This window comes from Xenopus laevis, chromosome 8L (genome assembly GCF_017654675.1).
Source record: "Xenopus laevis strain J_2021 chromosome 8L, Xenopus_laevis_v10.1, whole genome shotgun sequence".
NCBI classification, from domain to species: Eukaryota; Metazoa; Chordata; class Amphibia; order Anura; family Pipidae; genus Xenopus; species Xenopus laevis.
The window spans coordinates 4,731,435-4,803,523 of record NC_054385.1 but is presented as its reverse complement, the minus strand read 5'-3'; the positions used below and the strand labels follow the sequence as shown (position 1 = coordinate 4,803,523).

The 72,089-nt window shown below is 41.5% G+C and overlaps 1 long non-coding RNA gene across 1 annotated transcript; it reads right to left on the bottom strand.

The window, feature by feature from the left end:
• Positions 1–12,396: 12,396 nt before the first annotated feature.
• LOC108698195 lies at positions 12,397–43,423 on the bottom strand. The gene is made up of 4 exons (XR_001932583.2): positions 43,152–43,423; positions 32,042–32,165; positions 13,651–13,689; positions 12,397–13,211 (listed from the first exon to the last, which is right to left on the bottom strand). It is a non-coding gene; the product is annotated as an uncharacterized LOC108698195 (long non-coding RNA).
• Between the last annotated feature and the right edge of the window lie 28,666 nt (positions 43,424–72,089).

The following is a 72,089-nucleotide window of genomic DNA, read 5'->3' as shown; positions in this document are numbered from 1 at the left end:
CTCTGTCTCTGTCTCCATATTTCCAGTGCCTCCATCTCTTTAATCTGCCTGCTCTGGGACTAGCGCTGTCAGCGGGTGACCCCTAATGAGGAGGAGAGAGGCAATCCAAAGCTGCTACAGTGGCATGTCATGTTTCCTCTGGAATGAGTAAGATTACAGCCAGCAATAATATTTAAATTCTGATTTGTGTCTCTGCGGGGTGAAGATTATGACAGATCTCATCCAGCTATTACAACCTATTTCTAAGGAAATGTCTTGGCTTTGTCTTCTTAAAAAGATCTGGGTCTGCAAGGGATGGTATTCTGCAATTCAGAAATGTTCCTGAAATAACAGGCTTCTCTAAGGGGCGATTTAATGAATCCGCGCATCACACACACAAATCCATACTTACTTCGGGCTTTCAGCTATTTAAATCTGGCATAATGCTGTCAAGAATTTCTATTCTCAAAACGAGGTTTTTTTTTTTAATTTAGGCTAAAATTTTTAGCTTAGATAGATTTCTTTTTTTGGGGATTTGTACAGGGAAAACTCCACAAAGGCATCAGGCAAGGACAAAGGGGGGTTTATTTTGTTGTTTATTTTTAGCGACATTTGGAAGCTTAAGAGATTGACTTGTGATTTGTTCCAAAGAAATTGTGCGTGCATTGTATTTTGGGGGATTGGATGCTAAATCGAAATCTCTGTCGGGTTTGTTAATTAGGCTGAGGGTTTTTTCCTTTAAACTCATGCCTTTTTTTGTATTCCCACGCACGTTTCAATCTAAAGACTCACTCAGAATGCAGATTTCTCTGCTACCGGTTAGAAAGCTGCTCAGCATTGCATCCAGCATTAATGTTATTCGCATGAGACCGCTTCTCCTGGCTGATCGATATGAGTCGACGTGCTGTAGGTAGGTTTTAGAAAGGTGTTACTACTGTAAAAGTAAATGTATAAATACCCCCAGGCTGCCATTACTTCTGTGTCGATCTGTGGCACCTCCAAGAGGGACATCAAGCTTGAGGCCTCCTTAATTTAATACCAGGTATCCTTTTTAAAGGAATACTGTCACATTCCTTTGAAAATTTGGAACACTGCAGGGTCAAAAGTCTAATGTACCCACTTTTTAGCCCCTATCCAAATCACTCCCCCGCCAACTGTGAGTCACCTCCTCCCCACCTTGTACCCTGCTTGCTGCTAATGCCCCGGTAAATGAAGGGCTTGAAATTAGGATAGGCAGGCCTAGCACTTCACCAACATTGCGCCCAAGGCACGTTCCTCTTCTGTCTACCCCTTGTTCAAGCCCTGATCTGGAATAGGACAGTATCCATTTCATTGCAGATATTGAATTAACATATGGCTCTGCAGCCTGGAAACTCAACTAAAATTGGGTTGCTATAGTCACTAGCCATAGCAAGCAGGCATTTGTTGGAAAACTAGAATGGAAGATGAGGATATGGCCTTAAAAAGAAACAAATATATAACAACTAATAAAGGTATGGGGAACTGTAATACAGAAAGCTTGGGACCTAGGGTTTTCCAGATAAGGCATCTTTCCATAAATTCGATCTCCAACAAACCCTTTATATTAAAATCCTCTACCTTACATAGACCCCCCTAACTGCTCCCCCTCCAGCCTAGGTGTTACCCTCGGTAAATGCCCTAACTCTTTACTAACCCCTCGTTGCATCAGAATTCACGGGCACCATCTTCTTCTCTTCGGTAATCTTCGGGTCTTCTTCTGGCTTCAGCAATTTCCATGACTTTCGGGGCATGCGCAGTTGTTAAACACTGACAGACTGCTCCAACCACGCATGCGCCAATACGGCGCTTACTTCACAAAGATAACCGAAGAAGATGATGCCCATGGGGGAGAGCAGTGAGGGGGTCTATGTAGGGAAGGGGGTAGGGGATTTTAATATAAAGGGTTTGGTTCTTCGCTAAGTAGAATCGAAAACATATATTTTTTAATAATGTTAAATAAACCCTATTCAAGGGCTTTAATAAGGATAAATTGCATCTTAAAAAGGATCAAGCATGAGGTGCTGTTTTATTATTTCAAAGAAAATAATTTGAGTTATTTAATTTTAATGGAGTCTATGGGAGATTCGGCGCTTTCTGGTTAACAAGTCCCATACCTGTAATAAGCATTGGCAAATGTTCTCTTTAAATACCCCAGTCTATCTGCGTAATAACAAATATAGGGCATATATAGACCTGCAGTCAGTGCTTTCTGTTTGCTGGCGACATGGACCACAACAACCAGACAGAAATGTAATTCTGCTCAACCCCAACTGAAATAAAATGTAATGATGAAATCACCCTTAATATAGAATCACGTTGCACTTTAGCCAAAGGAAAAGCAAAGACTCCGAATATTTTGTATGTATTTCTGCTACAAATATCTTGATAACGAGTGCAACAAGGTCTCTGCCGGAACATTATTAGGTGACATCGGCTCTGATGGGACAGCTGAGATGGCTTCATACAAAACCCTCTGGGTAGCAATTACTGGCTGATTTACTGGAACATCTAGCTCATCCTTCTCCTTTCCTAATAACAAGCTATTTTATATCTTGCTGAGTTCCTTTCCAAGTACGTGGCCAGAGGCAAAGCAACAAGCAGAGCAGACAGTGCCTTAATCTTTCTAAGGGCTGTCTATTCTAATGCCCCACAGCTGTTGTGCTACCTGAGCTACCAACATGTTTTGAAAGTCTAATGTTGTAAGCTTTAGCTGAAAGCCATAGGATGTCCAACTTTGGTTTGCAGGCAGTTAAAGGTCCTATGGCCTGTAGAAGAATGTGATCTGCTTTAGATCTCATATTTTTGTCTTGAAGGCCTACAATCTTCTTGAAAAAAAGAGTATTGTATCTTTTTATGACCCAGGGCTGCTAGCTTTGCTTTGCCACAAGGTGGAGGGTAAAACGATGGGTGTGTTGGTCCTTTATGAACACAGGAATGCCATCGGGCAATGGTTCTAAGAAAACACAGTAGACTGACAGAATACATACGCTTGTTTCCCATAGTACAGGCCTGTTCTAGTTATAAGTACCACAATGATTGGGGAAGCAACATTAGACAGAAAGTCCACTTGAGCAGAGAATTTGATCTTCTCATAACTCCTATAGATGTGTGAGTTGGGCTATGGCAAAGCCAGAAAACACATTGACCACACCGCTCCCTCCTAATTTTACTGTGAACATTAATTTGGCCCTTAGTTGGTCAAAGCAGCATTACACAAACAGTACAGTGTCACTTATTCATATATTGATATCTAATATTTTATCTGTTTTCCATATATAAAAGTTTAAGAAGAATGATTCTTATTATTTTAGCCAAGTCAATCAAGAGGGCTCCTGATAACATCTAGAACATTTTCTTTATGGGTCTCCATGCCTCTTAATGGACTAGTTCACAGTTAATATAACTGGATCCCATCCTTATTAATGTTGATTGTCTTCTTTACCCTTGAAACTGAACATAATGGGTAAACTAACACGTGTGAGTCACATTCTATGTATTGTTTTGTGTGACCACATTGGAGAACACCCAAAAGTCCTGCAACTGTGAAATACTCTTGCCATGTCAGAGACCGTAAAAAAAATAAAGATGAAATATTAGTAGCAATGGAAGGGGGGCAATTCCTATGCATTTTTCACGTCTGGTATCCCAAACCCAGAACAAGTTCCTGGTCATGGCTCACAGTTTTTTACCACCGTTCATGTCAGAAGGAGCCCTTCACTACTGCCAGGTCTTATAGTAAGAGAACCAAGGCAAGGGTTCTGGGCAGGCAAGGGAACTATAACATGTGACAGGAGGAATGGGGAAAGAGTAAGCGCAGTTTTGGAACAGGTCGGGTTCAATACCCAAAGCAGTACAGAATCAGGAACCAAAATCTTAGTCAAGGACACAGGCCAGGGTAAAACCAATCAGTAAATGCAGTACAAAGTCAGGATCTGGAAGAACAATCAGTAACAGGCTACGGTCAGTACAAGCAGCGAATCAGCAGAGGTCAGGGACAAGCAAGAGCACAATGGCATCAAACATGGCACGCCAAATAAATGGACCAGAACGTGAATGCGACTAAACAGAACAGCCTCACTAGACTACCAGGTATCGTTACAACTACAGTATATTGTGGAATTTTCCAGCCAATTAGCGAAATATTCTTTCAGAGCCATTTCCATTCATTTTTCTGCATCTCTTTAAAAATGACTACAGAATAGAGGTGAAAAGAACAAATCTGAAAATGAACGGTTATTGTTATAGGTAATTAACGTGATGGTCTCTGGCTGTGCTGAGGATGGTGAATGACCTTGGGCAGTAAAGTTTATGGCACAAAACAGATCATTCTGGTCTATGGCTGCACTTTTTTTTATCATGGGCCTAATTTAGCAATGGCTTCTTTCCAATACCTTTCTGGCTGAGCCTCAGCACACCACTTGCGTATGTTCTAGTTATTTTTTTTTTTTTTTTTTTTGGCAAAGATGATTGAGGACTGCAACTGGGATAAGACCAAATTTAGCTTTCTCTTATTTATAAGCACCTCCAGGCAACAGAACTGTGCAGGGAAAAAAAACCCATCCAGCTCCATTCATTTAAATACAAGGCATGGTAAGAAGCAGAGATAAATCATGTATGCCATTCTATAACATTGTATGGTAATATTTCCATCCTCCATTGCTTGGAAAAAATGTTTGAAAAATGTGAAAATATTATCATTTTCAGTGAAACAGAAGGAGCTAAATATTATATTATGTAGCAAAAACCAATTAAATCATTGGTTTATGGCACGGTGCTTCTGTACTTATTCCCAAGTTCACTACTCGGTACAAAAAAATTATTTCTGATCTCTCCATCACATTTACAAAACAGTTGATGGGCATCTGGGTAGGGTTACTGTTTAATTTTAGACTTCATACCCGTGTTACCTTTATTTCCTACTAATAACATAGGTATTAGGAATCGTGACCAATAATAGAACTGGGTAAAATTTACAACTATTCTGATACACATGGGTAGACCTGATTGCTTTGGCAATAACTGATCAGTTTTGTTGCCTACAACGTGAGCAATGGACAGTTTCGTTAAAAATTGGTCATATTATTTTAATGGGTTTGTTGGGTCCAATAATCTGGGTCAAAATTGTTTTAAACTTTTGATATGATAAGAAGAGGGTCATATAGTACAATATCTTGAATGTTCTCATTGGGCCAAGAAGCCACTGGTTTCTCAGCACTAAGGGAAGGAAGGGAAGTGAAGAGAAGGAAGGAAGGGAAGCAAGTAGACTAAAATACTGCAATCTTTAAATGAAAGCAGTTAAACTCAATATAAAGGAGAATTAAAAACAAAATAAGAATACGGCTAGAAGTATTGTATTTTGTAAAATCAACTTATGGTATCAGCCCTGAGGTTCAGCTATCCTATAACAGAAACGATCTTCAAAGTAGTCCACAGCAGCTCACCATCTTTGGAGTAACTCCAACAGGGCCGAACTGGGAGTAAAAAGCAGCTTTTTGGCAATAAAATCAAAACAGCCCACATATAAATATGCGTCTTTGGTGGCCAGGCGGTCTTCATCCTCCTAGTAGGCAGCAGCTTCATCTTTGGCTTCCATTCGGCAGCTTTGCTTTCGGCTTGCATTCGGCGGTTTTGGCTCCTGTTTTGCAGCTTCCGTCTACGTCCCATTCGGTGGCTCCCCGGTTACCTGGTCCACTTAACCATAAATGGAGTGGCATTTGCCCGAACAGATAGATTACCAGTCTGGGCCTGGACACCAACGCTCTATAAAATACTTTGAGCTTCATAGTGTTCTCAAAACCCTTGGGGCCACATCCAGTTGCATCCCTGTTCCCTCCTTATGGTTCTACACATGAGTCTTGGCTACTTGAAAAATGATACAGATCAATGGAATAAAATGATGGCAAGAACAGATACAGGACCTGCTTTAAAAAAGTAAAAATAGGTTTAGAATAAGAAATTATGATTCTGCTGATAATGCAAATGTCTAAGTATCTGCAATTTTAGATGAGGACAATAATGTGATTTGGGTAGCAGGAGCAGCTTTTGACATTATTGCTTTTTCCATTGCATTTATGGGTACCAGAGAGAAATTTAATTTCAAATGAATATGAATGCAAATGAATACATTATTTGTTTATTCTCAGCAGGAAAAAATTCTTAGTCTGCAAAAGGAAAAAAAGAAAGCATCAACGGAAGGGAGCCCCACAGAGCAAAAGGATGGTTGGGGGTGAGGTTCAGAGGGAAAAAGGGACATAAAGAACAAATAAAGATCAAGAGAGGAAGTAAGAAGGGGTCGGAATAATCATATTAGATGAAAATGAAAAAGAAAACCTTCTTTCTGCCATCTATTACCAGCTGGTATAAAGGTAAATAGCATGAATATAAATGACGCATAGAAACAAGCATCTGATGCCTTTGGCAGCTCTCCAAGTAATCTGATCATGCCATAGCGCCAGAGACCTTCTGTGATCAATAGCAATTACTGAGTCATTTATATCCAATAGAAAGATGCAGTGGGGCGCTCCCATGATGCATTACTGCCCGCTTTCTCACCATGAGTTAGATGAAAAAGCCATTATGATAAACATGCTTATTATGTGGATGGAAAGGAGGCGGAGGAACTAATTGAAGCAATTCAACATCATGTCAAAAAATGTCTTTAGGTCTGAAATATTCATTTAAAGCATGCCGGCTATTTAAAAGCAGTCTTTTGCTCCTGTGCGGTACTTTTCCAGTTGAACATAGTATTCAAACCAATTGTCTAAATTGACTTTACTGAGAAAAAGCTTCGGGGGTTTTTGCTCAAGTTGATAAGTAATTATAACTGTAGGGCCAACGACTATCTGAATTTAGCCAATAGAGTACAGCAGCCTTTAGAAACTGGATTACACGGCTGACCAACTACTGCTGACGCTTGCTGATAGAAAGTAATGGCTTTGTGATGCCATAAATCAATGGTAGAGTTGGCGGTTTCTATTCTACGTGATGCTGCAAAGTTGGTAGTTCTGTGATATTACGTTCATTCTTCTTCCACCATGGGATGCAGAGGGAACGGCTAACCCCAGGTGTTTCATTTAAGACTCTTGTTAACAACAGCCAAATTGATTTGCCGAGGGCTGAATTTTCTGGGTCAACCTTAAAAACTGCCATGGAGATCAACGATGATCTCACAGAATAACATTAAAACCTTGGCCCTAGTTGAGTCTGCAAGAGGATGATCAGATTAGGAGGCCCAGTGGGAATAAGTCAAGTCAACACATACAAAGTCGTAATTGTATTGGGGATTCCATTACTTAAGTGATCATTCGCAAATCCAGTTGTTCAGTTTGAGATGCAATTCAATTTAGAAAAACTTATCTCACTGTTTATCACCGGAAAAGTCTATGGAAGTCTACGGGATAAAACTGGAACTGATCACTCAACAGGATTACTTCAGCGCACTGCCCAGTTTTTTTATGCAATGGTGCTTCTTTCCTCGTAGACTTCACCGCAAGTCTTCAGCATAGATATAACTAGTAAAGTGAGGAGAGCAATCCAAGGCAGAAGATCTGCAACAATGTAGTTTATTAGCAGCTACAAAACACACAACATCGGGCCTCAAACGCCCTTTATCAAGTGTAACAAAATGGAAACAAAGTGACCTTTTAAAACATATCCTATTGAAATCCCACCCCTTAATTACAAGGTTAAAGTTCAACACCTCCATGTTTCATGTTAAAGTGCCAATTAGCAGTGTTAAATATATACAACAATATGTGGAATTAAAATTGTCGACCAACAAAAAGATTTTTTAAAATATAAAAATGCGTTTGTGAAAGTGTGCGTATAATCCTTCAGACATTTGCAGATTAAGACATAGATCAAAAAAGTGTATATCAAAAATAGTCCAGCATTATACAAAAGAGTTTTTTCGACATTAGTCCATGGCATATTCAGTCCATTGCCATATCGCCAATTTCCACCTATAAATAAAATAAAATTCACTGATATAGCGCCTGGGTACTGCACATCACAGTGCCTACCTAGGTTTCCCGAAACATTCAAAAGACATTCATAAGACAGAAACTAGGGTAACCATTCAAGGAACTTCCACAATATTAATTCTGGCAACTTACATGGTAATATTCATTATTATATAATAGTTAAATGGCCAAATGGCAGTATGTAATTGAATCATCTTACCCTTATTGCGACTAAGTTGCTAGTATTTTCTATTATCAGAACCTGTAATAACGAAGACACAGAGTTAAAATTAAAGATATGGTTTTAGGCTCCAGCTATCATTCATTCCATCCGGGATAAGAGTGTTCAACTTTCTGATCCATCTGCCTTCAAGTTGCAGAAGTTTATTTATCCTATTCCCACCTCTCTTGTCTAGGACACTGGAACTGAATTTGGAGAAAAGTTTTTTCTCCTCAAATTGAATCTCGTCCATGAGTTTTCATGTGGTAAACCATGAGATAACTTTTTCTCGCTGAATTGAATCTGGCCCAAAATTCTAGGTATATATGTCAAGGGCAACTGTACACAGCTTTGCAGCAAGAATTTGGCCTACGGCTTTGCAATGTCTATTTAAATTATTCCCCGCAATTTGTGAATTTTTAGATCTTTCTTATAAAAATCTACACACAAAGCTTAGTACAGTAGAATATCTATATTATAGGCTATGGTACCTCTCTACAGGCTAGGCGCAAACCTAGGTAGTTGTCTCTTCTATTTCCATTTACACTCAACTCATTTCCAACCCACGACTACCTATAGGCTGGCAGGTTTTTCCATTCTGGCTCAAGCATGTACACAAACACACAACAGACAGAAGGAAGAGCAGAAGAGCCTGTAGTGAGTCAGTAGACATTTTTTTGTTGTTGTTTCTGTATCAATGGTAGTTACATATAGTGTTCTGCTAACTACATGGAACATTTGGCATCAAACGTATCAGGGTCGACCCATGCCACATATTTAAAGTTCTGGAGTGTCATTAATAAATATTTTCAAAAGAGGTTTGGATAAACAGCCTCCAATGCATTAATAAAGTCTTTAGAGCAAATGAAGATAGCATAGTCTGAAGTGTGTCCCAAGATATAATGTACTCATTAAGTCCAGTAAACAAAGACTGGGGGATTGGATATTTGAGAGGGCCAGTTTTCTGTCTAGTAGTTTAGTATTTCACCCCAGAATCTTTAGATCACTGGGCACTCTAAAACATGAGAATTTTGGCCAAGGGTCTGATGCATTGCCATAGAACTTTGCCAATCAATACGCCCTATTCAGGTTATACCAGTCACTTACTGAGGGACCAATGTAATAGCATCACTCCACATCTCGGCGGCTCTTTCAGAGATGCCCCTCAACCCTCTGGATCTTGCCCTTGCAAGCAGATATGGGATTGCGATAGTATTACGTAACACCAGGATAAAGCTTAATGGGGTTCTGCCTATGTTCACTATACCTCCATGGTAGTTTTGAATATTTCTCTAAGTCTGTTAGGGAATTGCACCGGAAAAATGTGTCTCAACTGCAAAAAAAAAAAACAAAAGAAAATTGCAGAGGAAAACAACAAGAACTTGCATTCGATGCCTCTGACTATAACTCCCAATGTTCTAATGTGTGCCTGCACCATCTGCTCACTCCTGGTAGGGATCTAAAATGAGGCCCTTCTTGCATCTTGATGGGGTATTACACAGCAGGAGATTTATAGAGGGTGATAGGGAAAAATGGAGCCAGCATGAGAAGCAATAGCGACTTACGCAAAGCCAGGGTCGGACTGGGAGCCCAGGGCCCCTGCTGCAAAGCCCCCTCCGGAGCCCCACCACAGCCACAACCCCCCTTTAGCCCGTGCACACATGCGTGTACCTTCTTTTAAAACAAGGGCATAGAGTGGGGGGCCCACGAGATACAAGGTCAATTGGGTTTTTCCGGGTGTCCTGCCGGTCCAATCCAACCCTGCGCAAGGCTGAAACTACAAGCTAAACCACTAACGCGTTAATAGAACATGAATAAATATAAACATTCACCTTTCTCATCCCTTTCTTAAGCTAAATACAAGGGTAACATAGAAAAATACAGACAGCGTGACCCTTTGGTGCATTAATTATAGTCATGTGAATATTGTTTATCTGGAGTGTGAAGGCTTCCTATAAATGTGCTTGATGTTTACTGCAATTACCTGGAATCTGGGGCACATATACTGTTCCTTCAGAGACACAAATTAGGTCTATTTAATGTCTTCATCTCACGCTGCTCCCTAATAAATGCTGCACGGCATTCCATCAATTTGCAGTGATGTGTTCTGGAACTAGTGACAGTGGCCCAGCAGGTCTCCATTGCTCTTGGGCGGGGAGGGCTTCCGAGTGATTTCGTTTAATGGCACATTAAGCTGCATCCATCTACCCACCCCAGAATTCCTCGCCATTCACATTAACTGGAAAGCAAGAGAGGAGCACCGGCTCAGCTCCACTATGTTTTTATGCATTTATTAATGCTAATTCGTGTTATTCCTCCCACGTGACTGCAGGATGAGGCTTTCAGCAGCTTGCTCTAAAAAGCTTCAGTCCTGCTCTGCAGTGCGCTTGGCTGCCTTCTCGAAGGTTAGGTATAAGCTGAGCTGACAGCTCCATCTGCTCTGTTCTCAATGAGTCTTGAGGGCACCAAACGTACTTAAACATTCATACAAGGGGCTGGTGTAGTGGAGCTTAAAACACAGAGTTTCATGGCTGCCAGCATCACAGACGCAAAAAAGATTAAAAAAAAAATAAAAAGAAAAATAAAAGACCTGTAGAGGATGGAAATAAGTGGGTCTGCTGAATGCACAATACAACCAAGGATATTCCAAGTGGAGGGTTACAAGAAACCACTGGGATCAGGGCATCTTGCTTGCCATTTACACAGAGCCATGTCCTCTGGTGATTTGAAAGTGTAGGTGCTAAAGCAAGATTGATTGCGGGGAGCTCTAAAGGCTTATTTCTTTGTTACAGAAGCAGCACTACACTGAGGTGCACCCAGCATGCATTGCTGCTCGTCATGGACCATACGCAATATTCTTCTTAGGATACATTTTTCTTACCACTCTACAACTCGCTCTCTCTACCACTCAACTGGCTGACCCCATTTAGAAACTGAAATGAGGACACACTTGCTCTACTCGCCTGGGAATGAAAAGAAATACGCAGCTTGCACTATGTTGAAATAAAAAATATATATCTTGCTATTTAAGAATGAATCTATGGCAAGTGAAAAAAAAACACCAAGCAATAGGCCTGGGGATGTCCATTGAAATTTTTTTCAAAAAAGTAAAAGTTGACCTTAATGAGACAACCTCTGTTAAAGCAAGTTCCAGAGCCAATGCACCAACAAAGCCAAGGAAATACACTCCAATTCTTTACATGGTGTAAGGACGGGTATGGGACCTGTTATCCGGAATGCTTGGGACCTGGGGGTTTCTGGATAATGGATCTTTCCATAATTTGGATCTTCATACCTCAAGTGTACTAGAAAATCATGTAAATGTTAAATAAACCCAATAGTCTGGTTTTGCTTCCAATAAGGATTAATTATATCTCATCAAGTACAAGTATTATTACAGAGAAAAAGGAAATCGTTTTTAAAAATGTGGATAATTTGGATAAAATGGGAGACGGCCTTCCCATAATTCGGAGCTTTTTGGATAACGTGATTTCTGGATACCAGGTCCCATACCTGTAATATGTTTTTCTTAAGACAATTCAAAATGTAAACTTTAGGGTTAGTCATTTATCACTCACAGGGCAAGCGACCACGTCTTTTTAACTTTGCAAACTTGCCCAATGTGTGAGCAACAAACAACCTTTAAGCTCTCCCATGGAATGAAGCACTTTGGGCAGGCATCCACCCCCTAACTTGTTCGTTATTTAGACGGAATAGGGTGCAAAGTTTTTGGGGAGGGCTTGGTGCCTAGGAGAGAGATAGGGGTATATTTATCAAAGAGTGAAGTTAATAGTGAAGTTCCGCCACTAGAGTGAAATTCTGCCACTCTCAATTCATTTCTATGGGATTTTTATAGGCGTATTTATCAAAGGGTGAACTTTCACCCATTGATAAATACGCCTTTCAAAATCCCATAGAAATGAATTGAGAGCTGCGGAATTTCACTCTAGTGGCGGAACTTCACTCTTTGATAAATTTACCCCATAGAGCTCAGGACAGGGCCGGATTTACATAGTGGGCGCCCCTAGGCCCACTGGCGTTCATCGCCCCTGTTCCCTCCCCTTTAATCGTGCAAATTTTCATCATCTGGACTGGAGCATTTTGGGATTGTCGCACGGGAAATTTAAAAAATTATTGTATCTCCAGCACAACCCCAGTGTTTTTGAACAAATGTGGGTGTGGTTGGGCAGTATGCTGCCCCCTAAAATACTGCCGCCCTAGGCCCGGGCCTAAGTGGCCTTTCCACAATCCGGGCCTGGCTCAGGACTATATTTAGGTCTAGCACTTGCATCCAAGACATATGTAAATGGGACCTCTTAATTCTAGAGCAAGCCTTAGGGCTATGGGATAGTTGGGCAATTTCCTTTAAGGCCAGAAAATACCTCTACGTTGGTTCTTTGAAAGGCATCAACTACAAACTTAACAGAGATCCCTCAACAAGGTTGGAAGGCCATGTCATTTATCCCATTTTTCGTTTTCAACTTTAAATATCAGCAGCATGGAAATTCTAGTTCACTTTTCAACCCAAAACTTATAACCTTAAGTGAGGGAAATGATATTATGAAAGGAAGTAATTAAACCAGAAGATGGATCAGGTATGGAAATGACTCAGCGTCAAAACTAGAAGACACAAGTCTGATTAGAATTTGTGACACAGAAAGATTGTACACTACCAGTTATGAGGGATTTCTGCAGAGCCACACTACTATTCCAGAAGGTTTTTGTTGTAGGATATTGGAATTAATTCATCCGGCCTCAATTAGCTTCATCTCATGCAAGCTGCATTTATTGATCTTCAGTATTAAATTAATGTATGAGCTCCCCAAGTCACAGATCAGCTACATCTAGATTATCCGACTGTTCCAATCCATACAAAATCTAATAGATGGCAGGAGAATGAATAAAGATGACATTTTGTCATTACCCGATAGGTTTTTCTTTGTTAAGCCAGCATGTAGAGCCGTCATATTGGAAGAGTGTCTCACTTGACCAAAATGGTCTACTCCGACCAAGTATCGCTCTTTTATAAACTGAAAAAAAGAAAGGGGGAAAAAAAGCAGTTTTAGACAAAAGTTTTGGTGTTACAGATTTCACATATTTTATGTAAGTAAAAGAAAGAAGTTCTGGTATATTAATATGCTTAGTATTCTAATACTAATATGCTAAATAAAAATATAAAATTAATGCATACCCTAACTCTACAAGGATGGTTTGACAGGGATATCATGCTCTTTGATTTTAATATTTAATTCCTTTGCCTAATAGACGTAGGCTGAGGTGCTTTTCTGGGACACCTTCTATTAAAGAGAAGGGAAATGTTGCCCGTGGATGGTTAGTTCAGAGAGAGAGGGTTACATTTGAAGAGGGAGCTCATTGCAGAGCTATGTAAACCTGGACAGAAAGGACTATTACTTTGGTTAAATGTTAACCAACGAGTTAACGAATGAGATAATGGATAAAAGTACATACCCAGTCAAAACAAGCCTTCTAAAGGATGTCCTGGGGTAGCTGTATTAAAAGAAGAAAATAATATAATCAGTATTATTGCCTGAAAGGTTATTCCCTAGTTCATTACCAATTCTTCTAAGGTTCATCATGCTTCACTACCATTCATGAACTGAAACGAGTCTTAATTTGAAAACATATTGCAGGGACCCACCCTTTTTATCAAGCACTTATCTCCATTTTATAGAATTTCCTCAAGGCTGCTGACAAACCAAGATGGGGAGATAAAAAAGACCCCTCTCTAAAATCTCATTATCATAAAATCCCCCAAAGATTTCATTGAGTGTTTATCGGCACCAATTACATCACCAACTCAAAACAACTAGTAAATAGGTTTCCCTTTGTCACATCACTAGGACAAAGAGATACAAAGAGAGTTTTGACACATCAGTCCATTCAACTGGACTTGCTGTGTTTTTCTTGAAGACGTTTCACCAGTCATCTGACTTTCATTTTCTCAATTTTCTGAATTTTCTGTAACTCTCCAAGAAAAAAACAGCAAGTCCAGTTGCTTTGACTTACTTCTACTGATATACCATGAACTGGATGAATGAGACTCTTCACAAACACGTTGTTTTGACACCGCAAAGCTCACAGGGTGCACTATGACACACCATGGAACAGTGGAAAATGGTGTGATAATGAAGATGAACCATCTGAACCAGATGTTGCCTTGACTCCATCTGTCATTTTTTAAGGGTATCATCACAGTATAACGTTGCCCTCTTTAATCACAACGTAGGCACCAGACCAAGAGGCTGTTTGGTGGTTCACTTGGGGACCTGAAATTCAGGTTAAAAAAAAACTTGTAGTGGGGCCTAGAAACATATAGTTCTGCCGCTAAGGCCCCAATTATATAAAAGATTCCTATATATATGAAAAGGCATTAGAAAACAATTTATAGGATTGCTTTTGCCCGGCTGCACTTAAAGAATAAAAGTAAATGTGTATGGAACAAATCTATTTAACCAGGGACTCTGCTTTCAAACAATAACCCCAGATAAGCACCGTACTTCTTCTCTGTTCTCTTTGAAAAGGTTAATATATCACAATTGGCATGCTTTTTTTGGGTTTTCTCACCCTCCCCCCCCCCATCCTGTTATTTTTATTCTTACTGAATCCCATGTAGAGAGAGGCACACAGAATAATTAGATCCGGTAGTAAATGAAAACAATTTATCATTTATGATGAGCTCTCTCCAGGAATCTGGTATAGTAAGTGCCGGATGTGGAAACAGTGGCAGCACTTTTATTTCATTATTTTCCATTCCCATTCAGTGCAGAATAAGTACTTTATTAAGGCCTGGAATAAGTGTCAATTTTCATAATCATTTGAACAAAAAAAAAAAACTATTCTTGAGTTTATGAAGAGGTTTCTTTGTTGCTATGTAAGTATAATTATTTGTGGGCATAGTAAAAACAGAAAAGGAAACAATGTAAAAAAAGAGCAAATATTTAATTAACGCTTAATAAACTGCAAAAAATTTATTCCAGTTGGGAATAGTGACAATTTCATCCGATGCTCAAGGGGGAGATTTTCAGTTTGAAATTTCACTTAAGAATAACATAAATTTTATCTGAATCTGAAGGGGACAAAACTTGCTGAAACTTGAAGAAGATCCAAGCTCTGTTGACATTTATGGATGGCCATAACATACCTTCGACTGGAAATGAACCTTCACCAAACTTTTTGCCTTTGTATGGCTCAGTGAAGTAATGTTTGGAGGACTGAAATAGGTCATAGCTTGCTAGATACCTGGAGTGTCTATCTTTGTAACCTGTTCAATTGCTGATCTTCTAACCTTGTTCTTCTGGGCTCACTGTACCTTGAGGGAAACCATGTAGCTGTGAATCTCAGTAGAAGCCCACAGGAGCTTTTAGGCAAAAGTATGTGCCCCTGCACTTTGGGTATCCCTTAGTTATAGTGTGTTCTAGCACCAAGAAGCTGTATGGTATATCTGTATAGTCCTATGTGCCATGTGCAATTCCTCTACTATCACATTGCTCTTTCCATAGATTTCTATTTAGGTCAATTTGCTATATATAGATGCAAGTGAAAAGAAGTTTTAGCCTAGCACTCCGAATTCCAGGTTCTGAGGATTTGGGATAAATGGCCCTATCCCTGTGTTCTCACTGATGCATTGTGTAAGAATGACTGGATCATGTACCAGTTTCACCTTGCTAAATATTAGGGACGCACCGAATCCAGTATCAGTATTTTAGGATTCAGCAGAATCCCGAATCCTTTGTGAAAGAATAGGCCGAATACCGACCGAATCCGAACCCTAAGTTGCATATGTAAATTAGTGAAAAAAGCAGGAAAGAGAACTGTGCGCTTAAGAAGTTTTTGACTTGTTTGTGCGATGAAAAGTCACGTGATTTTTTGGATATGGATTCGGTTTGGCCCGGCACTTGGATTCTGCTGAAAAAGGTCGCCCAAATCAAATCCTGGATTCACTGCATCCCTAGTAAATAGCCTTAAATCTTGCTGTGCCAAGTGAATGGGTCCAAAAAAACAAAAATCGCAGACTAAAAGCCAACAGAAAGTTGCCTTATTACAACCTACAATTAACTGAAGAACTTTCTTGGTAAATTTCGTTGTGGCTCAGGTTGTGCTTTGAGAAAAACAATGCCTTTTGATTTCTTTCAATCTCCACATTAGGATTATCTCTCTGGCAGTTTGTTATTAATTATCTTTCTTTTCTTCTCATAGAGTATAGAGAAAGGTTAATTGGCTATAGAAGTTATGTTACAATTGCTCTTGGCTGGCATCATATTATCTATCAAGGCAGAAGAGAGAAAAAGCCCAACAAAGACTTTGACACATTAAGAATACTAATTCAAATACGATATTTGTTTTTAGGTTTTGAACGTTCTTTGGAGAACTAAAACATATCCCCAGGTGTACAAACCCAGTTTATATAAAATATCCCTGACAAGCCAGGAATGATATAAATGGGCTTCCCTTATCATTCCTGGTCTATATTTACCTGACACCAATTTAAACTCTGCAGAACATGTGAAGTATCTACCCAAAGAATGGCCTCTTTGTTTTGGTTATATGACATTATACTTCTACAGATGATGTTCTTGACTAAAGCATGACACCTTCTGTTGGGATGCCATGAGCTGTAGTCTAACCAGAGACAGAGACACAAGTTGATGTACAAATAAGTATGGCTAGAAATGCCAATTTTTACATACTGGACATACTTCACCTGCCTAGAGGTTCAACGTCTCTATAAAAGTAATGATCAAGGCCTTCAACTTTCGCTCAGAATCTTTCCATTTTGGATTTTGTTGGGATTGTGTCACTGAATATGTTCATTCTTGCTAACCTTCGTTAGTAAGCAATCGTCTATTGTCAATCAACACTGTCTAAAGCTACTTTGGACAATGTACACTAAGGCCTCCCATGGAGAGCTTCTAGAAATTGACCTGCTCTACAGCATGAGCTACACTTTTTTGATGCTTCATTTTAGCAGCTGTTTTTAAATATAGTCTTCCATATTATTAAAATTATGGAATCATGTAAAAAAAGAACACCACATATTAAACATATCCTAATAAAAAATCTAAATCCTGGACTGTTTATCTTTGTGCCTCTGTATCACTGTATAAAACATTCCTTACCCAAAGAAAGAGGAGGCCATCGGGAGAAGGTGAGTGGGGTTTAATTAACAGCTTAGGGGGCTTCTATGGCTATGAACAATAAGCATTAAATCCTATATAGCAAAAACCCTGTAAAAAGTGCCCAAACCACAGAGCTGAACATGTATGATGCCAGTTTGATAAATACCCATGTGTAATTCCAAATATGTCTTGGTAAATATGTCTTTGACTGTTGCCTTGGGAAATCAGTGTAGATAACAGAATTTGTTGAGAAAAATAGGACTAGGGTGGAAAACGTACTCTAGTAATAGCCGTATAGCATTTTTGACATAACTGATGGCAAAGGCATATAAGAAAGTCCATATATTATCAACCTGTCTCTGCTTTTCCTGCTGTTACCAGCTGGCCGGCCTCTGGAAAGAATATTCTTTCACTGTTAATCATTCTCCTCCACGACATCTAATTCCAAATTCCATAGATGATTTGCAAGCTTTGTTTATACCATGGAGAGACCTGCTCCCAGTACAGTAAGTCATAGCCCTTTTGGAAAGCCTTTTGAAGACTATTACTCTTCTAGCTGATCTTGTGACCATGGATGGTCATGTCGTTCAATTTCATGTCGTTCAATTTCCCCTTCTGTCCCTCTATGATGGTCAAAAGGACAGACCAGTAAGTTTTGATCTGCAGTCAATGTCTGTCTGGTGGTCCAAGCATTGGCGTCTGTAACAATCACAGGTGGCCCCAGCATACAAAGATATTCATTATATTAAGTATCTGTTACATTATGTAACCACCACCATGTAGATGGGAAAATGTAAGTCTATTTACAGGGTGAAATTGTGGACACCGTGCCCCCTTCCCTCATCATCGATCATTTCTACTACTGCCTAAGGTATCATAACAAAGATATCCTGTGGTTCAAATGTCTGTATCTATCTTCAGGCAACTGGAATGCACTGCAGGATGCTCTGGCTTTTTAAGAAAAATTAATACTACCCAGGAGCGTTCTAAAATTGAATACAAAAGGAAATATAGGCCTGTCCAGCATGAACACAGTCAAATAGGAATATGAGTCTCTATAGGCAAAAGAAAAGATCTTGTTATCCAGTTTTAGTAAATACAGCCTTTTCATTTGCAAAAATGTAGTCAAAATTGTTGAAATAAATGTGATAGGTCATAAGGTGCAATGGTGCCTTTAGTATTAGTGTGAAATATAGAGTGTGACTGTGGGATAGTAGGTATAGTAGGGAGAGATGGTGTCTATAGTAACAGTGGGATAATAGTCTCTGGGAAGGGAGTGTGACTGTGGGATAGCAGGTATAGTAGGGAGAGATGGTGTCTATAGTAACAGTGGATAATAGTCTCTGGGAAGGGAGTGTGACTGTGGGATAGCAGGTATAGTAGGGAGAGATGGTGTCTATAGTAACAGTGGATAATAGTCTCTGGGAAGGGAGTGTGACTGTGGGATAGCAGGTATAGTAGGGAGAGATGGTGTCTATAGTAACAGTGGGATAATAGTCTCTGGGAAGGGAGTGTGACTGTGGAATAGCAGGTATAGTAGGGAGAGATGGTGCCTATAGTAACAGTGGATAATAGTCTCTGGGAAGGGAGTGTGACTGTGGGATAGCAGGTATAGTAGGGAGAGATGGTGTCTATAGTAAAGGTCCCCATAGACGCGACGATTCTTCTTGCCGAACGACCGATTTTAGGGAAGCCCGACCGATCCTTCGAAATTATCGTGCGGTTAGTGGTATTCGAACGATCGTACATCTTACGATTTTTCGTCCGACATCTGTCGGGAAATTGATCGACCAGGTCAAAAAATCTTTGTCGGTCCCAGTGCAATCTCTCTATGTTTGCAGGGCCAAGCAGGCAGCTCCCCTTTGTTTTCCTGGTAAATTGGTCTTTTTAGTTGATGGTAGATTCGTACGATCGTACGATCGTTCTGAGAAGATCGTGGTCTCACGATCAGGATCTGATCTTTTAAAAATCTCAACATCTATGGCCAGCAGTGGATAATAGTCTCTGGGAAGGGAGTGTGACTGTGGGATAGCAGGTATAGTAGGGAGAGATGGTGTCTATAGTAAGAGTGGATAATAGTCTCTGGGAAGGGAGTGTGACTGTGAGATAGCAGGTATAGTAGGGAGAGATGGTGCCTATAGTAACAGTGGATAATAGTCTCTTGGAAGGGAGTGTGACTGTGGGATAGCAGGTATAGCAGGGAGAGATGGTGCCTATAGTAACAGTGGATAATAGTCTCTGGGAAGGGAGTGTGACTGTGGGATAGCAGGTATAGTAGTGAGAGATGGTGTCTATAGTAACAGTGGATAATAGTCTCTGGGAAGGGAGTGTGACTGTGGGATAGCAGGTATAGTAGGGAGAGATGGTGCCTATAGTAACAGTGGATAATAGTCTCTGGGAAGGGAGTGTGACTGTGGGATAGCAGGTATAGTAGGGAGAGATGGTGCCTATAGTAACAGTGGATAATAGTCTCTGGGAAGGGAGTGTGACTGTGGGATAGCAGGTATAGTAGTGAGAGATGGTGCCTATAGTAACAGTGGGATAATAGTCTCTGGGAATGGAGTGTGACTGTGGGATAGCAGATATAGTAGGGAGAGATGGTGCCTATAGTAACAGTGGATAATAGTCTCTGGGAAGGGAGTGTGACTGTGGGATAGCAGGTATAGTAGGGAGAGATGGTGTCTATAGTAACAGTGGGATAATAGTCTCTGGGAAGGGAGTGTGACTGTGGGATAGCAGGTATAGTAGGGAGAGATGGTGCCTATAGTAACAGTGGATAATAGTCTCTGGGAAGGGAGTGTGACTGTGGGATAGCAGGTATAGTAGGGAGAGATGGTGCCTATAGTAACAGTGGGATAATAGTCTCTGGGAAGGGAGTGTGACTGTGGGATAGCAGGTATAGTAGGGAGAGATGGTGCCTATAGTAACAGTGGATAATAGTCTCTGGGAAGGGAGTGTGACTGTGGGATAGCAGGTATAGTAGGGAGAGATGGTGTCTATAGTAACAGTGGATAATAGCCTGTGGTAAGGGAGTGTGGACAGCAGGAACAATTGAGTAAAATGTTTAGGAACATTTAGTCTGTTATTTAATGCTGTGATTTAATGCTGTGGTGCTACACATTTCTGTTTGTTGGTTCTACGAGCAAAGACATAACCAGTTTCAATGTGTTTCTGCAGCAAAGCCAGCTTCAAGTAGCGTTGGGTTAATAAAAATATTACTCTTTTCCATTTTCCAATTAGAGGAGGTAGGATGAAAAGAAGCGGAAACGGTAGAACGTTGTTTGCCCTAATGCTTTGTGGGTTATTTGCATGCAATTACCTTATATCACAATATGTACTATTCTGCACCACTTTAATTATAGTAATCAAGCATAATTGCGCAGTCTGTATTTGAGCAGGCCCTCCTTCATTTCAGCTAATTGAACCCACAATAAAAGCACTTCTGGAAACAGGGGAACACAGACCCGGCTGATGATTGCAAGGTACGTGTAATTACAGAGCGCACAAGGAGAATTTATTGAGTTACATTAAGTCGAGGACCTTGCTTTCTGACAGTACCAATGACATTGGGAATTGGCCTACATGTTACAGATAAGATAAACATCTGCTGGGCTGATTTCTGTCAAGCAGAATTAGGCAATGAATTCAATAAGCATTTGTAAAAAAGCAATTAGCTCCTACTAAGAGATGAGTTTGGGTCTGAGGCAACTCAGTGACATGACAAGGCAAATGTGTAAAAGGGTCTTTCAAGATTACTCAGACAAACTAAAGCTAGCAAATGTGAATGCAAATGTAACTCATATATGAACTGTCACTATCCTGCCGTGTGTTCTGGGGTATTATACATGGAATTGGCACTGTATTTATCTGCTGTGTGTTCTGGGGTATTATACATGGAATTGGCACTGTATTTATCTGCTGTGTGTTCTGGGGTATTATACATGGAATTGGTACTGTATTTATCCTGCTGTGTGTTCTGGGGTATTATACATGGAATTGGCCCTGTATTTATCTCCTGTGTGTTCTGGGTTATTATACATGGAATTGGTACTGTATTTATCTGCTGTGTGTTCTGGGTATTATACATGGAATTGGCACTGTATTTATCTGCTGTGTGTTCTGGGGTATTATACATGGAATTGGCACTGTATTTATCTGCTGTGTGTTCTGGGGTATTATACATGGAATTGGTACTGTATTTATCTGCTGTGTGTTCTGGGGTATTATAGATGGAATTGGCACTGTATTTATCTGCTGTGTGTTCTGGGGTATTATAGATGGAATTGGCACTGTATTTATCTGCTGTGTGTTCTGGGGTATTATACATGGAATTGGCACTGTATTTATCTGCTGTGTGTTCTGGGGTATTATACATGGAATTGGCACTGTATTTATCTGCTGTGTGTTCTGGGGTATTATACATGGAATTGGTACTGTATTTATCTGCTGTGTGTTCTGGGGTATTATAGATGGAATTGGCACTGTATTTATCTGCTGTGTGTTCTGGGGTATTATACATGGAATTGGCACTGTATTTATCTGCTGTGTGTTCTGGGGTATTATACATGGAATTGGCACTGTATTTATCTGCTGTGTGTTCTGGGGTATTATACATGGAATTGGCACTGTATTTATCCTGCTGTGTGTTCTGGGGTATTATACATGGAATTGGCACTGAATTTATCCTGCTGTGTGTTCTGGGGTATTATACATGGAATTGGCACTGTATTTATCTGCTGTGTGTTCTGGGGTATTATAGATGGAATTGGCACTGTATTTATCTGCTGTGTGTTCTGGGGTATTATACATGGAATTGGCACTGTATTTATCTGCTGTGTGTTCTGGGGTATTATACATGGAATTGGCACTGTATTTATCTGCTGTGTGTTCTGGGGTATTATACATGGAATTGGCACTGTATTTATCTGCTGTGTGTTCTGGGTATTATACATGGAATTGGCACTGAATTTATCCTGCTGTGTGTTCTGGGGCATTATACATGGAATTGGCACTGTATTTATCTGCTGTGTGTTCTGGGGTATTATATATGGAATTGACACTGTATTTATCTTGCTGTGTGTTTTGGGGTATTATACATGGAACTGGTCCTGAATTGATCCTGCTGTCTGTTCTGGGGTATTATACATGGAATTGGCCCTGTATTTATCCTGCTGTGTGTGCTGGGGAATTATACATGGAATTGACACTGTATTTATCCTGCCATGTGTTTTGGGGTATTATACATGGAATTGGCACTCTATTTATCCTGCTGTGTGTTCTGGGGTATTATACATGGAATTGGCACTGTATTTATCTGCTGTGTGTTCTAGGTTGTGATACATGGAATTAGCACTGTATTTATCCTGCTGTGTGTTCTGGGTTCTTATACATGGAATTGGCACTGTATTTATCTTGCTGTGTGTTCTGGGGTATTATACATGTAATTGGTCCTGTATTTATCTGCTGTGTGTTCTGGGGTATTATACATGGAATTGGCACTGTATTTATCTGCTGTGTGTTCTGGGGTATTATACATGGAATTGGCACTGTATTTATACTGATGTGTGTTCTGGGGTATTATACATGGAATTGGCCCTGTATTTATCCTGCTGTGTGTTCTGGGGTATTATACATGGAATTGGCACTGTATTTATCCTTCTGTGCTGGGTTATTATACATGGAATTGGCACTGTATTTATTTTGCCATGTGTTTTGAGGTATTATACATGGAATTGGACCTGGGATTGTATTAAGGAATCTGTAGAAAATGCCTTTTAATAACTTCCCCAACACAAAGATTAGCCTTCACCTCCGCATGGAGGTATTCCTCTGTATTAAACACAATTCTGTTTAATTACAAACACGCACACACCAGCTTTTTCATGTCACTAGGCAGCTTGTACATTTCCTATAATTCCCTTCTCACCTACAAAGGATTGAGAGGGAAGTAATGAAGCTCTGTGTTTTATGTTGATATTTGCCATAGAGACATGTCAGTAGGGATCATTAGTAATTATGTAGGCGCCATTAAAGTAATCACCCTGGACACACTCAGTAAAAAGTTAAATAACAGTGCGCTGGGGAGGGAGGAGGTTGAACTGACGTTTTTACTAACAGGCCTTCATTAATGAAAGTCTATGAAATTTTAAACAGGCGTTGTTCGGTGCCAAGCTGCATTTCTCAAGCCGAGTGCAAGGAGTGTAAAACGGACGAGTTACTGTTGGGAGACAAATGAGCGAACATATTTAGTGTGACAGATTACAAGAGCTCGGAGAAACTAATTACGTTGCAGAGCCACAAACTGAGAAGAAGACAAAGTCTTGGAAAAAAAATTTTCATAGCTTTCATAGACTTTTTGCTTTTCTGTTAAACCCCAAAAATATAATAACACTCTGGCCAAGCAATGGCGAGCATATAGTTACTGTGGAACTCATTACTTATTCATAAGGCATCTGAGCTCTGCCTTTCTTGGTAATGTGCTAGAGTTCAATATTTTATATGCAGATCTCTCAGGAATTCCATTATTATTCCGCCATTGAGTTCCTTGTTTTCAGCACTTGGGCTCGGCAGTAAAGCAGATGCCCAGAAATTAACTACCTGGTTGCTCCAAACAAAAACCCCAGCTCCAGGACTACATATGATCATGCCAGATGTAATGGAAAAACACTGCACAACATCTATGATGAAACAAATGAAAAAAAGAATTGAGAAAATAATGTGGGGGTCACAACCCCCAACATGCTTGTAATGTTTTTTAGAAAAGGTATAACTCATGCCTATGGATCAAATGACTATTGCTCATTCTTGCTCCATACATCTGCCCCCTCCTTGCTCCATGTCTACCCCATCCTTGCTCCATACTTCTGCCCCTGTCCTTGCTCCATATTTCTGCCCCCATCCTTACTCCATACTTCTGCCCCCGTCCTTGCTCCATACTTCTACCCCCGTCCTTGCTCCATACTTCTGCCCCCATCCTTGCTCCATACTTCTGCTCTGTCCTTGCTCCATATGTCTGCCCCTGTCCTTGCTCCATACATCAGTCGCCATCCTGTCTCCATACTTCTTTCCCTGTCTTTGCTCTATAATTCTGCCCCTGTCCTTGCTCAATACCTCTGCCATTTCTCCCCAGTCTTATGCCATGGTGCTACCTACTCCTGCTCCACTGACTGTCCTACCCTCCATACAGAGGCTTGCAGTGTGGATGTTGGATCAGGGCTCTCTTGTAGCCAACTTTCAGTGAGAAGTAATAACTCTAATAATTTGATAATATCCTATGACATACCTCGAGGGCAGTAGTTCACAAATTGTGGGGCTGGCTAAAAGGGCCCAGTCTAGAAGATCAGTTAGGGTGAGATTTTGGAATAATGCTTAGTTTCTCTAGTAGATACGGGTCTATCAGAGTAAGATATTATTCCTTATTTGGGATATAGCCATGCCTGAGTCCTGAAACTGATGAAAACCAGGTTATTAACCATTCTGCACCCCTATTTGGAGCCACAGCCTGACTCACTCCTAGAGTGAGCTAGGAAATCTAACCTCTTTCTTACAATTCCTATCTACTTTATCTACTGAGGCCTCCTATGTCCTATGCCCTTCATTAAAACCCACCCACTCCAGCAAGTGGGCTACAAAGAGACAGGACCTCCTGGTGTCACTATTGACACATGACTTTTATGCCCAATGAAAACCTACAAGGGAGCGCTTAAAAAGAAAAACATCCCCTTCATCCCTGAACAAACCCAAAATCTAATGCTAGGCAATGTAGTATGAAATGAGGGAAAAACCTTAACCCTCCTACCTAATCACAGCTAAATGGTTAATACAGCAATGTGTTTGTATACTCTTATTATGAGCTGAAGGGGCCCTAGATAATGTAGTTCAAGGAGGGGCCTGAACAAGGGAAGTCCAAAAACCACCATTCTGGCATGGGTTCTCAACCCCTTTTTTCACCATGCTCCTCTTACCCCCGTTATCAATGCCAAGGATGAACCCATGTGCAAGCCTCACTTAAGGAACCACAACAACCAAAATTGCCAATTACTGCACTAGGTACCCTATCTGCAGCACAATTTGGAAAGCGTGTAAAAGCAAAGATATCCAGTAGAGTAACAAGATGGGGCATAACAGCAGAAAATGTTTTCTTTGGTGCCTTGTCTACATACCTTGTTCCCATCATGAATAGAGTTTGTGCTCATCATCATTTTTGCCTATTGTTTTATTCTCTCTTAATCTATCTTTTTTTATTTAAACATGGAGATTGAAGCTTCTCCATGTTTGGAGAAGATTACTAGATTACCAGTGCTTGGCTAAACAGAAATCCATAATGCAGGGGGATTATCTGTGCGATGGTAATCCATTATCTACCTCGCAAGGAATAAACATGGGGAAATGTCGCGGTTTACCTCAAGAAATAAACTCATGAATTTTTTTGTGATAAAAACAATAGGCAAAAAGTGTATTCTGCCCAATCCATATTTATAAACTCATGTTAAAAAGAGGACATGCTGGCCCTTTAATTCTTTTTGGATGTCCCTTAAAAGAACAAAGAAATGAAAGTTTGAAATGATGTCGGCCGCATTAAATGGTGCATTTCAGTTACGTTACTGTCTTAGAAGTACAAGTGGATTGTTGCATATTACAGCTCTGCTTTGTTCTCTCTCGAGCTTTATTAAAAAAAAACTATTTAAGGAAACTCAAAAAAAAGTTAATGAAAACGCACATTATTTCTTCCAGGAGCTGCATAGCAGAGAAGAGTTTAATGCTTCATTGGCTTCCTTCTTCCAGGCTTCTCTCTTAGGCTCCTGCTGTTGTCAGGAACTCGGTACTCCCATGCAATATTCAGCTACAGAAGTCGTGGTCACTCAGGCTCACATGCATAAATCTCTCAGGCTCATACATAATTAGGCAACTACAAAATCATCGCACTGTTAACGAAGACTTCTGCATTCAGGACAATGTGTCCATAGAGAGGCAAGGTGTTACAGCTCAGAACAGACGTTGTGGTTGATCACTGAGACAGAGCTCACAGAGTATTTGGAGAACTTGTTAGAGAGAATATTTAATTCACATCCTGATGAAGTTCCTCAGAACGGCCTGGAGCAGAAATAGGTTAATGGACAAGCTTGAGATTATTCTGCTCAGTGGACTGTAAGGCAGACCAGTGTTTCTACTGGGGAAACAATAAAAGCTTTGTTTAAAGGAGATCTAAAGTGTATCTACCTATCCACTGTGCCTACTCGGGTGGGCAACACCCTAGGTACAACCCCTTCTGCTCGGTGGAGCTTTTGTCTGCTCTACTAACTACCCTCAGCTTATCTCTCACTCCTAGTTAGTAAGCTATTACTATAGAATGTAACTTACAGTATATCTAGCTAGTCCTATCTCCTTCTCCTAGTGCAGGGATCCCCAACCTTTTGAACCCGGGAGCAACATTCAAAAGTAAAAGGAGTTGGGGAGCAACACAAACATGAAAAATGTTCTTGAGGTGTTGTGATTGGCTATTTGGAAGCCCCTATGCAGATTGTCAACCTACATTGAGGCTCTGTTTGGCAATACACCTGGTTTTTATACAACCAAAACTTGCCTTCGAGCCAGGAATTCAAAAATAATCACCTGCTTTGAGACCACTGGGAGCAACATCCAAGGGGTTGGAGATTGCTCACGAGTTACTGGTTGGGGATCATTGTCCTAGTGAGACCTTCTAAGTCAAGCTCTTCAACACCATGCACCCCTCCAGCAAGTGGAGTCCAACAAGACAGAACATTGTGCACCCTCCCTGTATAAAAAAGCCTGACGCTGACACCCCTGGCCAAACCAGAACTCCCAGGGTATATCTTAATCTGGAAAGGGAACATCTCCTTCCTCCTAGAAATGAACAGACCCCATCCCAATGTTGGAGTCAACCACTATGGGGGGGGTTTTCTAAGTAAAGCCAAAATCTTTACCTTCCAAAACATTATAAGGTAAGTTTAGTGTATAAATAAGACATTACTGTCCATATAGCTCTTTGTTCTCCTTCAAAACTTTCTCACCTTAACTGGCCTGATTAAAGTCAAAGTGCTGTTGACAGCAGAGGCAGAGCTCATGCAGTATTTGGAGTGAATATCTAATTCACAGCCTGAGCGCAGAATAGCCTGGAGCAGGAACAGGTTAAGATTGAGATTATTCTGCTCGGTGTAATGTACTCCCGATCCCTTAATCCTGTAATTATAAAGAGTGAGGCTTATTTACTGTAATTAACTTTCTGCAGTGAAGTACAAAGCCTAAGGATGCAGAAATGTGAGACAATAAATAGCAAAAAAATTATTTTCTTTCCTTGCATATTGTCCATGCCTACATGATTTTCTTGGGTTTGAGGGTGTTGCAGCTTGGTGACACATGGGCGATATTCAAATTGCCGTCAATTCCCCATCCGGCCCTGTCCCTAAAAATCCACCCAACCTTTCCAGAAGAGCAGAGGCTGTAATACCAACTTCATCTGACTACCCTTGGTTTGAGATGTTGGGAGAGGGTGTCGGACAGGGAGAGGGTGTCGGACAGGGAGAGGGTGTTGGACAGGGAGAAGGTGTTGGAGAGGGTGTTGGACAGGGAGAGGGTGTCGGACAGGGAGAGGGTGTCGGACAGGGAGAGGGTGTCGGACAGGCAGGGGTCTGTGTACTTATTTAATGCCATTCCAGAAGTTTTTATCGAAGATTATTAATTGATAATTACAAATAGATCTGCATGGTCAGGTACAGCTTACGCGGGTCAATGATTCCCAAAGATGTTAAAGTGGAACATGAATTTCAAGTATTGTGATTTGATGAATGGAGTGGTCCTCCAGGTATTCCGTGAGATGCATAGCGCCACTTACAAACGCGGCATGACATTTGGTCGGCCCTTAATATCACCTTTCCTTGTGCTATTCTCCCTGTTTAGCATCTTCTGATTAATCCCTTTCCAATATGTCACTTCACAAAAGGTGTTGTTTAATCATTTTCAGCTGTGGGGGAATGAGGTGTTTTTTTTTTTAGAATCCCCCCAGCTAAGCAATGTGCCAAGTAAAAGGAGTATAGGGAGGAATGGAGTGCTAGATTCCATCACAATTTCTAGAGAAGGTGATGAATATTTTATTTCCCATCACAGGGAGATAGTTTAACCTTTACAGCTGATTAACAAAGTTCCTCAGCACCAGTCATGGCAGTCCCAGGCAGCTTGTTGTTTTTTTTAACTATTTTATCCAAATATCTAATGGTAAAAATACAGAGAAAATTATGGACAACCTCACTGGGATGCTGGGAAAAATCAAAATGGGCCTTGGTTCTACCCTAGTCTCTCTACCCACCCAATACCTTCTACCAGTCCAGGGGCACAGCCTTGGCCAAATTGTCTGCTAGCAGGGGCTTGTTTGTCTTAAGCAGTTGGTGGAGTGAGGGGATTCGAGGGGCATGCACAACCGTGGGTCGATAGGGTGCCTAGAGGTTCAGATTCTGGTGGGCACAAAGTACACCAGTCTGACAATGGACCCCCTGTTGTGAAATAAAAGGATAGTCATAGTTGCTAAGGAGTTGTATGCCCATAAAAAAGCATGAGGTCTTGGAACTACAGAGTGACTTTCAATCACTCAAGGGCCAATTGTCTCTTATAATACACCCGTTTCAAGGGATCATCACAATGACATCACAGCAGAATATATCACTCTTAACATAGTTAGGTTGGAAAAAAACACACGTCCATCAAGTTCAAACTTTTTAGTGTATGTATATATAACCTGCCTAACTGCCAGTTGATCCAGAGAAAGGCAAAAAACCCCATCTGAAGCCTCTCCAATTGCTTCAGAGGGGGAAAAATTCCTTCCTGACTCCAAAATGGCAATGGGACCAGTCCCTGGATCAACTTGTACTATGAGCTACAGATGCAGCCACTTTGGTTTGTCTGTTTGACACAGAATAACTAAACACAGATATCCCATTTATCTCATTTAACACAGAAAACTGCGTCACAACATCCCATCTAATTAAAGCATTCACCATTGTGAACAATGGAGCTTTGGTATGCTAATGAAAAGGTTACATGCATTAAATGAGTTAAGATGACTTAAGATAACACAGTTTCTTCAATTACCCCTGAGTCATGACGCATTTAACTCACAAATCCAAGTGGCTTCATCTGTATCTCCCATATCCCTGTATTCCCTCACTTGCTAAACACCATCCAAACCCTTCTTATACCTATCTAATGTATCAGCCTGTACCACTGATTCACTTCCCAGCTCTCCCTGTAACACCCCTTTCCCTCCTCTAATCTCATTGGCTCCCTCCTGTCTGCTGGGAGGGGCTACAGGTGAATAAAGCATCCGACCCTTCCTTGTACCTATCTAATGTATCAGCCTGTACCACTGATTCAGGGAGACAATTCCACATCTTCACAGCTCTCACTGTAACAAACCCCTTCCCAATATTTAGCTGGAGCCTCTTTTCTTCTAATCGGAATGGGTGACCTTGTGTCAGCTGGAAAGACCTACTGGTAAATCATTAGAGAGATTATTATATGATCCCCTTATATATTTATACATAGTTATCATATCACCCCTTAAGCGCCTCTTCTCCAGCGTGAACATCCCCCAATTTGGCCAGTCTTTCCTCATAGCTAAGATTTTCCCTTTACCAGCTTAGTTGTCCTTCTCTGTACCCTCTCTAATACAATAATGTCCTGTTTGAGTGATGGAGACCAAAACTGTACGGCTTATTCTAGATGGGGCCTTACCAGTGCTCTATACAGTGGAAGAATGACCCCTCCTCCCGTGACTCTATGCCCCTTTTAATACAACTCAAGACATTATTTGCCCTTGATGCTGCTGACTGGCATTGCTTGCTACAGACAAGTTTATCATCTACAAGGACTCCAAGGTCCTTTCCCATAATGGATTTGCCTAGTGCAGTCTCATTAAGGGTATAAGTGGATATTGTTACATCCCAGGTACAGGACTTTACATTTATCTACATTGAATCTTATCTGCCACTTAGCTGCCCAGATTGCCACTTTGTCAAGATCCTGCTGCACGGATGGGATGTCGCATCCTGGATGGAATTAATTGATCTGGATAGTTTTGTGTCATCTGCAAAAACTGAAATATTATGTACAATACCCTCCCCATAGTCATTAATGAACAAATGAAATAAAAGTGGCCCCAATACAGTCCCATACAGTGGCATCACTAAGCATGGTGTTTAAGGACACATTTTAAGGGTTATCCATAGCTCTTGTGCATATAATGGTCTTATGATGTGCTCGGCACCACAATTAGATTGTAAGCCTTGTAGAAAAATCTAAAAATCTTTGTGCTTATATAGGATCTTATATTATCAGGTGTATTTGGGGCGCAGCTATTAAGGATCAATTACGATCATTCTTTTCAAATGTCTAAACAGCCAAAAATCAGGATTTACTCTCTTACCAATCATTTTACAGAATGTTACAGGCTCCTCCTACTGTTTGTGTACAAAGCTCTGTACAAGTGAAGACAAAATACATCCTAGTCAAAGATTAACATCTCATATAACTATACAAGATGTTCCAGGGACTGGTCTGGAGTCAGGGAGGAAATTTTTCCCCCCTCTGAGGCAAATTGGGAGAGGCTTCAGAGGGGTTTTATCTCCTTCCTTTGGATCAACTGGCAGTTAGGCAGGTTATATATAGACTTAAAAGGTCGAACTTGATGGACGCGTGTCTATTTTCAACCTAACTTACTACTATGTAACTACAGGGATCATTTATAAAATGGAAGGCAGGAAACAAAGTATATCACACTTAAACTCAGGGCCCGACTGGGCCAATGGGATACCGGGAAAAAACCCGGTGGGCCCAGACATGATACCCACAGCTGGCAGCCCCCGATCTCCACTCTGCCCAATCACCTGAGGAAAATGGTGCACAAGTATGCATTGGTGGGGATAAGAGGGGCTGGGGGGCCCATGGGGGAACCACATACACAAGGAATCACTATATTTGTGCCACTGAAATACCAGGAAGAAGGAGGACACAGAATAATAATATTACATATACCTGTAGCTATAACACGGTTAATAATGTGGACTGTGTATATATTCTATTAGGGTGCCCGTCGGTTCCATAAGAAGGCCTGCATCATGAAGATATAAAAATGATAAATTTAAAGGGAAGCTCAGAAGCTCCAAAAAACCCAGGTCCGGAGCATTCTGTATAAAAGGTCCCATACATGTATAGGCAATACACAGCAGTCAAGGCCTGCTATAGAACATATATGGACAAAGGGCAAGCAAGAGGAATGCTCTTGTAAGTCCATAAAACAAAACAAAATCTTCCGGGGGAACTTCCTAAAGAATAATTGTTTGACTAACGGTAGCGGCCTAGTAGAAATAAATAAGTTAAGGGAGGGCGATAAACAAGCTGAACGGCGCTGTCGTAAAAATGCCAAGGACCGGGGAATGTGCCGAGCGGAGAAAATAACTGAATCGCCAGAATCGAGCAGTCTCCAAAATTGTAAAAATTGCGTTGAGCTCAATAACATGAAGTTTATACATGCCATACAGTGACAAGGCCCCGGGGGATGCGGGATAATGCTGAATAGCATACCACACGCGTGTAATTTCTCTTATGAGCCCAAAATAGGTTACTAAAGATTTTCCACTTATTTCTGACGTCTCCTGGGAGACTGCGAGGCCTCCGAACAGTTGAACAGCGAGCGTGAAAACAAAATTGCTTACCTTGATGCTTTTATTCTCGGGGCTTTCTGTTAGATTGCAAACACTCAGAGACATTAACTTTTTCTTATCCAGGTTCTGCCCAACAAAATGCTTCCTAGATCCAGTCTGGCTTTCCATTTCCGGTCTGTAAAACATGGCCAAGATACAATAGACTTCATTAGCCTCGTTTATAAACCCGACGTCAGCCTTACTATAAGTTGCCATCGTTATGGTTTCAATCGCCAACTGTATTGTTGCTATAGATTTATATCATAGGTTTGGTCGAGAAACACGCATAGATTCCTTAAAGGGATACTGTCATTGGGAAAAAAAAAATTCAAAATGCATTAGTCAATAAAGCTGCTCCAGCAGAATTCTGCACTGAAATCCATTTCTCAAAAGAGCAAACACATTTTTTTATATTTAATTTTGAAATCTGACATGGGGCTAGACATATTGTCAGTTTCCCAGCTGCCCCCAGTCATGTGACTTGTGCTCTGATAAACTTCAGTCACTCTTTACTGCTGTACTGCAAGTTGGAGTGATATCTACCCCCTCCCTTTCCCCCCAGCAGCCAAACAAAAGAACAATGGGAAGGTAACCAGATAGCAGCTCCCTAACACAAGATAACAGCTGCCTGGTAGATCTAAGAACAGCAGTCAATAGTAAAATCCAGGTCCCAATGAGACTCATTCAGTTACAGCAGCCCAGACCCACTCCACATATATTTGGGGATCAGTATTCCTAGGAAAATGTATTTATATGCCTCAATGCAGGTTTTGTCAATCCCAAGCCCAGTTTATCCGTACAAGATTTTCTGAAAATTCCCCTTCTGACCCCTTGCCCTGAGGCTTTATTCAATCAGACCTGGGTCTGAGAGCAGTGCTGCCATTCATTATAGCTAGAATAGTTAAATACAAATCTATATATATTCTGCCATAAATACACAAAGCTGCCCAGAGGCTTTCTGATCAACATGTGCAAGAACAAGTGGTGCGATTCTCAGTGTCTCTCAATGATTCTCAGTGTCTCTCAATGATTCTCAGTGTCTCTCAATGATTCTCAGTGTCTCTCAGTGATTCTCAGTGTCTCTGAGTGTCTCTCAGTGATTCTCAGTGATTCTCAAGTGTCTCTCAGTGGTTCTCAGTGATTCTCAGTGTCTCTCACTGATTATCAGTGTCCCGCAGTGTCTCTCATTGTCTTTCAGTGATTCTCAGTGTCTCTCAGTGATTCTCAGTGTCTCTCAGTGATTCTCAGTGTCTCGCAGTGTCTCTCAGTGTCCCTCAGTGTCTCTCAGTGTCCCTCAGTGTCTTGCAGTGTCTCGCAGTGATTCTCAGTGATTCTCAGTGTTTCGCAGTGTCTCTCAGTGTCTCTCAGTGTCCCTCAGTGTCCCTCGGTGTCTCTCAGTGATTCTCAGTGTCTCGCAAGTAATTCTCAGAGTCTCGTAGTGTATCTCAGTGATTCGCAGTGGCTCGCAGTGATTCTCAGTGTCTCTCAGTGTCTCGCAGTGATTCTCAGTGTCTCTCAGTGATTCTCAGTGTCTCTCAGTGATGCTCAGTGTCTCTCAGTGATGCTCAGTGTCTCTCAGTGATTCTCAGTGTCTCGCAGTGTCTCTCAGTGATGCTCAGTGTCTCTCAGTGATTCTCAGTGTCTCGCAGTGATTCTCAGTGATTATCAGTGATTCACAGTGTCTCGCAGTGTCTCAGTGTCTCGCAGTGATTCTCAGTGTCTCGCAGTGTCTCGCAGTGATTCTCAGTGTCTCGCAGTGATTCTCAGTGTCTCGCAGTGATTCTCAGTGTCTCGCAGTGATTCTCAGTGTCTCGCAGTGATTCTCAGTGTCTCGCAGTGATTCTCAGTGTCTCTCAGTGTCTCTCACTGATTCTCAGTGTCTCGCAGTGTCTCTCACTGATTCTCAGTGTCTCGCAGTGTCTCTCAGTGATTCTGTGTCTCGCAGTGTCTCTCAGTGATTCTCTGTCTCGCAGTGTCTCTCAGTGATGCTTAGTGTCTCTCAGTGATTCTCAGTGTCTCTCAGTGATTCTCAGTGTCTCTCAGTGATTCTCAGTGTCTCTCAGTGTCTCTCAGTGTCTCGCAGTGTCTCGCAGTGTCTCGCAGTGTCTCGCAGTGTCTCGCAGTGTCTTGCAGTGTCTCGCAGTGTCTCTCAGTGATTCTCAGTGTCTTGCAGTGTCTTTCAGTGATTCTCAGTGATTCTCAGTGATTCTCAGTGTCTCTCAGTGATTCTCAGTGTCTTGCAGTGTCTTTCAGTGATTCTCAGTGATTCTCAGTGATTCTCAGTGTCTCTCAGTGATTCTCAGTGTCTCGCAGTGTCTCTCAGTGATTCTCAGTGTCTCGCAGTGTCTCTCAAGTGATTCTCAGTGTCTCGCAGTGTCTCGCAGTGTCTCGCAGTGTCTCGCAGTGTCTCGCAGTGATTCACAGTGTCTCAGTGTCTCGCAGTGATTCTCAGTGTCTCGCAGTGTCTCGCAGTGATTCTCAGTGTCTCGCAGTGATTCTCAGTGTCTCGCAGTGATTCTCAGTGTCTCGCAGTGATTCTCAGTGTCTCGCAGTGATTCTCAGTGTCTCAGTGATTCTCAGTGTCTCGCAGTGATTCTCAGTGTCTCTCAGTGTCTCTCACTGATTCTCAGTGTCTCGCAGTGTCTCTCACTGATTCTCAGTGTCTCGCAGTGTCTCTCAGTGATTCTGTGTCTCGCAGTGTCTCTCAGTGATTCTCAGTGTCTCGCAGTGTCTCTCAGTGATGCTTAGTGTCTCTCAGTGATGATTAGTGTCTCTCAGTGATTCTCAGTGTCTCTCAGTGATTCTCAGTGTCTCGCAGTGTCTCTCAGTGATGCTCAGTGCCTCTCAGTGATTCTCAGTGTCTCGCAGTGTCTCTCAGTGATTCTCAGTGTCTCTCAGTGTCTCTCAGTGATTCTGAGTCTCTCTGTGTCTCTCTGTGTCTCTCAGTGATTCTCAGTGTCTCTGAGTGTCTCTCTGTGTCTCTGTGTCTCTCAGTGTCTCTCAGTGATTCTCAGTGTCTCGCAGTGTCTTTCAGTGATTCTCAGTGTCTCTCAGTGATTCTCAGTGATTCTCAGTGATTCTCAGTGTCTCTCAGTGATTCTCAGTGTCTCGCAGTGTCTTTCAGTGATTCTCAGTGTCTCTCAGTGATTCTCAGTGATTCTCAGTGATTCTCGGTGTCTCTCAGTGATTCTCAGTGCCTCGCAGTGTCTCTCAGTGATTCTCAGTGTCTCGCAGTGTCTCTCAAGTGATTCTCAGTGTCTCGCAGTGTCTCTCAGTGATTCTCAGTGTCTCTCAGTGATTCTCAGTGTCTCTCAGTGTCTCGCAGTGTCTCGCAGTGTCTCGCATTGTCTCGCAGTGTCTCGCAGTGTCTTGCAGTGTCTCGCAGTGTCTCTCAGTGTCTCTCAGTGATTCTCAGTGTCTTTCAGTGATTCTCAGTGTCTCTCAGTGATTCTCAGTGATTCTCAGTGTCTCTCAGTGATTCTCAGTGTCTCGCAGTGTCTCTCAGTGATTCTCAGTGTCTCGCAGTGTCTCTCAAGTGATTCTCAGTGTCTCGCAGTGTCTCGCAGTGTCTCGCAGTGTCTCGCAGTGTCTCGCAGTGATTCTCAGTGTCTCTCAGTGTAAGCCCAAGGAAGAGCAAAGTGAAGCCGTTAACATGTAACATTAAAGTGATACATTCGGCTTTGACTCACATCCATTCACTGTTCTGCCAGAAGGAATGTGCTCGGGATAACAAAAAAAAAATGGCTTTTAATAAAAAGAATTCTATAGGCATTGTGGGATCCCAGGCACATACTTGACTTCTTCTTCCGAATCTTTCCATCTTTCAAATGGGGGTCACTGACCCCATCTAAAAATGCTCTGTAAGGCTACACATTTATTGTTATTGTTATTTTTTATTATTAATCTTTCTATTCAGGCCTCCCCTATTCATATTCCAGTCTCTTATTCAAATCAATGCATGGTTGCTAGGGGAATTCGGACCCTAGCAACCAGATAGCTGAAACTGCAAACTGGAGAGCTGCTGAATAAAAAGCGAAATAAGTCAAAAACCACAAATAATAAAAAATGAAAACCAATTGCAAATTGTCTCAGAATATCCCTCTCTACATCATACGAACAGTTCATTTATAGGAGAAGCACCCCTTTAACACTTACATTACTCTTAGAATAAACTGTCAAAGTGAATCAGTATGGAGATATATATATATATAGATATATATATATATATATATATATATATATATATATATATATATATATATATATATATGATTTTCTATACAATAAGGTGCTAATTATCAGCATATAGCACAGCCAACAGCAACACTGTCACACTTCTAAGTTTAGTGACAAAGCTGAGACTGGTATCCGGCACTTTCCATATAAATAAAAGGGGCGATCGGTGGGTGCTACACACTGCAGAGAATCATTCAGAGCACCCACATTCCAGTGATAGACCAGGCCCGGTTTTTTGTTTCTACAATAACATGGAAATGGGAGGAAATAATCTTTATGAGCCGACACTTCTATAAAAGGAGAAGAAAGTGTCGTTTAACCAGCTGCCTGCTAATTAGAAGTGCCATTTCTCATGCCTGCAGTCACGGGGTTAAAGGGTTGATAATTACACCAGAGAAATAAGAAGAAGAGCCACTGGCTGGAATGAGATCTCTTGCATTTAACCTAAAGCTTCTGTCGCAAATTAATTCTGGATTCTCAGTGAACAGCTCACGGCAAACGCCCTAGTCATTTGCCATTCGAGATTGCCCTGCTGAGTTTGGCAAGAGGAGCAATTGGAGGGCTACAGCCACAAGCAACAAATTAGGGACACTGTAGTAAAGGCACATGCAAGCTTTCCCAAATATTATATGCACAGCATGTCCCTAGCTTGCAGAGCTCACAATCTAATTATAACACCTGTGGTGAAAGGGACATGATTTATTAAAAGTTTCCCTCTTATTTCCTCCCTAATTTATAACTATGCCAACAGCAGAGCTTGGTCTTTCTGCTGGGACACGGCATGAAGTTACTGTCACGTGGGCAAACGGAAGTGGCTGGAAATGAGAGACAAACAAAACGAAGAGAAGCAAGACAGAAGCAATTCCAAATAAATTCCCATAGCTTTACAAACAGATACTATAAAACAATGTACTAAGCACAATTCAGCAGGAACAGCCCCTAAGTTTGCTCATAGTCTGTACAGAGAGATCCCATAAAACTATGGCAGCATAGGTATTCCCCTGTACTAAGCACAATTCAGCAGGAACAGCCCCTAAGTTTGCTCATAGTCTGTACAGAGAGATCCCATAAAACTATGGCAGCATAGGTATCCCCTGTACTAAGCACAATTCAGCAGGAACAGTCCCCTAAGTTTGCTCATAGTCTGTACAGAGAGATCCCATAAAACTATGGCAGCATAGGTATTCCCTGTACTAAGCACAATTCAGCAGGAACAGTCCCTAAGTTTGCTCATAGTCTGTACAGAGAGATCCCATAAAACTATGGCAGCATAGGTATTCCCTGTACTAAGCACAATTCAGCAGGAACAGCCCCTAAGTTTGCTCATAGTCTGTACAGAGAGATCCCATAAAACTATGGCAGCATAGGTATTCCCTGTACTAAGCACAATTCAGCAGGAACAGTCCCTAAGTTTGCTCATAGTCTGTACAGAGAGATCCCATAAAACTATGGCAGCGTAGGTATTCCCCTGTACTAAGCACAATTCAGCAGGAACAGTCCCTAAGTTTGCTCATAGTCTGTACAGAGAGATCCCATAAAACTATGGCAGCATAGGTATTCCCTGTACTAAGCACAATTCAGCAGGAACAGTCCCTAAGTTTGCTCATAGTATGTACAGAGAGATCCTATACAACTATGGCAGCATAGGTATTCCATGTACTAAGCACAATTCAGCAGGAACAGTCCCTAAGTTTGCTCATAGTCTGTACAGAGAGATCCCATAAAACTATGGCAGCATAGGTATTCCCTGTACTAAGCACAATTCAGCAGGAACAGCCCCTAAGTTTGCTCATAGTCTGTACAGAGAGATCCCATAAAACTATGACAGCATAGGTATTCACTGTACTAAGCACAATTCAGCAGGAACAGTCCCCTAAATTTGCTCATAGTCTGTACAGAGAGATCCCATAAAACTATGGCAGCATAGGTATTCCCTGTACTAAGCACAATTCAGCAGGAACAGCCTCCTAAGTTTGCTCATAGTCTGTACAGAGAGATCCCATAAAACTATGGCAGCATAGGTATTCCCTGTACTAAGCCCAACTCAGCAGGAACAGCCTCTAAGTTTGCTCATAGTATGTACAGAGAGATCCCATAAAACTATGGCAGCATAGGTATTCTTCTGTACTAAGCACAATTCAGCAGGAACAGTCCCCTAAATTTGCTCATAGTCTGTACAGAGAGATCCCATAAAACTATGACAGCATAGTTATTCCCTGTACTAAGCATAATTCAGCAGGAACAGTCCCCTAAGTTTGCTCATAGTCTGTACAGAGAGATCCCATAAAACTATGGCAGCATAGGTATTCCCTGTACTAAGCCCAAATCAGCAGGAACAGCATCTAAGTTTGCTCATAGTATGTACAGAGAGATCCCATAAAACTATGGCAGCATAGGTATTCTTCTGTACTAAGCACAATTCAGCAGGAACAGTCCCCTAAATTTGCTCATAGTCTGTACAGAGAGATCCCATAAAACTATGACAGCATAGTTATTCCCTGTACTAAGCATAATTCAGCAGGAACAGTCCCCTAAGTTTGCTCATAGAATGTACAGAGAGATCCCATAAAACTATGGCAGCATAGGTATTCTTCTGTACTAAGCACAATTCAGCAGGAACAGTCCCCTAAATTTGCTCATAGTCTGTACAGAGAGATCCCATAAAACTATGACAGCATAGTTATTCCCTGTACTAAGCATAATTCAGCAGGAACAGTCCCCTAAGTTTGCTCATAGTCTGTACAGAGAGATCCCATAAAACTATGGCAGCATAGGTATTCCCTGTACTAAGCACAATTCAGCAGGAACAATCCCTAAATTTGCTCATAGTCTGTACAGAGAGATTCTTTAAACCCATGCAGGGTAGCAAATAGTACAGGGATTATTTGCTCCTGTAAAATCTTTGCTTGTAGTGTAATTCATCTCTCCTGCCATTAGTGTGAAACTGTTATATATAACAAGAAATGAGAACTTGTCAGTGTGTGCAGTGTGCGGAGACGCGCAGGTTACACACGGCAAGAGTTAATCTGTTGAATTCCAATTACTTTCTCTGTTGATGGGATACATCTCATCTATTTTTTTCCCTTCACTGTGCTAATCTAGAAATAGGAAATCCAGTAACTGCAGATCTGCGTGATTAACAGAAGGAGATTTAATTAGAAATACTGGACGGAGATGTAGTGATTATAAAATGTATCATTTAATCTCTTCCATGTAGCATGTTGTTAATTAAATTTCACTATCATTAATTTTATTCCTGACAAAGAGTTTCTGCTCTTGCTAAGGAGGAATAGGCACATGAATGCTGTACAGACTATGAGCAAATTTAGGGGACTGTTCCTGCTGAATTGTGCTTAGTACAGGGGAATACCTATGCTGCCATAGTTTTATGGGATCTCTCTGTACAGACTATGAGCAAACTTTAGGGGACTGTTCCTGCTGAATTGTGCTTAGTACAGGGGATACCTATGCTGCCATAGTTTTATGGGATCTCTCTGTACAGACTATGAGCAAACTTAGGGGGCTGTTCCTGCTGAATTGTGCTTAGTACAGGGAATACCTATGCTGCCATAGTTTTATGGAATCTCTCTGTACAGACTATGAGCAAACTTAGGGACTGTTCCTGCTGAATTGTGTTTAGTACAGGGGAATACCTATGCTGCCATAGTTTTATGGGATCTCTCTGTACAGACTATGAGCAAACTTAGGGACTGTTCCTGCTGAATTGTGCTTAGTACAGAGGATACCTATGCTGCCATAGTTTTATGGGATCTCTCTGTACAGACTATGGGCAAACTCGGTGACTGTTCCTATTATTTATTGTAAAATAGCAATACAGATATGGGACCTGTTATCCAGAATGCTTATGACCTTGGGTTTTCCGGATAATGGATCTTTCTGTAATTTGGATCTTCATTAAGTCTAGTAGAAAATCATATAAACATTAAAGAAACCCAATAGGCTGGTTTTGTTCCAATAAGGATTAATTATATCTCAGTTGGGATCAAGTACTATTTTATTATTACAGAGAAAAAGAAAATCATTTTTAAACATTTGGATTATTTGGATAAAATAGAGTCTATGGGAGATGGGTTTTCTGTAATTCGGAGCTTTCCGGAGAATGGGTTTCTGCACAACGAATCTGATTCCTGTAACAGTTCCTCATAGGGCAAGACAGCTGCAATAAATCAAGAGGCTATGGCCACAACAGTGAGAAAAAGGCAAGATTCATACAGTAAAGCAAATTAGCAACAGCAACGCTTAATAACTGTGTTGCCCAACATTATTCCTTGTTGTTAAACTACAACTCCCAGAAGCCTGGGTGGCCGAGTCGCTTGGCCCTGCAACCAAACAACATTCACTTTAAATCAGATTGTCAGCTCTCCTATAAAAAAAAACCACTGATTAACAGTGAAGGTGTATTTACTTAAAGATCTAAGCCATTCAATACTTGTCAAGCTGCTTGAAAAACAACCAGCCACTATGGCTCTTGATTGGGAGTGAGCCGGCCCACTGGCAAGTTTGCTCTGACATCTCTTAGTGCAGACATCTTCATAAAAATCAATGGCGTCCTAATTAGTTTATTGCTTATCTCACGTCTGTAGCAGTTTGTGCTGCTCGGAGCCTGACAAGAGGACACCAGGAGCGTAATTTGAAAGCAAGGGGATCAATCTGGAGTCTGCACCATCTACTGTACAACTCAATGTATTCAAGGGATATAAAGAATGAAGGTGCCTGACAAGAGGACACCAGGAGCACAATCTGGACCATATAATGTACAACTCAATGTTTCAAGGGATATACAGAATAAAGGTGCCTGACAAGAGGACACCATGAGCACAATCTGGACCATATAATGTACAACTCAATGTTTTCAAGGGATATACAGAATGAAGGTGCCTGACAAGAGGACACCAGGAGCACAATCTGGACCATATAATGTACAACTCAATGTATTCAAGGGATATACAGAATAAAGGTGCCTGACAAGAGGACACCAGGAGCACAATCTGGACTATCTACTGTACAACTCAATGTTTTCAAGGATATACAGAATGAAGGTGCCTGACAAGAGGACACCAGGAGCACAATCAGGACCATATAATGTACAACTCAATGTTTTCAAGGGATATAAAGAATGAAGGTGCCTGACAAGAGGACACCAGGAGCACAATCTGGACCATATAATGTACAACTCAGTGTTTCAAGGGATATACAGAATGAAGGTGCCTGACAATAGGACACCAGGAGCACAATCTGGACCATCTACTGTACAACTCAATGTTTTCAAGGGATATACAGAATGAAGGTGCCTGACAAGAGGACACTAGGAGCACAATCTGGATCATCTACTGTACAACTCAATGTTTTCAAGGGATATAAAGAATGAAGGTGCCTGACAAGAGGACACCAGGAGCACAATCTGGACCATATAATGTACAACTCAATGTTTTCAAGGGATATACAGAATGAAGGTGCCTGACAAGAGGACACCAGGAGCACAATCTGGACCATATAATGTACAACTCAATGTTTCAAGGGATATAAAGAATGAATGTGCCTGACAATAGGACACCAGGAGCACAATCTGGACCATATAATGTACAACCCAATGTTTTCAAGGGATATACAGAATGAAGGTGCCTGACAAGAGGACACCAGGAGCACAATCTGGATCATCTACTGTACAACTCAATGTTTTCAAGGGATATAAAGAATGAAGGTGCCTGACAAGAGGACACCAGGAGCACAATCTGGACCATATAATGTACAACTCAATGTTTCAAGGGATATAAAGAATGAAGGTGCCTGACAATAGGACACCAGGAGCACAATCTGGACCATATAATGTACAACTCAATGTTTCAAGGGATATAAAGAATGAAGGTGCCTGACAAGAGGACACCAGGAGCACAATCTGGACCATCTAATGTACAACTCAATGTTTCAAGGGATATAAAGAATGAAGGTGCCTGACAAGAGGACACCAGGAGCACAATCTGGACCATAAAATGTACAACTCAATGTTTTCAAAGGATATAAAGAATGAAGGTGCCTGACAAGAGGACACCAGGAGCACAATCTGGACCATCTAATGTACAACTCAATGTTTCAAGGGATATAAAGAATGAAGGTGCCTGACAAGAGGACACCAGGAGCACAATCTGGACCATCTAATGTACAACTCAATGTTTCAAGGGATATAAAGAATGAAGGTGCCTGACAATAGGATACCAGGAGCACAATCTGGACCATATAATGTACAACTCAATGTTTCAAGGGATATAAAGAATGAAGGTGCCTGACAAGAGGACACCAGGAGCACAATCTGGACCATATAATGTACAACTCAATGTTTCAAGGGATATAAAGAATGAAGGTGCCTGACAATAGGACACCAGGAGCCCAATCTGGACTATCTACTGTACAACTCAATGTTTTCAAGGGATATAAAGAATGAAGGTGCCTGACAAGAGGACACCAGGAGCACAATCTGGACCATCTACTGTACAACTCAATGTTTTCAAGGGATATACAGAATGAAGGTGCCTGACAAGAGGACACCAGGAGCACAATCTGGACCATATAATGTACAACTCAATGTTTCAAGGGATATAAAGAATGAAGGTGCCTGACAAGAGGACACCAGGAGCACAATCTGGATCATCTACGGTACAACTCAATGTTTTCAAGAGATATAAAGAATGAAGGTGCCTGACAATAGGACACCAGGAGCACAATCTGGACCATATAATGTACAACTCTGTGCTTTCAAGGGATATAAAGAATGATGGAGTCTGATAGAGACCATTGCCGTATGATGATATTGGGTAAAGGAATCTAGGAATGAGTTAAGAATCAGTAGTAACAAACTGTAAGTACCTACCTTTAACAAAATCCTATATTGGTACAGAGTTGGTGTTACATGTTCCACATCTCAGCACTTGTCTCCAGAAGTTTAGCCCAAAACAGCCCCAGGTGCACCTGCTTTTTACAAATCCCTACCACTGGCCCTGCCCTTCCTATGAGTTGTTAAAGTGATATTACCCAAAATTACAAATACACTGTCCCATATCCAACAATGAGGTGACATATTTTACCTTTAAATATGACCGTATCAGGGTTATAGAGGAACTCAATGAACTCTGCACTGAGTATTTGCTATACGTTTCCAAAAAGTTAGGTTCCCCCTTTTAAAGGCAGACACATTGAGAGTAATTAGCAATTTAATATGCTGCACCTGCAGACTGCACCGGCTTCAGAGCAGCCACTCACACTCCAGCAAGTGGATTTTCTAGAGGCGCTTGGGGTGACTTGGTGTTACTCCATATTAAAAAACAAAGTCCTTCCAAGAGTTGCTATGAAAAATGGAAGGAACAGGGCTGTGTTGAAACCAGTGCAGCCCTCAGTGCGTTGAAGATCAGGCAGAATTCATATAGACAAAAAATCATGATGTGTCCGAGAGGGATGTGAATGATAAAATATCTCTGTATAACACTGCCTAATATGTTGATGCTATATATAAATACAGGTATAGCATCTGTTATCCAGAAAGCTCTGAATTAAGCAAAGGCCGTCTCCCAATAGACTCCATTTTATTAAAAAAATCCAGATTTTTAAAAACAATTTCCTTTTTCTGTTTAATAAAAAACAGTAACTTGTACTTGATCCCAACTCAGATATAATTAATCCTTATTGGAAGCAAAACCAGCCTATTGGCTTTATTTCATGTTTATATGATTTTCTAGTAGACTTAAGGTATGAAGATCCAAATTATGGAAAGATCAGTTATCAGGAAAGTCCAAGGTCCCCAGTATTGTGGATAACAGGTCCCATACCTGTACAGTGTTGTAATCTTATTGTGTGATAAGAGATGAGAGAATAGTGTTGAGTGCACATAAAGTGATACAAATGATACACAATGTGCAACGCTCTGAATTGTAACTTGTCCCTTCACTTGTCTCCTTTCCCTCCACTCACTAATTACTGCAGCTGTTTTACACTGGTTGCCTTGGTTACCAACCACTGCTTTTGTCCCCAGATCTGTTGGGTTCGGCTTTAAATGTTTGTGTTTCATTTCAGTCTGTTGGTTTGTCCCTGAGGAAAAGCAGTGTTTTTGTCATACAACTTTTCTTTGTATTTAGTCCCAGTGAGGGCAGTACTCGGTTTCCTTATTTTTATATATATATAACACACACAGGTATGGGATCTGTTATCTGGAAACCTGCTATCCAAAAAGCTCCAAATTACAGAAAGGCCGTTTCCCATTGACTCCATTATATCCAAATAATCTACATTTTTAAAAATAATTTCCTTTTTCTGAGTAATAATAAAACAGTCGCTTGTACTTGATCCCAACTAAGATACAATTAATCCTTATTGGAAGCAAAACCAGCCTATTGGCTTTATTTAATGTTTATATGATTTTCTAGTAGACTTAAGGTGTGAAGATCCAAATTACGGAAAGATCTGTTATCTGGAAAACCCCAGGCATTCTGGATAAAAGGTCCCAGACATGTAATAGCATAGTGTCTGTTTCCTAATCTTGGGGCCCCTGGATCTTGCTGAACTATAACTCCCATCGTGCTTTAATGCTTTATTTTAGGTTCAAAGGCGTGAGAATTGTAGTTCAGCAACACAAGGCTGAGAAACAGTGGCATAGGTCAGATCTTCCCTATTCAACAGGACTGTAATGACTCACAAATATATTATTTAATATTTATTGGGTACTAAGCTAATAGCCAGCCAGGTGTACTCTATAATTACATATTAATAGCACTTACTGTACAGCTAATTGTTTATTTAAGCCAAGGCCTTGTACAAAGGATTGATAACACTATGAGATTTATTTATACAGGTGTGAAAAAACATAGTATTTATATATATTATCTGTTACACAGCTTTTTTGGTGTTAAATGTTTTACATAGCGTATATATATATATATATATATATATATATATATATATATATATATATATATATATATATATATCAGAACAAATGGACCCGCACTCCAAGAGATTTTGTGAAAAATAGTGTCTTGTTTTTATTCACAGATGCATGTCTGACGTTTCGGTCCCTACACCTATATTGACATTATATATATATATATATATATATATTATATATATATATATATATATATATATATATATATATATATAGATATATATATAGATATATATATAGATATATATAGATATATATATAGATATATATATAGATATATATAGATATATATATAGATATATACATATAGATATATATAGATATATATATATATATATATATCTATATATATATATATATATATATATTGAGAGAATTTACAGAGCGCACTTCATTCGCCCAAAATTCACAGCCTGGGTGCCAGTCTAAGGGTAGGACTCCACGAGCGTTATTGTCACGATCCGACGCGCTGCGACAAAAATAAGGTAAGTAATAGAATTGTCGCATGGTGTCGCAGCGTTGATCATAGCGACTGTCGGATGCAGTTTTGTCGCAGCGCGTCGGATCGCGACAAAAACGCTAGTGGAGTCGTAAACTAAAAATAATAGAAATCGAAGGCAAAGTGACGGCACACCACGGACATCTTTACAACAGGGTCTGCTTGGAAATCAGTAGAGGTTTATTTAGACCAACGTTTCAGTTCCTCACAGGAACTTTCGTCAGGGAAAAACTTTCACCAGGGAGGAACTGAAACGTTGGTCTAAAATAAACCTCTACTGGTTTTCAAGCAGACCCTGTTGTAAAGATGTCCGTGGTGTGCCGTCAATTTGCCTTCGATAAATATATATTTATATATATATATATATATATAACAAACAAGGGAAAGTGGGATAATGGGTTGAGTGCAGAGGACTCTTGTATTTGTCTATATATAATATATATATACTGTAAATTACCTCTGAAAAAATCCGCACTCACAGGACTTAAGAGTACAAAATTAATCTTTATTTTCACAACTCCAGCCTGATGTTTCGGCCGTATCCCAGGCCTTTCTCTCTCTCTCTCTGAAGCTCTGAATAGGCGTCTCCCATAGACTCAATTTTATCCAAATAATCCAGATTTTTTCCAAAAAATTCAGTTTTCTCCGTAATAATAAAACATTATTGTACTTGATCCCAACTAAGATATAATTAATCCTTATTGGAAGCAAAACCAGTGTATTGGATTTATTTCATGTTTACGGTATATGATTTTCTAGTAGACTTAAGGTATGAAGATCTAAATTACAGAAAAAAAAACCCTGGAAAACTCCAGGTCCTGAGCATTCTGGGTAACAAGTCCAACACACACACGTGTGGAACCTGTTATGCAGAATAATCAGGACCAGTATTTTTTCGGATAACGGATCTATTCATAATATTAATACCTTAAGTCTACAAGAAAATCATATAAACATTAAATAAAGCCAATAGGGTGGTTTTGCTTCCAATAAGGATTAATTATATCTTAGTGTAACGGGCCCGAAGGCACAGTAATAGTAAGGACCAAAGAGGAGACCAGACCAGGTTCGCAGTACAGAAAGGGTTTATCCAGAAGAATCGTCAAATACAAGCAAAAGGGTCAGTTCAGGCGGCAATCAGCAAAGTCCAGGAAACAGGCAATAAACGGTACACAGGAAAATATAGCAGAATGATAACACCCAGGAACACAGTAAAGGAACCTATAATCGGGCATTGAAGAAAAGGGGAATGGGGTTAAAATAGTCCTGGGCTTGGCGCCAAAAACTGACGCACTGGCGTCAGACGCAGACTCCAGCGTCCCCACGCTGACGTCCTGACGCCGGCGCCCGATTCTGACGCCGGCGTCCGTTCCGTCGCCGGCGACCAATCCCTGGGCGACTCGATCTTGACGTTGATGGCCTGCGACCAGCAGGGACCACATGGTGGAGCAGGGGGATGCCATCTTGGTCGCCATCTTGGACGCCATGCAGGTAAGAACCTTCGGATTCCATTACAGTACCCCCCTCCTTAGGGGGGGCCTCAGGACCACCGAGACTGGGGGAAGAAGGGAACAGTCTGTGGAACTTACGGACCAGGGTAGGTGCATGGACATCCGAGTTTTTACCCAGGAACACTCCTCTGGACCGAAACCCTTCCATTCGATTAAATATTGAAGAGTGCCCCTGGAAAAGCGGGAATCCAGAATCCTCTTGACCTCGAACTCTTGGTGACCATCAACCAGGACAGGAGCTGGGGGGGAAGAAGAAGAGGAACAAGACATGGCAGGCTTAAGTAAAGAAACATGAAAGACATTAGGAATCCGCATCTCGGGAGGAAGTTGAAGACGGACCGCCACCGGATTGATAACTTCGATGATAGGATAAGGACCAATGAATTTAGGACCAAGCTTGGGAGTGGGAATCTTGAGGCGAATGTTGCGGGTGGAAAGAAAAACCTTGTCACCAGGAGCATATGGTGGGGAAGGAACTCTCTTCTTATCGGCGAACCTCTTCTGAACCAAAGAACTCTTTTCCAAATTAGAGGAAGTAGCCTGCCAGATAGCCGACATGTGAGCAGCTTGGTCGTTGGCCGCAGGAACGTTGGTAAGAAGAAGATCCTGAGGGAAGGCCAACGGGTTCCGACCATATACACAGAAGAATGGAGATTTCAAAGAAGAGGAATGCAAAGCGTTATTATGAGCGAACTCAGCCCAGGGAAGAAGATCCGACCAATCATCCTGGCACAGGGACACGTGGCACCGAAGAAACTGCTCCAAAGCCTGGTTGACCCGTTCAGCGGCACCATTGGACTGTGGGTGATAAGCTGAGGAAAACTGAAGAGAAATATTAAGAACCTTGCACAGAGCTCTCCAGAACTTAGAGACAAATTGAGAACCTCGATCTGACACAATCTCGGCAGGGAAACCATGTAAACGAAAAATGTGTTTAATAAACAGTTCAGCGAGTTCAGGAGCAGAAGGCAATTTTCGAAGAGGAGTGAAATGGGCCATCTTGCTAAATCTATCGATCACCACCCAGATGACAGTGTGGCCGGAGGATAAGGGCAGGTCGACAATGAAATCCATCGCCAAATGAGTCCAAGGGCGAGATGGGATGGGTAATGGCAAGAGAAGACCCTTGGGGGAGGAATGTCCAGATTTAGAGACAGCACAGGTGGCACAGGAAGAAACAAAGTCTCTGACGTCCTTTCTCATGGAAGGCCACCACACCAGGCGTGAAAGTAGTTCCGTGGTTCAATTCCCGGATGACCGGCTTGCTTAGAGGTGTGGACTTGGGACAAAATGGACTGACGACAATCTGGAGGAACAAAAGCAACCCCCAAGGGGGCATTTCCAGGAGCCGAGGTCTGGGCAGAGAGGAGTTGCGAAGCCAAGGACGGAAATAAGGCAGCGATAATCTTGGAAGAAGGCACAATGGGTTCAGGAACCTCGGAACTAGGCATTTTGGAAATGAAACTTCTGGACAGGGCATCAGCCTTTCTGTTTCTAGAGCCAGGACGAAAGGTGATGATGAAGTTGAAACGGGAAAAGAATAAAGACCATCTGGCTTGTCGTGGATTGAGACGTTTGAGGGACTGGATGAATTCGAGGTTTTTGTGGTCGGTAAAGATGGTTACAGGAACAGAAGACCCTTCCAGTAGATGCCTCCACTCCTCCAGGGCCAACTTGACAGCAAGTAGTTCACGATTCCCAACATCGTAGTTTTGCTCAGAAGAAGAGAATTTCTTGGAAAAGAAAGCACAGGGATGTAATTTACCGTCGGAAGAGGACCTTTGAGACAAAACTGCTCCCGCTCCCACATCAGAGGCATCGACTTCGAGGAAGAAGGGTAGAAGAGGTTCCGGGTGCCTGAGAATTGGTGCAGATGAAAAGGCTTCTTTAAGGGATTCAAAAGCTTCCAGAGCCTGAGGGGGCCAGTGTTGAGGTCTACCCCCTTTACGGATTAGAGCAAGAATTGGAGAAATCTTGGAAGAAAAACCTTTAATGAACTGTCTATAATAATTGGCGAAGCCAATAAACCTCTGAATGGCCTTGACACAGGTGGGAAGAGGCCAATCAATAATTGCCGAGACTTTGGCGGGATCCATCTTGAAACCCTGCTGGGAGATGATATATCCAAGGAAGGGAATGGTAGGCACTTCGAAAGAGCATTTCTCCAATTTGGCGAACAGATTATTCCTCCTAAGACGAAGAAGAACTTCTTTGACTTGAGAACGGTGTTCCTGGAGATTTTTGGAAAAGATAAGGATGTCATCCAAGTAAACGACCACACTTTGCCCCAATAAGTCCCTGAAAATGTCATTTACAAACTCTTGGAAGACTGCAGGGGCATTACAGAGACCGAATGGCATTACTAGGTACTCGTAGTGCCCGTCACGAGTATTAAAAGCGGTCTTCCACTCATCCCCCTCACGGATCCGAATGAGGTTGTAGGCGCCCCGAAGATCTAACTTGGTGAAGAGACTGGCGCCCCTCAACTGGTCAAAAAGTTCAGAAATTAACGGGAGGGGATAGCGGTTTTTAATGGTAATTTTATTAAGCCCCCGGTAATCAATGCAAGGTCGCAGACTTCCATCTTTCTTTTCAACGAAGAAAAACCCTGCTCCCGCAGGGGAAGAAGAAGGGCGGATAAAACCTCTTTGAAGATTTTCCTGAATATAGGTCTTCATGGCGGCAGTCTCAGAGGGAGAAAGTGGATAGGTGCGACCACGAGGAGGCATGGAACCAGGAAGAAGCTCGACTGGGCAGTCGTAAGGACGGTGAGGAGGGAGAGTCTCAGCAGAGCCTTTGTTGAAGACATCGGAGAAGGTCTGATAGACGGGAGGAAGAGAAGGATTCGAAGACACAGAAGAAACTTTGACAAGGGGCGCAGCAGGCAAACAATTCTGCTGGCAATAAGGACTCCAATGGGAGACTTGTGAGGAGGTCCAATCAATGACTGGGTTATGGGTACACAACCATGGAAGCCCCAGAACTATTGGAGTGGAAGGGCAGTCAATAATAAGAAAGGACAGTCTCTCCAAGTGCATAGTGCCCACCTTAAGCGAAAGTTCTTGTGTAGACAAGGAAATGATTGCAGAAGACAGAGGACGGTCATCGATGGCAAGGACTCGAAGAGGATTCGCCATGGGCTGAAGAGGAATAGCGTGATTAGCAGCGAAGACCTTGTCCATAAAGTTTCCAGTGGCCCCAGAGTCAAGGAAGGCTTGCAGGGAGACTTTCCGGGGGCCCCATTGGATTTGCACAGGAAGAAGAAATCGATGGGCAGAAGACTGTGGAGAGGGGACAATTCCTCCCAGAATAGTTTCCCCAACCTTGGCTCTGGCGTTTCCAGGCTTAATGGGGCATTCTAGAGCGAAGTGAGCCTTGCCCCCACAATATAAACAAAGTCCAGTAGCCTTTCTACGAAGTTTCTCCTGATCAGACAGATGAGAGCGACCAATCTGTACTTGCTTCTTGGCGGGCAGAGGAGGAGAAACAGAAGAAGTAGAAGTAGACTGGGGAGGTAGTATGGGTCTCTGGAAGCGAGGAGCTAAAGCTGGTTGAGACCTCTGCGATTTCCAGACCCGCTCACAGTCAGCAAGATGTTCCCTCTGCCGGGTATCGACTCTTACAGCCAAGGAAACCAAGTCTTCCCAAGAAGAAGGGATCTCGCGGGACACTAGGTCATTCTTGATACGCATTGCCAGGCCGTTGTAGAAGGCAGCGTGATAACTGTCGTTGTTCCAGGATGTTTCTGCCAGCAAGGTACGAAACTCTATGGCGTATTCCGGCACAGAGCGAGTTCCCTGCTGTAACTGGAACAACCGAGCAGAAGCCGAGGCAGACCGACCTGGCGCGTCAAACACAGTGCGGAGATCCCGGATGAAGGCTTTTGCATCGTCAATGGCTGGATCTTGCTTTTCCCAGAGTGGTGATGCCCATTCCAGAGCCTTCCCTTGTAACCGAGAGATGATGAAGCCCACCTTAGCACGCTCTGAGACATACTGGCCGGGAAGCAGAGCAAATTGGATTTCACACTGGATGATGAATCCGCGACATGCTTCCGGATCGCCGAAATACAGAGGGGGTGCAGGTATGCGGGGCTCAGGGACACATACCGGTGTAGCAGGTCTTGGAACAGGGGTGTGGGCCGCTGACGGGAATGCGGACAGCTTCTCCTGAATCGCCAGAAGGACTTGACTGAACTGAGATTGCTGGTTCTCGTAAGAGAGAAGACGAGAAGACAATCCTCGGACAGCTTGGTAGACATCGGGCGTAACTTGCGTCTCCTCCGCAGGGTCCATGGCCCGATTATACTGTAACGGGCCCGAAGGCACAGTAATAGTAAGGACCAAAGAGGAGACCAGACCAGGTTCGCAGTACAGAAAGGGTTTATCCAGAAGAATCGTCAAATACAAGCAAAAGGGTCAGTTCAGGCGGCAATCAGCAAAGTCCAGGAAACAGGCAATAAACGGTACACAGGAAAATATAGCAGAATGATAACACCCAGGAACACAGTAAAGGAACCTATAATCGGGCATTGAAGAAAAGGGGAATGGGGTTAAAATAGTCCTGGGCTTGGCGCCAAAAACTGACGCACTGGCGTCAGACGCAGACGCCAGCGTCCCCACGCTGACGTCCTGACGCCGGCGCCCGATTCTGACGCCGGCGTCCGTTCCGTCGCCGGCGACCAATCCCTGGGCGACTCGATCTTGACGTTGATGGCCTGCGACCAGCAGGGACCACATGGTGGAGCAGGGGGATGCCATCTTGGTCGCCATCTTGGACGCCATGCAGGTAAGAACCTTCGGATTCCATTACACTTAGTTGGGATCAAGTACAAACTACTGTTTTATTATTACACAGAAAAAGGAAATTATCTTTAAAAATCCAGCGGGAGATGGTTTTTCCGTAATATGGAGCTTTTTGGATAGCAGGTTTCCACATAACAGATCCCATACTTATGTGCGTATGTGTGTATATATGTGTATATATATATATATATAGATATATATATATATATATATATATATGAATAAGGAAACCGAGTACTGCCCTCACTGGGACTAAATACAAAGAAAAGTTGTATGACAAAAACACTGCTTTTCCTCAGGGACAAACCAACAGACTGAAATGAAACACAAACATTTAAACCCAACAGATCTGGGGACAAAAGCAGTGGTTGGTAACCAAGGCAACCAGTGTAAAACAGCTGCAGTAATTAGTGAGTGGAGGGAAAGGAGACAAGTGAAGGGACAAGTTACAATTCAGAGCGTTGCACATTGTGTATCATTTGTATCACTTTATGTGCACTCAACACTCTTCTCTCATCTCTTATCACACAATAAGATTACAACATTGTACTTTTTTTTTATTTATTTTGACGTCTCATTTTCTGCGCCTCAAATAATGTTCATGTCCCTTCATTTGTCCCTTATATAAATACGCAGGACAGTAGGGGGGGGGGGTCACTGACCCCATCTAACAAAACAAATGCTCTGTAAGGCTACACATGTATTATTAATGCTACTTTTTATTCCTCCTCTTTCTATTCAGGCCTCTCCTATTCATATTCCAGTCTCTTATTCACATCAGTGCATGGTTACTAGGGGAATTTGGACCCTAGCGACCAGGTGGCTGAAATTACAAGCTGGAGAGCCGCTGAATAAAAAGCTAAATAAATCAAAAACCACAAATAATAAAAAAGGAAAACCAATTGCAAATTGTCTCAGAATATCACTCTCTACATCATACTAAGAGTTAATTTAAAGGGGAACAAGAGGTAACTATTCGGCGTCATTGAGGAGATACAGATATAGTTGTGGCACTTCAAAGACTTTATTTAATGTTCCAGTTTGGTGCAAATTGGAAGGAGGTCTGAACCAAGTCTAAACATACTGAATAATTTACCAAATACGTTTATATTTTACATAAGTGGAACATTACCTCTTATAAACTCTTATAATTTATACTCTTATTTCCCTTTATAAACGTGTGCCTTTATATGGTCACAGAATAACCCCTCAGTGACTTCTAATATCCTTATCATTTACAGTAGGGGGTACATTATCCCTTATAATACATGAGTGATACTCAGAGTTCCCTGTATAACTCAGCCTGCAGCCTTGTGCCTTTATATGGTCACAGAATAACCCCTCAGTGACTTCTAATATCCTTATCATTTACAGTAGGGGGTACATTATCCCTTATAATACATGAGTGATACTCAGAGTTCCCTGTATAACTCAGCCTGCAGCCTTGTGCCTTTATATGGTCACAGAACAACCCCTCAGTGACTTCTAATATCCTTATCATTTACAGTAGGGGGTACATTATCCCTTATAATACATGAGTGATACGCAGAGTTCCCTGTATAACTCAGCCTGCAGCCTTGTGCCTTTATATGGTCACAGAACAACCCCTCAGTGACTTCTAATATCCTTATCATTTACAGTAGGGGGTACATTATCCCTTATAATACATGAGTGATACTCAGAGTTCCCTGTATAACTCAGCCTGCAGCCTTGTGTCTTTATATGGTCACAGTACAACCCCTCAGTGACTTCTAATATCCTTATCATTTACAGTAGGGGGTACATTATCCCTTATAATACATGAGTGATACTCAGAGTTCCCTGTATAACTCAGCCTGCAGCCTTGTGCCTTTATATGGTCACAGAACAACCCCTCAGTGACTTCTAATATCCTTATCATTTACAGTAGGGGGTACATTATCCCTTATAATACATGAGTGATACTCAGAGTTCCCTGTATAACTCAGCCTGCAGCCTTGTGTCTTTATATGGTCATAGAACAACCCCTCAGTGACTTCTAATATCCTTATCATTTACAGTAGGGGGTACATTATCCCTTATAATACATGAGTGATACTCAGAGTTCCCTGTATAACTCAGCCTGCAGCCTTGTGCCTTTATATGGTCACAGAACAACCCCTCAGTGACTTCTAATATCCTTATCATTTACAGTAGGGGGTACATATTCCCTTATAATACATGAGTGATACTCAGAGTTCCCTGTATAACTCAGCCTGCAGCCTTGTGTCTTTATATGGTCATAGAACAACCCCTCAGTGACTTCTAATATCCTTATCATTTACAGTAGGGGGTACATTATCCCTTATAATACATGAGTGATACTCAGAGTTCCCTGTATAACTCAGCCTGCAGCCTTGTGCTTTTATATGGTCACAGAACAACCCCTCAGTGACTTCTAATATCCTTATCATTTACAGTAGGGGGTACATTATCCCTTATAATACAGGAGTGATACTCAGAGTTCCCTGTATAACTCAGCCTGTAGCCTTGTTCCTTTATATGGTCACAGAACAACCCCTCAGTGACTTCTAATATCCTTATCATTTACATTAGGGGGTACATTATCCCTTATAACACATGAGTGATACTCAGAGTTCCCTGTATAACTCAGCCTGCAGCCTTGTGCCTTTATATGGTCACAGAACAACCCCTCAGTGACTTCTAATATACTTATCATTTACAGTAGGGGGTATATTATCCCTTATAATACATGAGTGATACTCAGAGTTCCCTGTATAACTCAGCCTGCAGCCTTGTGCCTTTATATGGTCACAGAACAACCCCTCAGTGACTTCTAATATCCTTATCCTTTACAGTAGGGGGTACATTATCCCTTATAATACATGAGTGATACTCAGAGTTCCCTGTATAACTCAGCCTGCAGCCTTGTGCCTTTATATGGTCACAGAACAACCCCTCAGTGACTTCTAATATCCTTATCCTTTACAGTAGGGGGTACATTATCCCTTATAATACATGAGTGATACTCACAGTTCCCTGTATAACTCAGCCTGCAGCCTTGTGCCTTTATATGGTCACAGAACAACCCCTCAGGGACTTCTAATATACTTATCATTTACAGTAGGGGTACATTATCCCTTATAATACATGAGTGATACTCAGAGTTCCCTGTATAACTCAGCCTGCAGCCTTGTGCCTTTATATGGTCACAGAACAACCCCTCAGTGACTTCTAATATCCTTATCATTTACAGTAGGGGGTACATTATCCCTTATAATACATGAGTGATACTCAGAGTTCCCTGTATAACTCAGCCTGTAGCTTTGTGTCTTTATATGGTCACAGAACAACCCCTCAGTGACTTCTAATATCCTTATCATTTACAGTAGGGGGTACATTATCCCTTATAATACATGCATGAGTTCTTTGAATGTAGCTATGAATGCACAGAGGGAATTAAACATAATGCTGTTTACTGAAAAGAAAGGCAAGTCAATTTGATTTTAGCCAATAGTATATTATTACTCTGCAAAATCTAAACCATGTATGTGAACTGGGAAATGGAACAGTCGCTTTCTATATCTGGGAATCTCTAATGGAGCGGATCTGTATATAGAAATCAGTAATAAGATTTGCTCTGATATTTCAACGCCACTGAGTCTGATTCAAATGTGGGAGCAGGAACCTATAGGGAATCGCTTAATTTGATGACAAACGGCAGTAGAAATCCTGTGGCCAAAAGCTTCATCTACTCCAAATTAGACCTGGGAATTTGAAGCCCCTTGTGTATGTGTGTGATATATATAAAGGAGAAGTCCTACCACTACCACCGTCCCTAAGGCAACATACTAAATAAGTACAATTTCAAAAGTATTTACTGGGAGCCCAATCTTTCGTTGTGTTACATGAACCTTCTCAAGGGCAAATACACAGAAACCTTCAATATTATATATAACAGGAAGCAAAAGAATAAATGGATAAAAATGTCTCTGTTTCTAGCTGTAAATATACCGTTTACTATTATAGCAAGCAGACACCTGTAAAACATATCCCTATAAACTCTTCTTAGTGATGTCATCAGTTATACTAGGTGCCTAATGATGTCACGGCTTATTGAACTTCTGTAAAAGTACAATACTAGAATATCTATGGGGGGAATTCCCAAAAGTGGAGAGAGACCATTTTTTGGAGTAAAAGTGGTGGTAAACAGGAGTAAAATACTTTCTCCATTTTCACAAATAGAAATCAGTCTAAATTCTGACTCAACCATTTTTAAGCGAAAGAAAGACAGTTTACAGCAGGGGTGCACTCAAACCACTATTTTGGATTCGGCCGAATCCTTTGCGAAAGATTCAGCCGAATCCTTCGCGAAAGATTCGGCCAAATACCGAACTAACTCCGAATCCTAATTTGCATATGTAATTTAGGGGTGGGAAGGGGAAAACATTTTTTACTTCCTTGTCTTGTGACAAAAAGTCACGCAATTTCCCTATCCACCCTAATTTGCATATGCAAATTAGGATTAGGTTCAGATGGGCAGAAGGATTCGGCCGAATCCGAAACCTGCTAAAAAAGACCGAAACCTGACCGAATCGGGAATCGAATCCTGGATTTAGTGCATCCCTAGTTTACAGACACTTTTATGAATTTGTCTTTCAAACTACATAAAAATGGTGCAAAAACAACATTTTAAACAACATTTTCTCCCGACATTTTAAAAATCGAGTAAAATTCAGTGTAACTCTTCCCCATGTGTCAGATCAATTCATAAAGGTGACCATACACGTAGAGATCCGCTCGTTTGGTGATGTCGCCAAACGAGCGGATCTCTCCCCAATGTGCCCACCTTGAGGTGGGCAATATCGGGCTGATCCGATCGTGGGCCCTAGGGCCCAACGATGGGATCCTAACAAATTGTAATGGGCGGTCAGATCGCGGGACCCCATCAACGAACAGATGTGGCCGCGATCCAACGGGATTTTTAGTCCCATCCGATCGAGATCTGGCCGACTTTCGGCCAGATCTCGATTGGGGAAGCCTGTCGGGGGGACCCATACACGGGCCGATAAGCTGCCGAATCGGTCTGTCAGCAGCTTTTATTGGCCTGTGTATGGCCACCTTAAATTTCTCTGCTTTGGTCATCCAATCTTTATTTCACACCTGTAGGTGCCCCATTGGGGAATTATTAGCATATTAATAGGGATCAAGTTTGTGTCTAACCCATAGATGTAAAAGCCTCATTAAAAAAACAAGTAAAAAAACCGATTAAACAAAAAAAGTGTATTTTCTACAATTTGATATGTATAAAGATTTTAACTCACACTTGCATTATTTTAAAAATTTTAGTCTACTGAATGAGCCAATATTAGCAATTTGAGTTAATAAATTATCTAAAGGAAAAGTAAAGCCTCCCAGACATTCTTTTGTTAGTTTTAGCAGCAATTAGACACTTGACCTAAGATAATAAAACTTATTTTTGATACAAATCCCGATATTATGCAAAATAGCGTTTCTTGTATTTAGACCCTTATATCTTGTTACAGAATTGGAATTACACAAACATGCAGGCAGATATAGAAAGCTCAGGTTATCCTGAAAAAAATGATGTATAATTTTTAAAATAAACCTCCTCCCCTCCTCAATTTGATGGCTGACTGACAGGTGTTGTAAGGGCTAAAGGCAAATTCAGAATAAAATGTCGTTAAAATGTTGTGCAAAATCCAAAAACTGTCTGTTTAAGGGTAGGACTACATGGACGTTTTCTGCGCGATACGACACACTGTGACAAAATGGCTGCGAAGGTTAGAGATAGAAATGTCGGATGAAGTTGCAGTCGGCACGACGCAACTGTCGGTTGCAAACGCATCGTGCATCCGTCAGTCGTGTCGCATCGGATCAACACTGCGACTTCATCCGACATTTCTATCTCTTAACTTATTTCTGTCGCATGCGACTTGTCGCAGTTGTTTTGTCGCAGCCCGTCGGATCACTCCGAAAACGTCCATGTAGTCCTACCGGTAAAGACAAATTCACAAAAGTGGCGATAGAGGTTTGTGAATTTAATGGGAAATCCAACATTTTTATTTTGTCTCAATATTACCACTTTTGTGAATTCCCCCTGAGTCACCTCTGTTCTATAAAAGTAAATGTATAAGGGCAGAGACAGACGAGAAGATTCGGGGAGACTTAGCCGCCCAGTGAGACGACTAATCTCCGCTAACTCCGCTAGTTGCCCGGCGACAAGTCGCCTCTTCTTCGGGCAACTAATCTCCCCGAACTGCCTCCCCGCCAAGCTCGAATCCACCGGAGGATGGCACTAGGAACGTTTCATTTTTTGAAGTCACCTTCAGTTGCATCACGAGGAAACTTCGGGCGACCTTGGAAAACAAATCGCTTCGAGTGCCATCCCGCCAGTGATTTTGATTCTAGATGGCGGGGAGGCAGTTCGGGGAGATTAGTTGCCCGAAGAAGAGGCGACTTGTCGCCGGGCAACTAAAACTCCTTGAATCTTCTCGTCTGTGTCTGCCCTAAGAGGTATTATGTGACAGATAGTAAGGGATATTTTACTGTAGCATCGGTATGAAATGACATGGCTAGTGATGAGAGCAGCTTGTGTTATGGCTGCCCCTTGAGAGCAGGAAAAGAAAGTAAATTGATAATTACAGAGAGGCATTTACAGGGTGACATTTATGGAGTCCCGTCCTCAATTCCTCTGTGCTATTACCTATGCCAATTAATATCCATGAAAAGAGGCCGCCTTGGGAGGATGGCTGAGTGACTGGTGAATATTGAAGGGTGAAGGACGTGTGACCAAACGCACAATGCTGCCAGCATATGGAAATTAGGAATGGAAATAGAATATTTATCGTGGAGTTCAAATGTCCCTTTTCTATGGAGTTGAAAGGGATCTGGCACATTTCCTAAAACCAGTTATTTCTCATGTAAATAAAGAGACCCAGTAATGGTGTCAAACAGTGACGGACATTGCAACAACAAGCATAATTGCAAGCAGCTACGGTTGGCAATGGATCTGTCCTCAGTGAGATCCAAGTGATTGTAAGGCACCATATTCCCTTGAGTGGCCACAATAAAATTTCAGGCACAGAAACTATTACAGGGCTCATTTACTATTGCCCCAAATGCAAATGAAAGTTTATACCCCTGTGCATCTGATTGACATGCAAGCTAGTCAATGTGACGGGGACCTCATTGACCTAGAGGGTTCATATAAAGGGAAGAGGCCCATGTTCTTTCCAGTCTTGTTAAAGCAGAAAGGAGAGGTGGCAGGAACAGAATGAACACCCCAGACCGTTGCCAAAAGCAAAAGGCAAACAAAGAGGGATTCTACACTCCGCTGCTTATGGGTGCCTTCCTTCTTGCTTCTATATTTTATCACCTATATTCTCCTGGCCCGTTGTTTCTTCCATTCCCGGCAAATGGTAGCAGGTTAATTGTTGTCTCTAGCAAAGCAAATTTGTATTACTGAACAGAGAGAAGCGGAGCAGTGTTATCTATATTTCTACATCTGGTTTCTGAAATGCTCAATTACTGGTTTAATAGAACTGTGCGCTGATATTGGAGCCAGCATCCTTCTGGGAAAATGAAATAAAATTGAATCACTGGATGGCAAGACTCACTTGACTGAGAATGTTATGTTAAGAAGAGCCGGGGATGTTGGAAGTTGAAATGGAGCCAGAATTTCCTGCACAACAGCCACCTGATTATCTCTGTTTTATTGCTTGCGGTAAATATATAAAGTGCCAGGTTTCACAAAGTAGTCGCTACAATAATGCACACCTAGAGTCAGTCTTCGTTTTTTAAAATGGGATTATTTAGGAGAAAAACTAAAGACGAAGGTACAATTGATAAGAAAATTGTATGATGTAGAGCAATTTGTAATTCTAAGTCTCCTTAAAGGAGAACTAAAGCTTGACAAAGAACTAGGCTACAAATGCTACTCATCGAGCTTCTTTACCATCCCAAGGTCCCACAGCCCTTTAGTAGGGAAGATCTGTGCCACAAGAGATGCCATCAATATCTCCCCAGCTTGATCATGCTCTGGGCTCACTCTCCTGAGCTTTGGGATTGGCAATATATAGTTACGTATATTTTATATCTGCCTCAGAATTGATTAATAATTAGCCCTGTTGCTTGAGGTTCTTTGGCAGATGGACCTCAAGTTCTGCTTGATGATTTGCCATGACCCAAGCTTAGCTTCTCAACAGCCACCCAGAGCTCACTGAGCATGTGCAGTGTCACTGACACTCAAAACATGATCCAAGACAGCAAGCTTCTATGGACAACTTTAGAGACCTGGATCACTAGTGTTATAAGGCTGCTGACTTTTTGGCCACCAAATAGGGTTGCCACTTTGGCCCATCCAACTGCAGGCAGGGGGCAAGGTCAGTGACGTAATTGAAAGGTGTAGTGATGCACCAGAGCGGAGTTGTAACATCAAGGGCTGGGCTATGACATGGTGATTGGCGACTGGCTGATCGCCACGTTAATCATAGGCAATCCTGCCTGGTTTTCCTAATTTGGGCAGGCAGTTTTAAACCCAGACATGAAAAAAGTGGGCTGTCCGGGTGAAATTCGGACAGGTGGCAACCCTACCACCAAACAATGGGCCCACCAGAGAACTGACATTAAAGGTCCACAACAATATGGTGTAGATCAGTGATCCCCAACCAGTGGCTTTTGAGGAACATGTTGCTCTCCAATCCTTTGGATGTTGCTCTAAGTGGCTTCAAAGCAGGTGCTTAGTTTTGAATTCCAGACTTGGAGGCATCACCGCTCTTACTTGACATTCCAAGAGACTTTGTTTGTGCTTGTGTTGCTCCCCAACTGTATCTTCACATTTGAATGTAGCTCACAGGTAAAAAAAAAAGTTTGGGAACCCCTCGTACAGACAGTCAGTGGTGTAACCACTATAGCCCTGGAAGCAATCACACCCTTGCAGTTACTCCACTGTAGACAGTGCTACGTAAATAGCTCTTGTGTAGGCCTATGGTGGACAATGGCTAATGGGAATGAATAGGCCCACTAGGACGGAGGGCCACCGAGAGATTCACTGGTACTCCAACATACCATTTCAACTTTTATTATAACCCAATTGACAGAGATGTGATTATCCAGAGAGAAAGTTTGGCAGGAGCTTTAGTGAAAAGGTTTGTCTTCACTGGTTCAACATGAAGGCAAAGCAGAGAAGAAACTTTAAATATGGCAACTCCCACCCATATGAATAGTCAAGTGTTTAACTTAGCGTGAAATGACTAGAAGCTGCCACAGAGCAATTTAATATAAACCCCAGTGTAGGTTTGCAACAAACCACCAAGAAAACCTGGTGGGAAATGTTCCACGACAACCCTCATCTGAGAAGCTTCATAATGACTTTTCCGACTTCTGGGGCCCCAAGAGCTTACGAAAAGGATTCCATTTAATCTGTTCTAATTAACATCCAAATTCCCAGCTCTATGGCGTGTATTTGAATGCAAAGCCGGCATACCGCAGGAGAAAAATATATTTTCATTTTATTTGGGATTTGAGCCGAAGACCATTTAAGCTTTTTAACGGCAAATGAGTAACGGGGCTGTGTTTGGAGAGGAAAAAAAATTATTATTGTAGTTTTAAATTGCCATTTTACTAAATGATAACACTGTACGAGAGCTCAGGCGGGCGCAAGATTAAAATTTGACGAATTCAGTGGGGCCCAACTGATTATTTTTGATCTGTCAGCTGCCATGCCGTTTAATCTGTGTTATAGGCAATGCGGGACGCTCAGAAGCAAACGGGTTAATGTGCTTAATCACCGCTGGCGTGTCACCAATCTTATGCATCTTTAAAGCAGGCAGGGCGCCAGGCATATCCCAAATGCAATTTCCACATGTTAATAAGTTTTGCCAGCCATGCGTATGAAATGTGACATTCCTTGGCCCCTTATGAAAAGTCTTCTAACTTTCCATTATGTCCACCAGAGGGATAAGGGAGATGAATTTCAGATCAGCACAGATTTACGACTAATGATGACATTTTCCTATTGTTGTGCTCTTATTGTTCCTAACGTTCAGACCAATTTAATTGCTTTTTTTTTTTCTAATGTAGGCTCATGTTTCTAATGAATTTACTTTAAAGGGATTCTGTCATGATGTTTATGATATCGTTTTTTATTTCTAAATGACACTGTTTACACTGCAAATAATTCACTGTACAATATAAACCAAGAAGTGTATTTTTTAGTAGTAATATTGGTGTGTAGGTGCATCTCAGGTCATTTTGGTGTTGATCCAACGCGACGCGACTGTCGGATGCAGCGCGTCTGCATCTGACAGTCGTGTTGCGTTGGATCAACGCTGCAACTTCATCCGAGATTTCCATCTCTTACCTTATTTCTGTCGCATGCGTTTTGTCGCATCGCATCGGATCCTACCCTAATAGTCCTACCCTAATTTTGTGTTCCATCAATACTGCATGTGAGAGTTACAAGGTAGATACATACAGTAGGGCAACTAGATGTAAACAAATGAATTTTAGAGCCCCTCAAATATGCAAAAGTTGTCCTGTTTTACCAATGCATATTACAATAGCTCATTAATTAGGGCTTCACGCGGCCCCCTATACCTCCTGGGCCCCCCTGCAGCCGCAGGGTCTGCTTCCTCTGTAGTTACGCCCCTGGATACATTACTCCACTTCACTAAAGGCTCATCGGACTTTCCCATCTCCCGACCCGCCACTAAATCTTTTCACCTGTCCGATCAACCAAACGACCGATCTCCAGTGGACGAAAAATGACGGGACCCTCCACGCCCAGTCCGAAAATCATACGAATCCAAGATTCGTACGATCGGATCGTTGCGTCTATGGCCAGCTTAAAAGAGTTGTAAGTAGCACATACTGGGAGTTGCTGGGAATTTTCAACCAAACCTGTATAGGGTCTTCCGATCCCCTCATTCCCTGCCCGCCATCCCACAGCCCAAAATCCTAATCAGAGAGGTCTCTTGTTTTTTGTTTTTCTTTTTTACCAATAAAAGCAATAAGATCAATGTATGACATATTATGCATTTGCAGACTTATAATAAATTTGGAGCTGTTTCTCTAGACCCGATCTTCGCAGCCTCCTTCCTGAGCCCTAATTTTAACAGGATTTTCCTTGTTCCTCGCCGGCAGCAGCGGTTCTTTGAAACGAGAGGGCAGGAGCGCTCCTCTCAATCAACACAAAAGCTTGCACGTAAGGTGAATACGCTTCAGACCTTTGAAAAAGTCTTCTAAGGATTTTATGAATGCTATAAACGCGCCGCTGAGAATGAAATATAAAAGTTTGCCAATTCTAGGTACAAGAAAAAAATTATATATATATTTTTATACTTTTATTATCCCTTTCTGGCACCCGGTGGAGAGCTCAGTTTGAAGATTATATGAAAAAAGATGACCCAGTCTGTACCGACACCTCAAATTAGGTGAAAGCGCGGCGTTCTAGCACAGCATGTCGGATTTTGTCCCTGACACCGCCGGATTTGTTTCTATGACGATATATCAAAGCTGATATATTTGTTTCAGATCACAGGAAAAAGAGAGATATGGTGGTAGAGAATAAAAAAGATGTTCCTTAATTCCCAGTTATATTTAAGCAAGGTCACTCTCAAAGGGATATCAGCATTTGTAACTGTAAACCTGGAATAATATTAAAGATATTGATCAATTAACCCTTTTAGTTGTCAAGTATACAAGTATGACTATAACAGTGAAAAAGCAAATCAGTCAGAAGTGAATAGTTTGTTTGTCTCTTACTTTGATTATTCATAAACTATATGGCCAAAAGTACTGGGACCCCCTTGATGCCCAACATCTCATTCCCAACCCAAGGGGATAAATATGAAGTTGCCCCTCACTTTGTTGCTATATCAGCCCCATCTCTTCTGAGAAGGTTACCGTTAGATGTTGGAACGTTGCTGCTGGGAGTTGTTTTAATTCAGCCATAAGAGGTTGGGCACTGATTGGGGATCGGGCATGGATCACAGTTGGGTTTCCAACTCAGTCAGGGTTCCAACTGAGAACATGGCATTGTAGACCAAGGGGCCCATGCATTAAACCTCAATTTCTTTCTGGTCAAGGTTATTAGGAGGAAAGCTAAATTTTTTAGCGGGAAAAAAAAAATTCAAAATCCCCAAAGCTGCTATAAATCCGATTCCGAAAATACATGGCCATACACAGGGAGATCCACTCGTTTGGCGATGTCACCATGGGGTGGGCGATATTGGGCTGATCGGATCGTAGGCCCTAGGAGTAATGGCGGCTATATGGGGGTTCGGATTGTGGGACCGCATCAACGAACAGATGTGGCCGCGGTCCAACAGGATTTTTTACCCTGCCGATGGACTTCTGAGGGCCCTACACACAGGCCAATACAGTGTTGGACTGGGACACCAGGGGCCCACCCAAAAACCTTTGACTAGGGGCCCACCAATTAATCTTAGATGGGGGGCCCACTCTTAGTACTTTTATTCTTCCTCTCCTCACTCAAGCTCTATTCTCCTAGTCTCTTTTCTATACATACTATAATACTATAACCTGTTATTCCATCTATTTAGCCACTTTGTTCTCATAAAAATAGGGAATGACCATGAAATAGGCCAAATGTTTAGCAGCAAGCGGGCCACCGGGACTTTTCCTGGTATCCCGATGGGCAAGTCCGACACTGGGCCAATAAACTGCTGACTCGGTCTGTCGGCAGCTTTTATCGGCCCGTGTATGGTGGCCTTATGTCTGCTAGAAAATCATGTAAACATGAAATAAACCCAAAAGGCTAGTTTTGCTTCCAATAAGGATTAATTTTATCTTAGTTGGGATCAAGTACAAGCGACTGTTTTATTACAGAGAAAAAGGAAATCAAAATTTAAAAAATTTGGATTATTTAGATAAAACGGAGTCTATGGGAGACAGTACTTCCGTAATTCGGAGCTTTCTGGATAACGGGCTTCTGATGATGATCCCATACTTTTGCAGAACATTATATTATGGCTAAACAATTGACAAAGGAAACTTTGAATAGTTTCCTTCAACGTCCCCCCCAGGCACAGGTAGAATCTCATTATTATCCAATGTGTCGCCATTACATTTAAATCGTCCTGTTGGAGAAAAGAGTGACCTTTGTTTAATTCCCTCATGCTGGGAAAAAATGGGAGGATACGTATTGATTCAGTGATAAATAAACTGCGGAGACGTGGCTGAAAGTTACCCGGTGTTACAATGAGTGAGAGAATTGGATTTTAGGAAGGAACAGGAGAGAGAGGCGGCACTTGATTTGGGACCTTGAGACAGACTCTATTTACAGTTTTCTTTTTGCTCTGTAATAAAATGTTTTAACGTTAGAGGTATACTGACCCCTAAAGGCTGGCACAGGTATCAAATGGACAATGTACAAGAAATAAATCACAAATGAGTAAAAAGAAAGTACAGGTATGGTATCCGTTATCTGGAAGCCTCTTAATCCAGAAAGTCCCGAATTACAAAAGTGCCGTCTCCCGTAGGCTCCATTTTATCCAAATGATTCATAATATACTGTTCTCCAAAAGAGTGTAACGTTATCTAAATAGTGATACATTGGTGGGTTTATCAAGTAGGACAGAGGGATCGGTTTGGAAGTACAGGTACGGTATCCGTTATCCAGAAGCCACTTAATTCTGAAAGTTCAGAATTACAAAAGTGCCCTCTCCTGTAGGCTCCATTTTATCCAAATAATTCTCCAAAAGAGCGCAACATTATCTTAATACTGATACATTGGGTGGGTTTATAAAGTAGGACAAAGGGATCAGTTTTAAAGTACAGGTATGGTATCCTTTATCTGGAAGCCTGTTATCCAGAAAGCTCCAAATTACAGAAGTGCCATCTCCCATAGACTCCAGGTTATCCAAATAATCAAAATTTTTAAAAATTATTTCCTTTTTCTGTGTAATAATAAAACAGTCGCTTGTACTTGATCCCAACTAAGATATAAATAATCCTTATTGGAAGCAAAACCAGCCTATTGGTTTTATTTCATGTTTATATGGTTTTCTAGTAGAATTAAGGTATGAAGATCCAGATTACAGAAAGATCCCTTATACGGAAACCCCCTGGTCCCGAGCATTCTGGATAACAAATTTCATAACTGTACCTTGTACATGATCTCAACTAAGATATAATTAATTGTTGTAGGAGGCAAAACCAGCCTATTGGGTTTATTTAATGTGTAAATTGTTTTCTAGTAGAATTAAGGTGTGAAGATCCAAATTAATGAAAGACCTGTTATCAGGAAAATGCCAAGTCCCAAGCATTTTGGATAAGAGATCCCATACCTGTACTGCATATCCTACAGGGGTATATGGGTAAATATTACTCACCACACCTATGTCTAGTTTAAAGTCCCCCTCAATAGCGATGGGCGAATTTGTCGCCTTTCGATTTGCCGCAACTTTTACGAAACAAATTGGTCAGTGGGCGTCAAAATAACTTTGACACACATCAGTTTTGATGTCAATTTTTCTACACGCACCTATTTTGTCCAAGTGCCTTAAAGTCAATGATCGTCCGAATAATTTGATGTGCAACAATTTTTATGCCTTTTTATTTCGTCCCGAATTCGCACCTGGCGAATTTATTCACCCATCACTACCCCTCAAGCTTCTAGCCATCCTCCCTTAACCAAAACAGATGCACATTATCATTGAGGTGCAACCCAATCCTGCAAAAGGGTCTAAAGCCGACAGTAAAACGAGGCTCGTTTTTTTAATGTCCCCAAATTCACCTCTCTATGCCAATTTCAAAGCAGCAAACGCATTTGGCTTACCTCTCACTGCCTCCCTAATGTAGTAGAGGGAATGTGTTATATTGCTGACATAAGTACCTTAGTCTTTGCCTTTAAATCCATCAGTTAATAGTGCTGCTCCAGCAGAATTCTGCACTAAAATCCATTTCTCAAAAGAGCAAAGAGATTTTTTCATATTCAATTTTGAAATCTGACATGGGGCTAGACATATTGTCAGTTTCCCAGCTGCCCCCAGTCATGTGACTTGTGCCTGCACTTTAGGATGGAACTGCTTTCTGGCAGGCTGTTATTTCTCCTACTTAAAGCAACTGAATGTGTCTCAGTGGGACTTGGTTTTTACTATTGAGTGTTGTTCTTAGATCTACCAGGCAGCTGTTATCTTGCGTAATGGAGCTGCTATCTGGTTACCTTCCCATTGTTCTGTTGTTAGGCTGCTGGGGGGGAAGGGAGGGGGGTGATATCACTCCAACTTGCAGTACAGCAGTAAAGAGTGATTGAAGTTTATCAGAGCACAAGTCACATGACTGAGAGCAGCTGGGAAACTGACAATATGTCTAGCCCCATGTCAGATTTCAAAATTGAATATAACAAAACCATTTTGCTCTTTTGAGAAATGGATTTCAGTGTAGAATTCTGCTGGAGTAGCACTATTAATTGATGGGGAAAAAACATGTTTTCCCATGACAGTATCCCTTTAAGCTTCTCAGCCCTCTGACCCACATACATTTACAATGGAGTATTATATCTGGCATTTAACTAGAAAAAGACAATGAATTGAAGATTCGGTTACAGTTCTGCTGGATACAGTTTAGGATATGAGCGCCGTGGATCTTTGCTTCTAAAAACACAAGCAGCCACCCAGCTCTGCAGGAGATAGCACCGGTGCCTAAGGCAGGGAAGCAATTTACTGAACAGCCGCATCTACTTCAGTACATTGCCTAGGGAGTGGAATTGCTATTTGGAGCAGTCGAGCTTTTAGCTATAAGTCATAACTGTGGAAGACGAAAATAAAATGTCTAACAGCTTCTGTTTTTTTTTTACTTGAAATATATTTTTTGTGTGTTTGTGTATATATACTGTATATATATATATATATATATATATATATATATATATATATATATATATATATATATATATATATATATATATAGTATATATATAATGACTTATAATCTACAGTCTGGTCATTTCCCTATGCCTTATAAACGGCACGTTCTGATGTCAGAACGCGGCGTTTATAACAGGGGTCCCCGGCCGCCGAATTTGACGCCGCATGTCCGTATTGGACACCGCCACGCTCGAATTGAACACCGGCACGCCCAAATTGGACACCGACCCCTCTGATCCCCCTCCCGATATTTCACACAAAATGTAGATTATAATGCATAATGTACCCCCTACTGAAATGTATAAAGATACTAGAAGTAATAACTCAGCCTGCAGCCTTGTGCCTTTATATGGTCACAGAACAACCCCTCAGTGACTTCTAATATCCTTATCATTTACAGTAGGGGGTACATTATCCCTTATAATACATGAGTGATACTCAGAGTTCCCTGTATAACTCAGCCTGCAGCCTTGTGTCTTTATATGGTCACAGAACAACCCCTCAGTGACTTCTAATATCCTTATCATTTACAGTAGGGGGTACATTATCCCTTATAATACATGAGTGATACTCAGAGTTCCCTGTATAACTCAGCCTGCAGCCTTGTGTCTTTATATGGTCACAGAACAACCCCTCAGTGACTTCTAATATCCTTATCATTTACAGTAGGGGGTACATTCTCCCTTATAATACATGAGTGATACTCAGAGTTCCCTGTATAACTCAGCCTGCAGCCTTGTGCCTTTATATGGTCACAGAACAACCCCTCAGTGACTTCTAATATCCTTATCATTTACAGTAGGGGGTACATTATCCCTTATAATACACGAGTGATACTCAGAGTTCCCTGTATAACTCAGCCTGCAGCCTTGTGTCTTTATATGGTCACAGAACAACCCCTCAGTGACTTCTAATATCCTTATCATTTACAGTAGGGGGTACATTATCCCTTATAATACATGAGTGATACTCAGAGTTCCCTGTATAACTCAGCCTGCAGCCTTGTGTCTTTATATGGTCACAGAACAACCCCTCAGTGACTTCTAATATCCTTATCATTTACAGTAGGGGGCACATTATGCCATATAATACATGAGTGATACTCTATACTATTTTCCTTAAATGGTAATGGACCTTCTTACTGATTTCTAATATCCTTGCATTTTACAATATGGGATACCAGTGCAGCTGCCCATTGCAACCATAGTATCTGTTAGTAGTCAGTGCATGTATCTATTCTATCTATATTATAATCTTACTTTATGTGTCTGTCTGTCTGTCTGTCTCTCTCTAACTGTGGGTTATTTATGTGCCATTATAACATATTGAATTTGCTGCAAGATTTACAACAGCCGCCAGATTAGCAGAATTTATTTCTCCGTATTTAACGACTCTCTGTGCCGATCTCGCAGAGATACTGAGCCGTTCTGATAATTTCGAGTTAATTTTTAGGGTATGAATATTAACATTTTCCAAGAAGAAATGCACTTTGTTTAAATTGCCGTTTTATCTTTTAATGTTTGTTTCCTTCCTGTCTAATTAACAGGACATTAACAAATTACAGAGCCTTCGCTCTATCGCTGCAGCAGTCGGCTTAGCTCTGTGTTACCCTAGAAACTTGGCACCCATATAGCTGAGCATTAATCACCAATTAATTTGTATTTTACTGGTGAATCCTGAACTTCACTGCATGCGGCTCCATGACTTGTCATTAGACATGCTGTATGCTCAGTGCTCTTGCTTATCTGGCTAAAGGAATGGGTGTAGAATTTATATTTCAGTGCCAGTAACATCTAGGAGGTCAAATTCCCTTGCAGACTTTAAGACCACTAAAGGAAAACTAAAAAAAAATGGGACCTGTTATTCAGAATGCTGGGGACCTGGGGTTTTCCGGATTATAAAAACCTTTCTGTAATTTAGATCTCCATACCTGGTCTACTAGTAAGCCAGCACTAAGTCAATTGAACATACCAACGAGCTTAGAAACTAACCAGAAGGGTAAGTCAATAGTGGGCAGTTAATGTTGCATATATTTGGGGGGGGGGGTTCTTTTCCTTTCCCTCGGTGTGCCCTTTCTGTAAATATTCTATACAAGCAGAGGTGCTTGGCAAAAAGAGGGTTTTGGAACAAGCTGCGGTTACAAGCTCATCAGCAATCATTGTGTTCAGCCATATGCTTCTAATGCTGAATCCATTGAAGAAATAAGGCTTTTTAATGCTGATTTTGCACAGTACAGTCTATTCACACACATCCCTTCTACAATAATGAAAATTCTTAATTTTTTTACTATATAATAACAGTGGCTGCCCTTAGAGATCCAGCCTGATTTAATAATACCTTGTTCTGCTCTTTGAAACGATTCATTATAAGGATGTAGCAAGCAGCACAAAACATAACCACGGTGATTACAATCCACTCTGAAATATTTGCTAATACATACTAATAGGGATTTGGGCCCATTACACAAAACTTGCCTCTGTTCTTATACAGCAATGAGCTATTTGTACAGCTGCTCATAAAGCAGTCAGGCAAAAGCTGACATTTAGGGGCCGATTCACTAACTTCGAGTGAAGGATTCGAAGTAAAAAAACTTCGAATTTCGATGTGTTTTTTGGGCTACTTTGACCATTGAATGGGCTACTACGACCTTCGACTACGACTTCAAACTATTCGAACTAAAAATCGTTCGACTATTCGACCATTCGATAGTCGAAGTACTGTCTCTTTAAGAAAAAACTTCAACCCCCTAGTTCGCCATCTAAAAGCTACCGAACTCAATGTTAGCCTATGGGGAAGTTCCCCATAGGCTTTCCTACGTTTTTTTGATGGAAGGATATTCCTTCGATCGTTGGATTAAAATCCTTCGAATCGTTCGATTCGAAGGATTTTATCGTTCGATCGAAGGAATAATCCTTTGATCGTTCGATCGCACTATTTGCGCTAAAATCCTTCGACTTCGATATTCGAAGTCAAAGGATTTTAATTCCCAGTCGAATATCGAGGGTTAATTAACCCTCGATATTCGACCCTTTGTGAATCAGCCCCTTAGAGTGGCTACTCAGACCCCCTGTACATAGTAGGTTAATGGGAGCAGCAATTATAGGTAGTAAAGGGAGTGGACAATGCATATATTAGATCAAGATTGTAACAGTCTAACAAAATGTTGACAGTAGGGAAATAAGGCAACAGTAAGGCAAGATGGAAACAGACAGTAGGGCAGGATTGATAGAGTAGAGTAAGGTGATAATAGTAGGATTGAAGGAAAAGGGCAAGATAATGACAGAAAGGTAAGATGGAAACCATGAGGCTGGATAGAGAGAGAGAGAAACAAGATAGTACCAAAAGAGTAAGATGGAAACTGTAGGGCAGGATTAAGAGAGTAAGAAGGATTAAGAGAGTAGGGCAAGATAATGACAGAATAATGAGATGAAAACCATAGGGCAGGATTGAGAGAGTAGGGCAAGATATTGACAGAAGAGTAAGATGGAAACCATAGGGCAGGAATGAGAGAGTAGGGCAAGATATTGACAGAAGAGTAAGATGGAAACCATAGGGCAGGATTGAGAGAGTAGGGCAAGATAATGACAGAAGAGTCAGATGGAAGCAATAAGGCAGGATTGAGTGAGTGAGGCAAGATAGTGACAGAAGAGTAAGGTGGAGACCATAGGGCACGGTTGAGAGAGTGAGGCAAGATAGTGACAGAAGAGTCAGATGGAAACAATAAGGCAGGGTTGAGAGAATAGGGCGAGTTTGTGAAACAAGCCCCTTAGGAGAAAGTAACTATATAACTGGGACAAATATAACTGCAGCTGTGGTTCTGAGATGGAACTGGGACACTGTACAGGTGGGGAAAGAATCTCAGTGTCTGGCTGTAGCTCTCCATATATTTTCAGCTCACCCCCTGCAAAACTGAAGTGTTCCAGGTGCTCAGTGACTTCTTATTTATTTTTACATTTTTACACAAAGCTTTTGCCTCCTTAGTTATTTCTGGAGATGAGATCTTGCATGATGTACATTTTTCCAAATAGCCCAATTCCACTACCATGCGCCCTGCGAGCACCACAAAGAAAAATTTTAGAAAAACAGCAAATGTCCCTGCTAGTGCTATTTGTGTCCTGTATGCTGCGCCGCTGGTTTTGGTGCATTTGGAGAATTGCAGTTCTCTG